The sequence below is a fragment of the Rosa rugosa genome, chromosome 3 (genome assembly GCF_958449725.1).
Source record: "Rosa rugosa chromosome 3, drRosRugo1.1, whole genome shotgun sequence".
NCBI classification, from domain to species: domain Eukaryota; kingdom Viridiplantae; phylum Streptophyta; class Magnoliopsida; order Rosales; family Rosaceae; genus Rosa; species Rosa rugosa.
In genome coordinates, this window is record NC_084822.1 from 8,833,633 (window position 1) to 8,904,538 (window position 70,906).

Sequence of the window (70,906 nt, forward strand, 5' to 3'; positions counted from 1 at the left end):
AAACACATATCGCCAAAGTTTTTCTACAATCAGCAACAACAGGCCCTCCTCAAGATTCAAGTGAATCAAGTAAGATCTGAGGAGAATGTGGCAGATTTGTTCACCAAACCATTGCCTAAGGCCATATTTGAGAAACATGTGAAAAGCATAGGAATGCGAAGACTTTCCAAGCTCCCCTGATTAATGTAAGTATCAGGGGGAGGTGTAGACGTCAGGGGGAGTCTAACACACACATGTCATCCTCAAATGTAAAAGGTGCGTTGTGCTCTTTTCCTTTGACCAAGGCGTATTTTTTGTCCCACAGGGTTTTTATTGTTACTTGGCAAGGTTATTAGTGAGGCAACAACTCATGCACCATTTCGCTTTGACTTGGCACGAGGGGGAGTGTTAAAGGAAAAACATATTGTGTGCCTTAGTCAAAGCAACTGACGAAGAGGGAATCAAGGAATCAGTGATTACCATCAATCAGCACAATTACGGATCAATCAGCATTTAATATCATTAATGTAATCGATATTTCCGTTGTAATTCTATCCCAATATAAAGGGACTATGAAATGAAATGAGTAGACCAATTCCAATTGTCATTTTACTTGAACAATCTTATCTAATTAAGGTCAATTGTTGGGAGAATGATTGAAATTTTGAACTACCATATACGCTCTCACATAACATAGATATTAATAAGCAAATTATTTCTATATGAGGATAAGTTAGTCAATAGATTATATCATATTTGAAAAAAATGCAATACCTCTCATAAAAAAAGGAGAAGAAGTTTTCCCAAAATAAGGAGACAAACTGCTGTGACTTTTTTAAATTAAAAAATTTGTAAGTAAAAACCAATTGACATGTGCGAAGCACGTACATGTTAAGGGGTTAGTATATATAGACACACACACACACACACAAAATCAAATAGTGCACGACCCATTAAATTTTGGAGGCCATAGGTTTGGTTCTAGTTCGAGATCGGCTATGTTTGAGCCGTAATTTTATCATGTCCGATTGGAATGAACTATTACAATTACATTAAAGGAGGGTTGCCACTTGGTTTGGTAATTACCAAACCGACCGAATACCAACCGATGTTTAAAGTTTGGTAAACCGACTTTTAGTAACCAAGACCGATAAAACCGAAATAAAAAATTACTGAAAAAGTTGATTTGGTTTGGTAAATACTGAATCTACCGATTATCTAAATATTAGATTTATATACTATAGTAGTTTTCAATACACACATACATGTATATTAAGAAATAAACATAAATATTTTCATAATAGTATGAACATTACTACATATACTACATTAATAGTACATGTATTTTAAGTAACCTGCATGTCAGAGATGGTTAAATAACCTAGTTTTATTTAAAATGGCTAAAACTTGATATGATATGTACAAAAGAAAACTATAATAAGTAGATGAATACAAAGTTTACGACTATAAAATTGAAAAACCTAGTGTTGTTCATTCTAATTTATATTACAAGGAATTAGTTGTTCTAAAGTTAGTAATACCGAAAACCACCGGCGGATCCACATAGAGGCCAGCTTAGGCACTTGCCTAGACTAGATTTTTGAGTCTATACAAGTTTGGCATAAGCAAGGTATGTGAAATAGACAGAAATAGGGCAAAATCAAGTGGATTGTTGAAGAAAATGGCAGAAATAGGGCAAAACCAGCACAAAATCAGGGCAAACTTTTCACAATTGCCTCCAAAATCTTCACAATTGCCTCAAAAATCTATAGCTTCCCTATAATTTTCCTCCCTTCCCCTTTTCCTTCAACCTGCCATTGTCTTGCCTTATCTAAAAAAATTTTCTGGATCCGCCACTGCCGAAAACCCAAAAACTGAATTTGGTATATATGTAAAAACCAAAAATTTTGGTTGATAATGGGTAGCTCAATTTCAAAACTGAAAGCTTTGGTTTTGAAGTCGATAATACCTATAACCGATTCGAACCGACCGAGTGATAGCGCTACATTAAAGTCATAATAGTCAAATATAGAGTACAATTTTCAGAGATTTTCTTTTTCTCTTTAGCCTTCATCAACTATTGGAGACTGTTATTGGTGATAGGGAAAATAACGGCATAAAGGCCCAATAAGACATGTCCAGAAGAGCTACAACAAACATAAAAGGCTCAAGAGACCCGAACAAACAAAAGAGAAAAATAGATTGGCCCAAACTTGGGCATCCGTACCACAATGAGCAACCACATCGCTGAGAAGAGCGGAGCCACCGTTCCACCGCAAAACATGCAACAACAATATCCTTCCAAAGTGAAAGATTGAGGACAAGATCCATGACGATTTCGATGTATCCAACTTTTAAATGTCCAAAAGTTAGTGTAGACACCACCTGCACCTGGATGAGCAATATCTACCAAGAAAGAACCGGAGGAACAACAGCCGGAAAAACCAGATGAAAAAACAAGTGGGATCCTGGGAAGGAGCAAAGAAACAGACACCAAAAATGTACATAATCTCTTGTTGCATCACCGAGTGCACTAGTGGGTAGACACCATTTTGAACAAAGCTTTGAGGAGTAAAAATATCGACCAAGGCAAAATGAAAGAATAACGAGGTGAAGAGGATGAAGACAAATGGATCTGAAAAAATGAAAATCGGGAATAACGGGAATCAAACATGGCCGGAACGGAGATGAGCTCCGGGCAAAACTGCCCTTAACAGCTCTCATGGAGAAAACGAAAAAGAGGAAACCGAAAAAAGATACAAAAAGCCACAAACAAAAGAAAAAGTGTAGGGTAGGGACTCCCCCAACTATCAAGCCGATGATCCATGTCAAAAATTGACCAAAATCTGGCAAGAGAAGGGAGAGGAGGAAGAAAACTGATTCGATGGGTTTTCTAGAGCGAAGGGGGACTTTATGATTTTTTTTATTTTTTATTTCTTGATTTCTTAATATAAAGAAGTTAGAGTGTACAAGCAAATTGATCCGCGCGATGCTGCGGGTTTTTTTTTTTTCAAGTTTCATATATAATAGATGAATATTCACAATCTAAAAAGCAACGACGCTATTTAGAATATGATTTGTTTTGTTGTTGTTGTTTTTTTTTTGAATAGAAGTTGAAATTCATTAGATCAACAACCAAATGGCTATAGTCTACAAAGCTTACATAAGAAAGCCAAAATAAACGACTACCCTATCCAAGCCATAGCAAACTACTAAAGTCTTTGGTACGCTCGCTGAATAGCAAGCCTATACAAAAGTGATTAAACCTCGCCTTCTACTAAAGAAATATTCAACTAACCCTTGCTTGCCAGGCACGCAATTGTGGTACACTCACTATGCCAAAAAGGCCTTCAGACGACACACATCAGACGACATAAGTTTTGTTTTATGTCGTCTGGGTTTTTCAGACGACATAATTTTTTTTTCGGTTGTCTGAATATACACTAAAACCATACTGGTTTAGTTTGGAAAAATGGTGAGCATTCAGACAACACATTTGTGTAGTTGTAGAAGGTGGTGATTTCCTATCTCAAATTTGGATAAATGGTGAGAATTCAGACAACACATTTGTGTAGTTGTAGAAGGTGGTGATTTCCTATCTCAAATTTGGAGGGATATCCAAAAGTTGATTTGAGTCTTTTCCCTCTCAAATAGCCACACCCTAATTGACTGGAAAATGTTGTGACATTCAGACAACATTTAAATGTTGTCCGAATGTGGGGGTTGTTTTAAAATTTCCCAAGTTATTTTGACTTGTGCTATTTGACATATCTAGGTCCCTCACAATTAGGTCATTTTTTGTCATTCTTCACTCGATCAATCAGCTCTCTCATCTTGACCTAAAACCCGCGAAAACTCAAACACCTGCCTCGCTCTCTCCTTTTCACTTAGCTCTCTCAGATCTCGGTTCTCTCTCAGCTGATTTCGATTCGGCTCTTTTCTATTTGGGGATGGGGTGCCTTTTATCCTCATCAAAATAACGAACACCATTCGGGGTTCTGGTTACTGAAAACCCAGACCTCTCTCTCTCTCTCTCTCTCTCTCTCAGCCTCCTTGATATTCAACGACGGCGAAACGGCGGCATTCAGTGACTCTGCTTGGTGTCTCCTTGAATCCGAAGTCAATCACTTAGTGAATCGTCGTCGTCTCTCTCTCAATCTCTCCTGGACGGTCGCCATTGACTCAGACCAAACTAAGGGTTTGTAATCGGAGATGGCGCCCAAGGATCCCAAGCAAGGCGGAGGCTTCTTCGCTTCTATAGCTTCCACTTTCAGCGCCGTCACCAAATCCGTCAACGGGTACCCAATCCCTCCTTTTCTCTGATTTCCGTCTTTCCAGCTGCTTTGTTTCTTCCGCAATTTTTAGCTACCGGATTTTTTTTTTTGTTGAATTTTACTTCAATTCAAGCACTTCTAACTGTTGCTGTGATGGTTGATCTGGATTTCTGTGTTCTATTTGCCTTGGAAATGGATCGCTCGCTAGTTTTGAAGTTTTTATCGGTGTTGATTAGCTTAGATGGTTTGTGATGATCTTGGTTCTAGGTCGAATTGGATGTGTGCTTGACTGTTTGACTTGTGATTCTTCTATAATGTTTGCAGTGATCTAGGGATTGTATGAGAGCATGTTGACTTAATTCATAGGACTGAGGTGAAGTGGACATAGCCTTGCAGCGATGGTCATACATGGTAACCCTTTAGATTCGCAAGTTACCTTCCGTCCAAGCTATGCAACGCCTCACCAAATTAGATTCGCTACTGATCTTCAATTGTCCCCTTCTGTCTTGGTTGTCTGGTTCAGTCTATACATCAAAATTCTGATCTACTGCTTTGTTAATCGCAGACTGATCTAGCACACCACAGTCCTTTGACAACTGCATTGAGGAATTTCAGCGATGAGCCTCTTGAGAACGAGAATGGTATAATCCTTTTTCTTTTCTATATTTGTTTCTGCAATAAATATGGAAACATTATCATCTTGCCTTGTTTTACAGTATTCTTTAGTCTGAATAAATTTTTATTTCTCTAGACATCAAAGTTCAAATTTATAAAGAAGGAAACCTGCTAAATCCTTCTCAACTAAAGAAGGACTATGAGGATTGGATAGTTCAGATGCATAGTCAATATGATGATGATGATGAAGCTGACTGTGGTGAAGCCCAACCTGTCTTTGTTGTAAGTCCTGCAAACAAAAAGGAACTTCGTATATCATCTGAAGGTAGGTGTAGATGGATAAGAAGCTTGGTTTTTCTAAATAATTTGTATCCTTTGTTACATCAGTTGCTTACTGAGTTCTTCTGACTTTAATTTACTCCCATTCTTGTTAACCATCGATTTATGTCTCTTTAAATTGTAGTTACAAGGGTCCATAAATCTGTAACAAGGAATGGAAGGACCTGGAAGTGTGGTCAGAGAATTAAACTTCTTAAGGGAGCATGTGCTGGGGTTCAGAAGAACAATGTTTATGCGACAATTGAATACTTTTTGCTTGAAGGTCTCCAAGGTGAATCTGGTGGTAAGTAATCTTCTTCCGAACATAGGAAGGTTTGAAACTTGAGTCTAATTTGTATCCTCTTGTGAAGTTTGTATGGAAATGCGAATAAGAAGGATAGACATTCCATAATTTGTTATGAGATGCATCTTACAGTAATTAGATCAGTTTGGATTTCTTTAAAAATGGGATTATATCAGTTTCAAGTCCTGACAATTTCTTTTTCCATTTTGTTGTCTTTCTAAACAGGTGAGGCTGAAATTTTATGCAGGTGTGATTTCTTGTGCATATTCTGCTCAATTTATCCTTTCAAGTCTGTCCGATGAAAAGGGGTGCATCCTTTCAGTCAATGAGGGAGATACTAATTTGGATATGGGCGAATCCTTGTCTGTACCATTCAGTGTGGTTGACGCCGGAAAGGTTTGCTGTTTATTTTATTTTATTATCTTGCATCTTCACATCATCTTTTGTACATTTGGAAAGATTGTAATTTTTGGGAGAAGTAGCTGACTGTTACGCTAAATTCTGAGCCATTGACTGCAGTGCATAGATGTTGAAAGAACTGAGTGGGAAAACCATATAAAGAGACCACGGCAGAAATCTCCTTCTTCAATTGAACTTCTTGATGCAGAACAATGCCAAGAGTTGGAGGTTGATGGGGTTAGTAACTTACTTTTCATTTTCTTTGTTTATAATCGAGTTCATTTGGATCAGGTCAGAAGTAAAAGATCTCTAAAGGCCAAAGGAACATAAGTAGTAATTGTGAGACATGATTGGGTTGAATATAAAATTTAAATATACCCTAAGATAGGGCTGAGGGATGAAAGCTGAAACTGATCAGATTTAGTGTTTATAGTTATTATTTTGTATGCCTCATTTTGCTTATATAAACCAGTGACAAGAATACTTTTTGGCTCTTCCTTCTCACTCTCGAGAGCTCGATGGAGAAAGAATATCTTGTTTGAAAACAAGTTTTGTTCCATCTGCTAGAGCTTGAAGAACTCTAGGCATATGAACTTTCTGGCATTAACTTATTGGTATCTAATACTAGTGTATGAATCGTGTGCTTGACAGATTAAGACCTTATATGTGGGCAATGACTTCAATGGAGATGTTCCTTTAACAAAGAAAATTCTTGCTGCATTAACTACAGGTGAGCAGGCTAAGCATGGTTGTGGATGCTAATGGATTTACAGTTTATTTCTACTAGTTTTGGGAAAGAAGAAAGTTGTCCTGTGAACTATATTAGTGGTGGCTTATCATTGATTTGGCTGGAAGTTGTATTCTTGTATTGCATCTTTCAAGCTCATTCTTTTGTAAAAGATGCATAGGCATATGAACCAAACCACAGTCTTATTCCTAGTATTTAGAAACAGTTGTGTTTCTTGTAGTATTTAGAAAATTGGTTACTATAATGCTGCTGCAGATGCAAAGAAAGATAACCTGGAGGGATCCACTTTGAAGTACTAAGTACCCTAAAAAGTCTGTGTTAATTTACTACTTTGCAATCATGATTTGTGTCGTTTGTTAAAATGGTGGAATAAGAATTTAAAATATTTAACAGAGTTTCTACTAGCTTGCTACATACCATGACGGATAAGTTCAAAAAAAGAATTCACATACGCTAACTAAGTTGCATCTGATGACCATCCTTTTTATATATTTGTTCTTTCATTGATCTTTTATTGGTCATGCTCAAATCCTACCTGTGCATATTCAGGTAAATCCACACACACATCAGCTGAAACTTTGTGATTTTTGGAGTGCAAAAGTCTTGAGTGAGCCAGACAGAATTGTTGGGGAGCTATTGCAGCCTGGGGGATATCTCAAATTGATTGAGTTGGGTCTTGAAGGTAAGCAATCACCTAATCTAGAATTGTGTGCATTTTGAAATTGTTTAATTTAACTTCATACTTCTACTGAAGTTGAATGATTATTACTAAACTAGTACCGAAATTTTGATGAACATTGAACAATATCTATTCCTGACCACATATTGTGCAAATGAGTAGATTGATGCCCAGAAAGTGTTTGGTTATGCTCTTTACAAAGATGGGAAGGATACAACACTGTCTTATCCCTTGGAGGCTTGGAGGCATCTACTCATATGGACCAGTTTCTCTTCTCTCTGGTCTTAACCCTCGTCCATTACACTTGTTTCTCCATTTCTTTGCAGCTGCCATCTATGGTGTTGGCCGCTTAATGCTTCCGTTCCCTTCACCTAAACGCATGTGGCTTGGGTTTCTATTGATCTTGGTATGTCAAAGAAATTATTTACACTTCTTTCTTGTGTTCACATTTGTCAGTTATGTATAAATTTCCATGTAAACATAACTGGCTGCTTATAAATATCTCTCTGGTGTTCTATTTTCAGAGTGCATCACACATCATATTCAGTCTCTTAAGGTAAGTTCTAAGTTTGAATTGGTTAATGACTTAATGGGTAGTTGGGTACTGAATCTATTTCAATATTTTGCAATTGGGTTGAACAATTGGAGTATTGGACAGTTTGAACTTTGAAGAGAAGAATTTGTTCTTCAGTGGTTCACTTCTTCGTATCTATTTGAATGAGTTTGTTGCTTCTAATTTTGGTACTTAGTCTTGATTTGGATGAGTTAGCTACTTCTAATTTTGCTTATTTACGTGAGTTTTTCTATTTGGCTGAGATTGATTTTGTTTTGTGTTTTCCTTTTGTAGATCATAGTGATTTTCATTGCTGGTAGTCTGGTACATATGATATGCTGCTTTCCTTTTCGTATTGTATGATGACGAGTTAAGTACAAGGTTAGTATAGGTCCAAAATAGGAGTAATTGTGATGATGCTTATTATATATGAAGCTTGTCGCCTCCATTGCTTAATGTCTAAAATAAGAGATCCCAGGTCTGTTAGTGTTAGTTAATGCTCTGCTGGTTAATTATTTACACTTCTTTCAATTGGTTAATGCTCTATTGCTCTACTATTTCAAATTTTCAATTCTTTGATTTCTTTGATTTTTGATTCTTTGGTGCTTTATGTGTTTTGTCTTCTTCGCTCTTGGTGTGTTTTGTCTTCGTCTTTTTTTTTTTTTTTTTTTTCCCTTCTTGTTTTGGGTACACAAAGGAAGCCTAAGGCCTGGGAAGGGAAGGGGAGGGGCTAAGCTGGCCTTGGGTTTTGAGTAAATGTTCTAAATGGGGTGCTCTGGTCCCAAAGTGAGTCAGCAATTTACAGGACACTAGGATCAGTAATAAAGCAGTGAGCTAGCAGCAATGTACTTTTCAGGACACCATGACATTATGATCTAACAGTCTCTACTTGTGTGTACTTTTCAGCAATCAAATGAAGCACTATGTCATGCTAAATAAAGTTTAGGGTCAACCACTGATTTAATCATATGGTATATCACTCCTAGAGGTAACTAAAACGTAAGGAATAATTGAGCTTATGGTAACTGGATTGTTCATTGGAAGATACTGGACTGTTCATGCTAATGGTAACTGCAGCGCGTGCAATTATTTTGGTACATTCAGGATTAACAAGTGCCAATTTGGTTGTCTCCAACCGACTCAACAATGGTATGTATAAACTTGTTTACCACTGGATCAGAAAAAAGCATTAAGTACCTATTTACTAATTTCCTATATTCTATCTATGTTTCAGGTATCATGTTCCTCGGTATTGGCTCAAGCCATCCCAAAATTTGTTGGTGGTATTTGAGGAGCTTGCTGGCGATGTTACAAAGATTGATCTTCTGAAAGTCACCCACGTGTTGAGAAATGGCAGACCAAGAACCGAGGCAAACTGAAGGAGCAAAAGAAGCCTAAACTTCGTCTAGAGTGTACAAACGAGCAATCCATTTCTACTATTAAATTTTCAAGCTTCGGTACTCCACCTAGAAGCTATGGGAACTGTAACCATGGTACCTGTCACGCTCGAAACTCTACCGATGTGCTGAATAAGGTACCCTCACAGTAGTGTCACGCTGCTACTGCTTTGCTTCAGTTCAGGGTCAAAAGTTTTTCCATTTACCCAAGTTCAAGATCAATAAAACCTTGGACAAACTTGCAGTATTGCTAGCTATTTTGCTATGTTGTTTACTTGGTTGCCCGAATTGTGTAGTACTTCTAGTTTATTACCTTGCAGTACTGCATGCATATATTTTGTTGGCTGCCTAGATTATTAGATATGGGCCATTTTGAACTAATGTTCATGATTAGGCTTGTGTACACGAGACGATGATGGATTATTTTCAGAATGATTTTGGATGTGGATTTTATGGTTTCAGGAATAGCCAATTTTAATTTCCAGAATGCATGCATACCAATTGTACAGGGGACTACTAAAATGTGTCATCACAAACTGCAAGCTACAACAAAAGCACACCAAAATGTGTGGTTGCAGCTGCACAGACACAACACAAAAACCAATAATAAGTCTATTGTCTGTTTGACAATGGGACAACAGAAAATTGTAGTCTGAAAGCCAAAACAACAACATAAGTTAGTTCAAAGTACTGGCTAAAGTGTATAACAACAACAAATAAGTGTGATTGGACGTGATTACAGATAATATAAAACACGTACTATTAGTGGTCCTTGTTATATTCAGACCACAAAAATTTGTCGTCTAAATAATCTCAAACGACAGTAAATTGTCGTCGTAATGAGATTGACATAACAGAAATCTATTGTCTAAACCATTTCCCAACATCACATATGTATAATTGCAAAATCTTTCACACAACACTTAAATGTCATACAAATCAACCATAGAACGACACTTAATTGTCCTCTGATACAATTTACGACCACATATAATTGTCGTGTAAAGTAAATTAGCACAACCTTTAAGTGTTGTTGTATGAGAGAAGACACTACATATGAGTCTTCATATTTCTTATTTAAGGGCATTCAGACCACACAAATAAGTCTTGCAATATGCTTCACAGAATAGTATTTCAAAAAATATGTCATTGTTTTGTTTATCAGACAATACAAAACCGTTGTTTGAATGCTTTTAAAGAAACAGATCACAATGTTCCCAAAATGCAAAACTCATCAGACGACACATTTTTTATGTCGTCTGAAAATTCAGACGACAGAACTCTTCTGTCGTTCGATACGCCCAAGACACGACATCGTACTAGACGACACATTTTGGTTCGTTCAGACGACAGAACTGTTCTGTCGTCTGAAGACCTTTTTGACATAGTGACTGATTAGAAATGTCATAGAGGACATATAGAAGCTTCACCACCCTCACATAGGCTTGAAGAAGGAAAACAAATGAATTAGTAAAGAGCCAACTCCTTCCCTTTCGAGTTGGAGTATAAAACGACATCTGCCTTGTTAAGCTTTGGTAATAGTTTTTTCTTGGTTTCCCTAGCCTCATCACCCTGATTTGCTTTCTTCTTTTCACCATATGGTAGCTTGTTTCTACTACCTGCAGGTCTACCCCTCTTTCTCTTCATCTGAATGGGTAGCTCCTCAGACTGCAACACAGGTACCAATCCTAAATTTTTCGGTTCCAAATTCAGGTTTCTTTTGCCAACAGCTAGGCTCAATTTCAATTTCTTGTGAGAGATAGTGATAATATCCTCCTCCCAGCTACTTCTCCTCTTCCCTGTTACTGTCTCAGAGACAGTCATCATCTCGGGCAGCTCCTAGATATTTGCCTGACGCCGGGGACGTTGTAACATCATTGCCGGATTGTGGAGCAAACGTTCCGGCATTTGATTAGGGACCACAACACTGAATACAACTTCCTGACCTGCCATAGAAACCCTAGCTCGAGTGCTTGCATTCACCCTACTAGTTGATGCCGAACTAGAGGCCAAATTATTGACCCTAATAAGCTGCATCTCTGGTGCAGTTGGATTAGCCACCTGTGCCGCACCCAACACTGTGCGCTTGGCTTCATCATCTTCCTCCAAAGGAGGCCTGAAACATGGTAATCCTACATGGGTAACAAAACCACAAACCGAGCATCTACCAAAAGAGTTTATCATACCTGAACTTGCAGAGAAACTCAACCTCATCCTCCACCCAATACCAGCATTTGAAGGACAGTGGTCTATTGAAAGGTATTTCCACCCTGATACGCAGATTGCCTACTTTCTTGGCCTGTTTATCAATCTCCTTGAAATCACCAAGAGTGAATCCAATCATAGTCATCACCCTCTCAGATCGGAAGACAGGAGGGATGCGCTGCAGTGTTATCCAGTACGATGACGTCGCAAAGGAGACAGATTCAATGGGAGCAACGCCATCATAATAGGCTAGGGCAACCGGTGCATGGTTATAACCCCATGGGGCTCCCTTCCAGATTCGATCTCTATCAGTTGCATCAGACAGAGTGAAGAGAACTCTCTGCCCTTCTGCTTCTTCAACCCGTAGCGATCCATTCACTCTCCATGCATTGCGATCTCCAAGCATTGCGAAACATCCCCAGGAACGAACGAACCTTGTATTCCCGAGCAGTGAGAAGTTTGCCCACCAAAAACAAGTTTGCCTGACGCAGACCCTTCCCTTGTGTAAGTCGCAGATCGACCTGCTTCCTCCTCTCCGTAATTGTAAGAGAAGATACAAGCCGAGCAGCCATGGCATCAGCAGATGTCATCGTTGAAAATTGCACAGAAACACCGCAAAAACCCTTACCCTAGCAGAAGAGGGAGGCGTCTCTGTCTTTTTTTATGATTTGTTTTGTTGTTAATAATAGATTAGCAACAAATGCAAACAATAATAAACTTTTTTCATGATTTGTAGAAATGTACAAATACAAAACATAATTGTTCTCCGTTATAAAAAAAAAAAAAAAAAAAAGATAAAGGATATGGCAGAACTGTAATTTCAATCAAAAGCCAGGGGCAAAACCATCACTTCACTGTTACATGAACAGTGATTAACAGTGCAACCAGCTTTAGTATATGTATTAGTAAATTAATCCGCGCGATGTTGCGGGTTTGTTTTTTATTTTTTCAAGTTTCACATATAATAGATGAATATTCACAATTTAAAAAACATCGGCGTTATTTAGAATATGATTTGTTTTATTGTTAATAATAGATTAGCAACAAATACAAACAATAATAAACTTTTTCTATGATTGGTAGAAATTTACAAATACAAAATAGAATTGTTCTCCCTTAAAAAAAAAAAAAAAAGATATGGCAAAATTGTTAAAAAAGAAAAAAGAAAAAAAAAAGATAAAGGATATGGCAGAACTGTAATTTCAATCAAAAGTTAGGGGCAAAACCGTCACTTCACTGTTACATGAATAGTATGAACATTGATGAACAGTGCACCACCTTTAGTATATGTATAAAGAGAAGGGAGAGGAGGAAGAAAACTGATTCGATGAGTTTTCTAGAGCGAAGGTGGACTTTATGATTTTTTTATTTTTTATTTCTTGATTGCTTAATATAAAGAAGTTAGACTGTAATTTGATATTCAAAAGTCCGGAAGTAGATTGGCGGTTTAAATGACAATTAGCTATTCTTTGAAATTGAATAATAATCCAATTTTTACGTTTTAGTCAACCTTATGTACGTATGGTTCAGGACGAGATCTATCGCGAACATATATAACTCTATAATGAAAGGACCAGAATGGAGCTCTCCCCATACTAGATGTGGGATGTAAATGCTTCTCTATTTTTTTTTTCAGAGAATTTGTTTATTTTATTTTTATTCCTTGGTAGAAGAGATTACAACCATTGGAATGATTTTGAGATTCTCCATATATGGGGTCTAGTCATAGAAGAATGAGGTCTACTCATACTCCTGAAATGAATAATGGTTACAATCATATCGTGAACGATAACATACATGAGCTAATAAGCAGGCCTAACCTCTAACTCCGAGAAATGCCCTTGTTTCCGAGCTACATACAACTCTACAACTCCATATTGCCATTCCTTGAAATATAACTCTATGAATGTGCATTCACATCATTTTTGCATCATGTTAAGAAAATAATATGCCTTTACATTAGTTTTGTAGTTGTTGGATGTAAATTCTTCTCTACCAAAACAACTACAAAACCGATGTGAATACATATTCTTTTCTTAATTCGTTGATTTCTTTTTTCTTTTTTGAAAGGAATTTGTTGATTTCTTTATGAGAGGAAGAAATGGAAGAAAGAAGAAATTACGAAAAGACAGCTGGTTATAAATGGATACTATTTAAGATTATATTTGTCTTACTTTTTATAGGATAAGGTAATGTGTTTACTTATTTGGAAGAACAATTATACAAGGAAATATTAGCCAAATAGCCACCCTCAAGTATAAGGGGTACAAGTAATAGTATAGGGATTTAAGAAAGGTTGTCGAACCCACGAGGATTGGATTCCTTTAACTAGCTAAGGTGTGAACCCAAGGAGAGTTAGAATATGCAAATGTACAATCACAAACCTAAATTCACAAGAAAATCTAGGCTCATGGTGAGTATGTGCCAGATGGAGTAATGATTTGATTTTAATTTTTCTGAAGATAGTTTTGAATTGAAAGCAACTAGATACTCAAATGTAAACTAAATTACTCTAAAATAAACTAGTGATCAAATGGATGAAAGTTAGGATTTAGATTGTCTACCACTAACCTCCTTTGCGAGTATTGATGCATTTCAACATAAATGTTGCTAAATTAATTAACAAATTTCTCTCCTTGCATCCCTCTCGGGTATAAAAAGCGACATTGTCTTTTTGTGATATCAAGCAACCCCTCTCGGGTATAGTACTTAACTACTTGAATCATGCATTTCAATCCGGATAGGTATATATCTATTGCATTACCCTAAGTGCATAAAGTTTGGAGATAAAGAAATCATGCAAACCAACCAATCTTATCTCTTAGTGATTGTAATTCACAACCCCTACATGCACACCTAGTGTGCTTTCATGCTTTAACATTCAAAGGTTACCAATCTCTAAACATTATATCATGACATAACAAACACACATACTCAAAGTGGTAAAGTCTAAGCATATGCATTCAACTATTGAACTAGCATGTAAGCATATTAAAGAAAATTGCATCACATCATATTATAACATCAATTTATACAAGATTGGCTAGGGCTTTCAACCCTAGCCCCAACAAATTACTACTCGCTCATAATTATATATACTAACTTCATAATCAAATTAAACACTAAAATATAATCTAGAGTAAAAGGGATAAAATTGGCTTAGTGGTGTGTTGGATGGTCCCCAAGCTCACGTCTTGGTGGTGATTCCTTCTCCTTCTAACTCTTGAAGATTTGATGATAAAAAATAGTGAAGCTTGTATTATGTATTACGTGAATATGTGGAGTAGATGGAGAAAATGATGATAGAAAAGAGAGTGGAGAAATGATGTAGTAGTGGTGGTGTTAATAGAGGTAGAGGATAAGAAATGATGGTGGTGATGGAAGAGATAGAGTAGTATGGATAGTATGGATACTATGAGTTTGGATTTTGGGAGGTGGAGATGGAGATAGAAAGAAGATGTAATGGGGTGGTATGGGTGATGCCCTCTTCCTTGTGAGAAGAGGTACCGGTCCTTAAATAGATGGAGAGAGAGGTGTGAAATGGTGATTAGAAGTCAAAGAAAATAGCCATAGCCTTGTAAGAAGCATAGAAGTGGACTATGAGAGTGGTAATAGATCCCAAAAATAAGGGAAAACTGTCTGGAACAAATGGAGTAAAAAGAGGGAAGTAATAATGAACTATTAGAGTGTAGAGTAGAAAAATATGGCTAAGGGAGAAGAGAGGAGCAGCTAGCTCTCTTTATTGTACATGGAAATCATGAAAATGAAGAGTGTTGGAGTGATTTTGGGTCACCAAAGTCAAGGTGACAAGCATTGGAGAGAAAGTGTGCAAGAGATGCCTATTATCTAAAAGATAATATGATGGATTAATCTTGCCATAATCTTGTAGGATTCTTCTAGGACTCTCCCTTGATAATTTTAGTATCATAGACCTTCCAAAAATGCACAAGAAATCCGGCCAAAGAAGATTTTCTGCCAAACTGCCCTGTTTTGACTAGGATACGTTTTCTTTCTCTGAAGCTTCGTTCTTGAACAAGGATTGACTTGATATTGCCATGATCTATGACATTATATCTTCAAGAATGATCAATAATTCTCCCAAAAAGCTTCGTAAAAAGCTGACAGTTTCTGTTTTTTCGGGAAGCCTAATTTGCACTTGATTTCCTGCTGTCTCGTAGATGGTTATGACTAGTTCTTTGGTTCATATTAAAAAATGTCATATCTTCAAGGAGTGCTAGGCCTTTTGGTAAAGGTGCCAGCTAGAAGAATGCAAGAAATGCTCTCCAATACTATTAATGAAGAGCTGATTCTGAAAGTGCAGTTTTCTGCTTTGCAGCAACTGTTTTGCATAATGATTTCTGTGGACTTCTCTTGCAATTTCCGGCCAAAGGAGTGATCAAACTAAGTCATTTGCATTAGTACTTCATGATCTATGGCTTCATTGCTCCATTTAAACTCCTATTTTTCTAGGATTGCTTCACGAAGTACTTGTGCCACTAAAACTGGTGGTGCATGGAAAATTAGCTAGAATTTCACTTTTTCTCCTCTTGTCAAAATTTTCAACAAAAAATATGGAATTAGATTAGTCAACACTAAATTGGACTTTTAGAACCAGTAATTTCCATATTTTAGGACATTAATGCCCCTCTTATATATATATATATATATATATATATATATATATATATATATATATATATATAAATTATGACAGATAAAAAAAGAAGTTTTTCTCATTTTCATTCTGATTCTCAGACACCATGTTAGATTTTTGGAAAGAGGGGCAATCAAATATTAGTTATGCTAATTACTACATATTAGTAACAGTTTAAATGAGGAACAATTTCGTTTCTATTATGATGTTAGACCTTCTGTAGATAGGTCAAAGAGAGAGACTCCCCACCCAATTTTTTTTCCTCTCCTTTCTACATTTTCTCCAAATTTGGGGTTTAAGTGCAAGTTTAGAATTATTTTGTAAAATGTAATATAATAAATACTTTAAAGCCAATATCATTTGATTTAGTGACATAAATGTTTATTTTGTAAGTGAAATATCCTGAGCTCAACTTATAAATTAGTACCACTATCATAATACATTCTTAATTGTATTATTACTAGTTGTTTATTGACGTTCCAATCTTTCCAATTACGAAACTCAAATCAGAGGAACTAAATATATGATTTTGATGTTGTTGGAAGGTTGATAGAGGTTCGAGTATGATGGCCGGCCAGAAAGTCTCGAGCCAAAACTGACCGAATAATACAGCAATTGGCTGAAGACATGCAAATGGCGAAAAGTTAACAAGAGCGCGAATTAAGGAGAGATGTCTGTTACTGGTCCAGGTAGAAGGATAGGAAGTCATTTATTGAGTCAAATGAAGAAGACAACATGGAGGGATCACGTGCGTAGAAATTTAAAAAATCAAATAGTATGTGCTTAATTAAGAATAGTGAGAATACTGCCCCTTGGGGACATCCGATAAGAATAGTAAGAATACCTTTGTAAAAAAAAAAAAAGAATAGTAAGAATACTTGGTGTAAGCTAGGAGTCATTCATATCCAAGCCGTCGCCTACTCCGAGAAAACAGGCGAGCGAACTAGGGTTTGGAAAAAGCAAAGGAAATTCTGCAGTATGTCCGGCGGCGCTCCCGCGTTGATTGTGGCTCCATGCCTCATCGACGAACGGTGGGTGTTGCCGGACGGGCTTTTGGGATCTGGGGGCTCCCGGCTTTGGCCTCTCTTCATCGGCCTGGGCTGGGTACATCTCTTCTTTCTTCTCAAGCAGCAACGCAGGTGTGGGTTTTTGGCGATCGGCGTTCGACGGCGACCCGGATGTGGAGCGGGTGGTAAGTGGCCAAATCATGGCAGCGGTATGCCATGGATCGTATGGCGCTGGTTGCTTCTCTATGGTGGGTCGGTGGACGGAGATTGCAGCGGTGGTTTTGGGCTCTCAAGCTGATGGACACAGACGGGTGGAGGTTCTCCGCTCTACGGCGGCAAGGCATGGTAATTTCCGATCTGTTTCTCGGACAACAGGCCGGAAGTTTGGTGCGGCTTGCTGTGTGGTTTGGGTTTCTTCGGCGAGGCGAGCTCGAAGGGAGAGTCTTGTCACTCTTGTGGAGGTGGTCTGCCGGCGAGGCACTTGGGAAGAGGGTGGAGGAGTATGGTGGTTCCTTTTTATTTTTGCTTAGAGTACCTTTTTTGGTTAGGGTTTTTTTTGTCATTACTATGTCCCTACTCATGTGAGCTAGGGTTGGGTCAGATTGGGGTGCCATGGTTATGGCGTTATTCCTGGGGACGAGTTGGTTTACATTCGGTTTTATCTTATGCTCAATGTGCTGATGAACGATCCTTGCACGTGGTTTGGTATCTTTGGAACACGGTGTGGAAGAGAGCGTTGGTTTTTCAGGCGGTTGTCTATGAGGTGTTATCGAGATTCTCGAGATTCTCTGTAGCCCGAGAGGTTGGGCGTTATGGTTGGTTAGGGGTTAGGCCCTTTTGGCTCATGGAAGTCATTCATGATGACGGACCCATAACTGGTTTAGGATTTAGGGAGGAGAGTGGGGAGTTCTTATCCACCACCAGTCATTCCCGTGTTATGTAACTTTGGTTATTTTCAATAAAGACTTCTTATTCTAAAAAAAAAAGCAAAGAGCTATTCATTCTTAATTTCTTATTAGCCAAATGAAGAATGAATCTTTACATGTAGGGAACTCAATAGTGGCCTGTTAGTAAGTTATAAATTTAATATTGTAAAAGTTATAAGTTCAATTTCCACCGGTGGGATAAGGTGTTTTATTTTATTTTTCGATCTTAAAAAAAAAAAAAAGCCTAAATAGTGATTGAGAGTTTAAACAATTGGGAGAGACTGAAATTGGATTGTGTCCACGAATTTTCCAGAAATAATAATTTGTTTTAGTATAGTATAAACTTAGAGGGGGTTTGTCATTCTGAGTTTTATGGAATCAAAATTGAATAATGATTTTGTAATGGTATTGCTTGCTTATTCAATAAAATGCTCGATGATATTCAAACCATGAAGGACTAGAATTTAAAAAAATAAAATAAATACAAAATCGGCTAAAAAGACATCTTTTGTTTCTTCATGCATGAGTGCACGACTGATGGCTTGAGATCCTAGTTCTCTAATTAAAGCACTCAAATCAGAGTAAGATGAAAGCCGATTTTTCGGGGGAAGTGGCAAGAGTGAAAGCTCTGCCAGTTTTCTGGAAGTCCAACTTCAACAGAAGGAACTTAGATATGGAAAATGTGGATTTGGGTACAAGGCTAGGATTTTCAATTTTCTTGTGGGTAAAAGGATGCATCTAGAAGAGTTGTGATCACAGCTACTTTGAGACCTCTGAGAACAAATAGCTTGTCCATGTGAATGGCTGGGATTTGGTGGCCTTGAGCCATAAAGGGGAAGAAGGCAAAAGAGAGAAACACCATATGCATTGACAATTAACTGGTTCATGCATTCATGCTATCTAGAATAATTTCTGCAATATAGTACTTTTATGTACGCATGTAAATCAGAACAAAAAAGAAGATTATACACCAAAGTCCTAGAACCGGCCGGATCATTATGAATTTGCATTAGTCCAGAAAAAACTACACACAGATAAGAGGTGCATTTGGTATTCAACAAGCAGAAACAAGCCAAAAAGCCAGAGATACAGAACTAACTTACAAATAGAATGGCTTCTGTGTACATCTCAAAGATCATGTATAGATCCAGCCTAAAGGATCAGTCCACGTAAGTTCCGAGCCTTAACAAATAGAAACGAGTCAAAAAGCCAGAGAAACAGAACTACCTTACAAATAAAATGGCTTCTGTGTACATCTCAAAGATCATGTATACATCCGACCTAAACATGTAAGTTCAAGCCTTAACAAACAACAGGAACATTACAATGCACAAAAAAGTAATTAACATAAGTGCATCAATTACATTTACGAATTCAAGGAATACAAACAAATCGAAAGCCAACTGAAAAGAAACCGTCTTGCCAAGAGTGAAAAGCCAATTGAACATAATCTTGGTCAGGACCATTGGATTTCACCATCCCTTTGTCTTCTGCACATCTGGAATCAAATTGAAGCATATAAGCTAGTAGAACAGAATGTATCTTTGGATTATGCTCTACCAACCTAATTAAATCATTAAATGTCTCTTAATTATACAATTCACTACATGCAAATCATGCAGAAAAGAAAGTTACAGAGCTAAACTTCAAAGACTCTCAAACCCTTCAGCAACGATGTTGGGAACGACTACGTTTCGAATGATTTAGAACTAATGACTCTTCATCAACATAAAATTACAGAATTGCCACATCAAACTTATGAAAATGTCTTTTAACTTGGATTTGGTTGCTGTTATGATAATTTTACTACTTTCGATAATGGTTGTCCCTGATCCTGCAGGTGTATGTGAAAAGTACTATTTGTCTTTGCAGCTGATTTCAATTTGGCAAATTACTTGTTACAAGGGTATGGTACTATACTCCATGACAATACATATTTCACTTTAACTCATGTTTGACTCAGGGCATGGAACTTTAGTGCTTGAGACTCATTTCTTAATATTTTTTCATGTTTTACCAGTAAACATCATGCTTATTTGTTTTCTGGCAATTTGATTGTACTGGTTAGGGCTGGGCACCTCAAACCGGAATACCGATCCCGTACTGAAAATTAGCCGGACGGAACGGTTTGAAAACATGAAAATCCACTATTTGGGCCCGTCCCGTCCCGTTCCGTTAAAACGGGACGGGCTTCAGTTCGGAACGTAGGAATCCCGCCAAGGCCCGGCCCGGCCCGAATTAATTTTATTTATTCAGTTTTTCTTATTTTTCTATTTATATGGCAGTTGATTGGTTGATTTTCGAGTCTATAGTCTTAATATGAACTCGAGCACACTGGATAGGCTGATCCTAACGGTAAGATAATCCCTAATTCTCATCCCAGCGGTAACCACTCAATCACTCACCGTTCTGATCGATTCCAAGCTTAGAACCCTAGATCCCCAATTCATTGTTCATCAATTCAACACATCAAGTCATCAACATCACCGATTCCCAAATTCAGTAACTTCCGAGTCATCAATTTCAGTTCAACAAGATCTTGCAGCTTGAAGAAGCTGATGGCTAGAGGGAAGAAAATAGCTCGACCTCGATCAGATGCTTTTGGTCTTGAGGATTCTTCAACAGCCACATCACCAGCTTTTCCTGCACAACTTGAAGCTACAAGCCAACCCAAAGCTGCAAATCGGCCAAATCCAACTCTTGAAGTAGGTCAAGTAGCTGCAAGTCAACCTGCTGCAACTACAAGTCAACCTTCTGGAAGCAAAGCTGCTGCATCTGTAGGTGAGGCTCCTTCTGAAAAATCAGGTATAAAACGTAGCTTTGTTTGGGACCATTTTAAAGAGTATGATAAGATTGAACATGCAAAAGATGCTGATGGAAAAGACATTCAGATAGTTCATAAGAGAGCTCATTGCATCTACTGTCCTAGGGGAAAGGTTGGTGATTTTGCTGTTGATAGTTCTAAGAATGGTACTTCTGGTATGATTAGGCACATTAACATGAATTGTAGATATTATCCTCCTAATATGGATAAGTCGCAGAAAAATCTTGTTGGTGATAAATTTAAGGGCAATAGACTGACCACAATAACTTCAGTCAAGCTGATTATTTAGAAGCTTGTGTAGAGATGGTTGTCATTGATGAGCTTCCTTTTAGTTTTGTGGAGAAGAAAGGCTTTAATAGATTTTGTGTTAAAGTGTGTCCTCTTTTTTATGTTCCCTCTAGAAGGAAATTGTGTAGGACCTTTCTAAGTATGTATGATACTTCAAAGAAGGATTTGAGGAAGACTTTGAGGAAGTATAGGTTGAGTCTAACCACCGATACTTGGACTAGTGTTCAAAATGTCAATTACATGGTGCTTACTGCCCATTTCATTGACATAGATTGGAAGATGCACAAAGGGTTATTAATTTCTGTGTGATTCAAAATCATCAAGGGTCATCAATAGGGAAGCTTATTGAGTCATGTTTAGTGCATTGGGGAATTGAGAAAATCATGTGCATTACAGTTGATAATGCCTCTGCAAACGAGTCTGCTTTAGAGTGGCTAGCGCTTGTGTCTAAAATGAACAAGTCTGCATCTTATCAGCAGATTTTGAGTGGCAAATACATGCATGTGAGATGCACTGCTCACATCACTAACTTAATAGTGGGGCATGGCTTAAAGAGGTTGCAAAAGTCTGTGTTAGCAATTAGGAATGCAGTGAAGTTTGTGAGATCTTCTGCAAACAGATTGGATATTTTTAAGAAGACTGTGGAGAGAGAGAAGCTTCCATGTAAGGGACTTGTGTGTTTTGATGTCCCAACTAGGTGGAACAACACCTATCTAATGTTGGAAGCAGCTTTGAAGTTCAAGAAATCATTTACAGTGATGGCTGAAGATGAAGATAGCAATTTTGCAAACTACTTCAAGGAACCAGATGAATAATATGATGAAGATGGCAGTGATGGCTGAAGATGAAGATAGCAATTTTGCAAACTACTTCAAGGAACCAGATGAATAATATGATGAAGATGGAAATCTTGTACCAAGCAAGAATAAGAGAAATAGGGTTGGACCTCCAGAAGTGGGAGATTGGGAGAAGGCTGAGGTCTTTGTGGAGTTTCTAAGAGTATTCTATGATGTCACATTGAGAGTTAGTGCATCATTGCACCCCACTGTACACACAACTTTCCATGATGTGATTACCATTTAAAAAAACATAGAGAACATGTTTTTGGCACCTAAGATTGCTAGTGGATCAGAAACTGAGAAAATATTGATGGATATGGCAGCCAACATGAGATCTAGATGGTTAAAGTACTATGGTTCATTTCATGAAATCAATCACATGATCATCATTGGCCTTGTATTAGATGCAAGGTTCAAGTTGAAGAATGTGACTCACATCTTTCAAACTGAAGGTTTAGATGATGATGAGGTGTAGAGAAGAACCTTGGAAATTAAAACCCTTCTACTTGCTCTCTATGATCAGGTATTACACTAGGTCCATACTTCCATTGTTTGAATTTCAGTTGCTTACTTGGTTTCAAATATATATTAATTTCTGTCTTTTTTTGTCTTAGTATGTCCTGGTTGTAGATGGAGGTAGACACCTACAAAGGCAGCAATCTCCAAGCTCTTCGTCTAGCACGAAAACAAGTAGAAGCAGCAGAGGAGGAGTTAGAGGCCAGCTGCTCAATAATTGGAAGAAGGTTGTTGAAGAAAGCAGTGAGGCAGTGGTAGCACATGAAGTGGATCAATACCTGGATGCTCCATTGGACCTAACTGATGATGAAGATTGCTTTGACATCCTGTGCTGGTGGAAGATAAATGGCTGCAAGTTTCCAGTATTGGCAGCAATAGCAAGGGATGTTCTTGGAATTTAGACCTCCACAATGGCCTCAGAGTCTTGTTTTTCAACAAGAGGCAGAGTGATTGACTGTTTTAGGAGCTCATTAACTCCTAAAACAGTGGAGGGATTGATTTGCATGCAGAACTGGTTGCTAGGTGATGATATTGCAGAGGTTGTCGATGATTGCTCAATTGAAAACCTTGAGTTTTATGAAGAAGTTGAGAAAGGTATCTATTTTTTAGTTTTTACATGTGTTTTCATTGTTTTCAGTATTTTCAGTGCATAGGCATTTACATCACTCTTTTTTTTTTCTCTTTTGCAGACCATGAAAGCACTGCATCTAGCAAAACTAATGTGTGTCCAGCTCCAATTCCAAGAGAAAAAGGCAAGGGAAAGCTTGAGGCAGTAGGTAATGTGATAGATATTTGAACTTTGAAGATTTCATTTACTTGTGTGCACATCTTTTCAGTTATGGCTTAAGTGTTTAAGAACTTAATCTTTTACAATTTGGAATTGAAGTGTTTAGTTGTGTGGACTGTAATGGATTATTGGATTATGTAGATTTGGTCTTCTTTGAATCTTTTCTTCTTTTTTAGCTTTTACCTGCAACTTGCAGGTTTGGTAATTTTCCCATTTGGTATGCATTATGGCATTATGCAATATTGCAATATGCAGATTTGGACATTTAGTCATTTTTTCTTCTTGTTTAGCACTTTAGTCTTTAGCTTTTAGGCTTTTAGCTACAGCTTGCAGCCTTGCAGGTTTGGTACATTGGTATGCAACAAAGCACTATGCATATTTGGTCATGCTTTTGTTGTTCTTCTTGTTTAGCTTTTAGCTACAGCTTGCAAGTTTGGCAGTTTGCTATGCAATTGCAAGTGTGGAACTATGCATTATGCAGATTTGGTCTTTTTTAGGTTTTTTTCATTCAGTTTTAGGCTTTAGCTTTTATTGAATAAGATCAGCTTGTTGGATTATGGAATGATGAAGTGTTGTAGGGAATTGCACTCTTACTTGTTCTCTTTGAAATGATCATTTTAATGCAGTGTTGAAATAATGGAAAAGTAGAAATGCAAACTGGAAGATTTCACTAGATTGCAAACTCAGGAAACATGTTTTATTTTTTTTATTTTTTTTTTATTTCGGGTTTGTCCCGGATTGGGCCCGGTCCCGGCCCGATACCGATCGGGTTCGGGCTTGTCGGGATCATTTCTCAAAATTGCCTAAACCGTCCCGACCCGTACCGAACTCAATTTCCGGGACGGGCTTCGGGATTACCACAATTTCGGCCCGTCTCGGTCCGTGCCCAGCCCTAGTACTGGTATTGATAACAACAAAAATTACTGTTAAATAGCAGAATGTTTACTTGTCTGTCATGCTCAAATATCTCCATTTTGCAGGGATATACTGGAATCAAGTTCTACTTCATCCTACTCTATCAGGGAACATTTTAACAGAAAGTACCTATCTTGTGACCAATGATCTTTTTCCATGCTCTAGTTGTGGAAAATAAATTCAATCTATTGTGGGTGAATTTGATATTTTTCTGACATGCCAACTTGTTTGTTAAGGATCCTTATGCTGCCTAGCCTTCATTAGATTTGAGGTAAACTTTACAACTGTTGTGTTGCTATATATTTCATATTTGAGTGACAACTGATATTGCATATATATCTTCTTTATGCTTCCAATTATGTTTCGTCTAATTGCACTATAGTTTATTATTAATGTCTCTGGGACTCACCTTTTCGCAAGAACATAGAAAACAAAAGAGACTTATCATCTTATAGAACATGTGATATATGAAGTGGAGGGTGTTAGGTGCTTGTGAATGTAAGTATATGAGCATTAGCTTGATTGTTTCATATTTAAAACAAGTTAGTCATATTGTGCTGCTTGGAAGTTTATTATTAAGTAGATTGTTGTATATGCCGGAGGATATGGGAGATGATACTGATACTAAGATAAAAGGCTGCAAAATTTAGAAGGTAACTTATAGAGATTGTTGCTGATACAAAAAGGAAATTCAAAGAAAACTATATCAAATGAAGTTTATAACACAAGTAGACATACCTTGAAGCAATTTGAGAATGTGATTGTTCACTTGCTACCATAGGGATGAAAGGATTGTGACTCGGTTCCTGCTATGGAAGTCGTAAGTAGAGGTTGGAAACTGCAGGCAATTCTCTACAGTTAAGACTTCCAAGGACGGACACTCGATCCCGTTATTACCGGTGTAGAAGCTTGTGAGCTGCTGAAGATGCATCAAATATAAGCGACTTAACTGTGGCAAAATTATTTTGTTCACTGTTCCCTCCCCTGCTCCAATGATCGTCTCCAAACAACTGCAACTGTCTACAACAAGCTTCTCCAATTGCAAGAGACTCTGAGATACATCAGATCTGAAGACATATTTCAATTTGCTGCATCTTGTAACTTCCAAAAATTGAAGATTACGGAAGATTGCATAACCAGCAGGACTGCATATGTTTTCCAGTTGCGGTAGATCCCTCAACTTGAGAGATTTAAATTTTCTCAACTCGATTTGTTCCTGCCTAAAATCTTCCGACCGAAACACATATTCCACACGTGATGCATTTGAAATAACAAGTTGTTTCAGATTTTGCAATTTTTGTAACAAATTTGTTGGAAGTAGTGGATTCAACAACTTATGACATCTTTTCACCGTCAAAGACTGCAGATTGCCCAGAGACCCATGTGGTAGTTTACCAACACACAACTCTTTCAAATTAACCAAATTCTCCACACTCAAGGCTTCGAGATGCTCAAATACAGGTTCATTCGTTATTGGAACCCATGTTGTTGTGTCCATCCAAGTTACAACTTGATTGCAATCTTTGATAACTAGAGATCGAAGTCTGAGTAAGTTTGACAATTGGTCATATTCAACTGGAATGTTATTTAAGCCCTCGCAATTTGTGTACTCGAGTGTGTGGGCTATTTGCGTAACAGCACTATTGAACCAACTGGGCAAGGGTGTTAATGGCTCTGTTCAGGCTCAACTCTCCAAAATTGGGACCTTGTATTACGGGCCAATGCTCCCTATAAGACTGAAATATTTCATCAAACCCAAAATTGGATCTGACATGTATGCGAAACTTTACCCAATTGGGATTAAAGCTCTTACAGCTAACATTCTCAGGCAAGCACTCTGCATCGATTATGTCAACCTCCAAAATGTTCAAGTATGACAGGCTAATCAACTCATCAAATCCAACATTGATTTTTTCTCCTTCTCGCTCAACTTTACTCCCCCAGTCCAACATTGGTCTTTTCTCCTTCTCGCTCATCAACTCATCAACCCATGTATAGTTCTTCTAACCTAGACAACCTTGATATCAAATTGGATGGAATTCTCTTAATGGACCCACTCCAACTAAGATCAAGCATTCTTAGCTTAGCCAAATTTCCTATCTCTTCAGGTAATTCCTTAAGGGCTGAATGTCTCAGGCTAAGAATTTCAAGTTTCTTCAGTTCTCCTAGTAGAGATGCATTACCTATTGACTTGCAATAATCTAAATATAATGCGTGGAGATTGGTCCGCTGACTCAAAGACTCTGGTAAGATCGAAATACCAGTGTGACTGAGATCTAAGACCTTTAACTCATTCAAACTTCCAAAAAATGTTTCTGGGATCTCCTTTATACTTCTATTATATTGCAATAATAAAATCTGGAGTTTTGGACATACCAAGTCTTGAGGAAGCTTCCGAATATCGTTTTTCATTAAAGAGATTGCAGAGTAGCCTTCACATGCATTATTTGGCCAAACCGTTATTTGAGTCCCAGCTTTGACCAAAAATCCATCACCACATTCAGATGATGCGATTGACATGGCCATATCCCGAATGATATCATGCATCCTTACGCATTCATCCTCTTACTGTCCAAAAGCAAGTCGGAAGATATAAGGTAGTTGATCACCGAATGCGCTCTGCTTCTGGCTTCTTCAAATGTGCCAGCATCCCGAAACAACCCTTTCCTAAGTCCATACTTCATCAAGTCCTTTATTGAGATATCAGAGTCTTCCGGAAAGAGGCAACAAAGCAAGAAGCATGATTTTGCATCCCTGCCTTTCAAGTAATCATAACTTAACCTTATACATTTGAGCACGCGTCCGTCACCATCCAGACTTGCAGGTTGGGAAATCTCTAGTCGTCGCGCCACTTCTTGCCATTCTTCCAGCTGGTCTTTATCTCCAAGTGCCCTTGCAACTGCTATCAATGCAATTGGGAGGCCACCACACTCTTTAGTTACTTGCTTTGCTACCGCACAGAAATTCGTCGACTCAAAAGACTTTCTAGCATTCTTCACAAACAGGTTCCAAGAGTCATCTTCTGATAATAGGTTGAGAGGGATCTTCACTTGACTCCCCATGGCATGACAAACTTGGATTCTTCTTGTGGTAAGGATGACTTTGGAACCACATCCTGCAAGCTCGTCGTGGCTAGGAATTCCTATGATAGACAAATCTATTGTGTCCCAAATATCGTCCAAGATTATGAGGATCTTCTTTCCTCTAATAATTCTCTCCCTCAGTCTAGCTGCTCTTGCCATTTTTGTTGTTTCATGTAACTTCAAGGCCAGCATATCTTTAAGTTGGTCTTGAATTTGCATCACCATGGGGTTATGAGAGACAACAGCCATTATCATAAGATCAAAGAGCCCATCTTTACACACTTGTGCACCAACTTGTTTCACCAAAGTTGTTTTCCCTATGCCACCCATTCCATAGACACCAATGGCTGTGACCTCATCTTTCTTCAGCGCATTCATGACTCTCTGCATGGCTTAATTGTCTAGTTGCTTCAAATGCTTCAAATCCTTCAGTGAAGATTAAGTCCTGAACTTCAGGTGGTCGTCGAATTTCAAGTGAAACAGTCTCAAATTGTGCCTCTTCTACAAGCTTGTTTAGTGTTTTTGTCAGCTTCGATGCTTTCTTCCCCAAATTGTAGCGCCATTTCAAATCTGGACACCATCCTATAAAGCACTTTTCGCCTGCTCCAGCTTCACCATTCAATTCTCTCACATTTGTCATGGCATTATCAGCTTCTGTTAGCCATCCTCGAACCTCATGCTTGATTTTGTCTCCACTCATTTCAGCACTATCCACAGATTCTTTAAGATCATTCCACTTCGCCTCAAGCTTTCTAAATTGACGGCCAAGAATCTGTAAGTTTCTCTTGTAATGAACCATGTAACTCATCCTAAGCTTCACAGGGGTCCATATCCACTCCCCAAGTTGCATTACGGGATTAAGAACTCCCAAAACAATCTCCCCCATCTTATATATATACATATATCCTGAAAACACAGGCCAACTGCAAAAGATACATGAAAAAAGAAGCAAGCGATGATACAAATCATCTGGGCAAATGAAACTATGATTTCGCTATCAAATCTTTGAACAAGGGAGCTTCCTTACTTGGCTTTAGCTGATAGATATGAAAAGAAGCTAGTAATAGATAATAGAGAAAAATTCAGTCACCGTCCCCAAACTATGCTGCCAAGGCCAATTTGATACCTGAACTCTCAAAAGTATCAATGTGATACCCAAACACGTATTTTGACATCAACGTGATACTTCCGTCAAAAATTCCTAACGGCTCCGTTATTTGATGACGTGGCAAGCACGTGGAGACAAAAAAAGAAGTTAAATGACCAACTTACCCTTTTGTTTTTGTTAATTCATTTTTATTTTTATTTTTCTTTTCATTTCTTCTTCTTCTTCTTCTTCTTCTTCTTCTTCTTCTTCTGTTCTAACTAAACCGCCGCACCTCCGAAGCAAGCTCCGCCACCAGCCACCAACCACTCACCCCAAAATGAATTCCAATTTCGGCCTCGAACGCGAGCTCGGCCCCGACCACAGTTACCGCCCCCAACATCAAGAATATCACATTACATGCAAATGCAGCAATTTGACAACTTCTAATCCAATTCAAATTAAGAAAACAAGAACAAACAATTCAACTTCTAATCCAAAATTTCAATCTCCCATCTCCATTCCCAAAATTGGAATCCCACCTGAAAACTTTCACGGTCAATATCAGAGGCAGCCGGCGACCCAAGCAGTCGATGAACCCACGACCACCGCTACCATCAAGGCCGTTCGACCACTTCCGCCACCACGACTCCGACGCCAGCTTCGCCTGCAGCCGCTCCTCCAACGGAATCAGTGGCGGCCCCGGAAGCTCCATCTCCAACTTTGACCTCTACAAAGACCGCCCCTACCAACTTCGACCTCTGGTCAACCTATTTATCTCAAAATCATCTCCACAATACACCCAACAATTTCTATACCTGCAACAATCAACAATTCTCAACGATTTGGCCGGAAAAATCAACAAAAAAAAACCAAGAACTCGTCAGTTACTGTTCACACCACTGTTCACACTCTCAAACACCTTCAAATCTTCCTCCACCGATCATGAAAAGCTGCAAGAGGTTAGGGATGAAGGTTAGCTTCGACCCAGCAACAAAAATCCCAAAGAAATCTGGTCGGAACCCGCCGGAAACCGGAGATCAAAGGAATCTCCGATTTCCCCCTTTTCTGGAAATCCCTCTTCGATTTCTTCTCAAATCAAGGCTACCCAATTCAGAAATCTTACCTTAGATGCAAGAGGAGGAAGAGAGGATCCTCTAATAGCCGGTGATGAGGCCGGCGGCGGTGATTCCACCGGAAATGGGTTCCGGGTCTGAAGAGAAGAGAAAGAGAAAGAAGGGGGGGGAGGCTGGAGTCGGTTCTCCCGAATTCACTCTCTCTCTCTCACCTTTTTACCCACTTTCCATCAATTCTTACCTCTCCTCTCACTCCTCCAAGTCTTCCTCAAATTCCCAATCCCTCCCGCCAGAAAATATCACCGAGGCCCTCAAATTCGTCGTCGCCCTCTCGGTGATTGCCAAATTAGAACCCTCCCCAATCAAACCAGACGAGAGTCGCCGATTAGAGGAAGGAGAGCGAGAGAGAGAGAGAGATGGAGGAGCTCTGTGCTTTGGTGTTTTTGGGGTTTAGGAGTCGTCGATCAGAGGGGGGGGGGGAGAGAGAGAGCTTTGTGTTTTTATTTTTTAATTACTTAATAGTGAAAAACTATTCTACCCCTGATAAAAATATCACATAAGACCCACGTGTTTGCCACGTCAGCAAACAGACGACCCCGTTAGGAATTTTTGACAGAAGTATCACGTTGATGTCAAAATATGTGTTTGGGTATCACATTGATACTTTTGAGAGTTCGGGTATCAAATTGGCCTTGGCAGCATAATTTGAGGACGGTGACTGAATTTTTCTCTAGATAATATATTGGATGATAGACGCGACTTACAAAAGAACACCTAATTATAGCTCTGAAAATGAAACTAAACTATGATTTTGTTGACTAACCTTGGAGCAGAGAAGCTTGAATTCCTTAGCAGACAAAGCTTGGTTCACAGATCGTAGTTTCTCTGAGAATATAAAGATGGAAGATGGATTAGAGATCGAATTGGCTATCAAAAAAAATAATAATAATAATAATAAGAAGCAATAATTAAGAACCTTGGAGCGTTCCCAATATGTTGCTCTCTCTCTCTCTCTCTACTTCTCTTATCGTCCTTAGTCTCTCTATGCACTCCTCTCATGGCCCTTAGTCTCTCTATGCACTCCTCTCATGGCGGCTTAATCTCTTTCTACGTTGATGGCGGCTTAGGGCTCAGAGTCTCAAAATCTTGGAGGAGAGGTTGTGGTCGTGTGAAAGAAAGAATCAGATTCTCAGATTCTTAGTGATTATGTATGAATAGAAGACACGGTATTGTGGGAAGATATTATATATAAGTCCTTATTTTCGTTTTTCAAAAACTTGGCTTTTTTAATTCTATTGTTTTCAAACAACGGAGGCCATGAGCCCGGTCGCCGCAACAGCACTCTGCGCCAGCAACCAACCAGATCGGAACCTGCAACGCAAACTGGATCAACCAAAGTCATCCGCCAAACAAACTACCACCACTCACTGCTAGTCGCTACAATTGCCACTACCCCCAGCCAATCGAAACCATGCTCGCACGTCAAAGATGAACGGCGAGATAGGAGGTCACCCGTCCGACGACAACGCCGCAAGGCCGTGCCGCCGGACGAGCACAAGAAAATTTTCGAGAAAACCTAGGCGCGTGCGGCGCATTCTACAGAGAAGAGGTTATATAAGTATATATGTAGCGTACCACGAACCATGAATACTAGCGTACTGTGTTCCTATACCTTAGCAACCCGCGATTCAGGTAACAAATCTACAGATCACACAAGTTTCTACACCGAAAGTGTGGAAATGCCCTTGGTTTCCAACCTCTACTTTATAACTTCCGTTTAAACTTTCACTCTGCTTTGTCTACTCTTTGGTTGTGAGGACATGCCTATTTGATATGTATATGTTTCAATTTCATTCCGCATGTTATTTCAAAACTACGATACAGTAATTACAGTTTGTCATCTAGGTAGCATCAATTCATAGTAAAATTTAAGAATCATATTACACAGTTTCTAATTTTTTAAATTCAAATTGTTCCTCTAGTAATGGCATGAGACCTTAATTCTTCAATCAAACCAATAAGATCCGAGTAAGATGAACCCCCTTCTTCAATAGCCCTTCTTGCCATTATTGCATAACCCCTGGCTCTGCTTCTCATTTCCTCTGCTTCTTCACCCAACACCTTTGTCACAGCCTTCTCTATGTTCTCACTCTTCACAATCTCCCTATCCACTCTAGTCCATTCTTGAGCACCAACACCAACCCCGATTCCAAGCACTTGGGTTATCAACTTCTCATTGTAAAACTGCTCTGCAAACAGAGGCCATGTCACCATGGGCGCACCAGCACACACTGCTTCAAGTGTCGAGTTCCACCCACAATGAGTCACAAACCCTCCCACTGCTTCATGTGAAAGAATCTTCACTTGCGGCGCCCACCCTCTTATAATCATTCCCTTCCCTTCAATCCTCTCTTCATATCCTTGAGGCAACCAGTTTTCTTCAATATTCTTTTGTTTATTGACAACCCAAATGAAATGGTACCCTGAACTCTCAAGACCTAATGCAATTTCTAGGAGCTGAGCATCACCAAAATTTGCCAAACTCCCAAAGCATACATAAACAACTGAATTGGGCTTCTTTGTGTCAAGCCACTTCATGCATTCGTGTACATCAATAGAGTATTTTTGATCTTCAACTTCAAGGCCTCCCTCATTACATAACCAAAGTGGGCCTATATGCCAAGATCTTATCCCCAAAACCTTGCTAAAATGATCAGCATACGCAGATTCAAGTTCAGAAAAGCTGTTAACAAGAACCCCATAGCTCCTACTTAGTGCTCCCATTGCTTCTTCATGCATATTTTTAAATTCATTCTCAACTCCATCCCTAACAAAATCAGGAATTTTCTTTCTATTCAGCTCGATCTTGTCGGGTAAGTTAGGAATAACAAAAGGTTCTGAATCAGATGAAACCTGGTTGTGAGGCTTATACTGATGCACACACAGTGTAGCGCACAAGGCGAAGTAACTAATTCCATGGAAAATGAGCATCAGAATCCCAAGCTTTGATGCCACATCAGTAGCCCACGGAAAGAACATGTCAGCAACAAGGCAATTGGGTCTCTTTTGCTTCAAGAACTGCTCAAGCTGTGGTCCAAGCAAAGTTGTGGCTTTGAAGAACTTGGCTTGCATTTCCGGCGAAGTAGCAGAGTGAAAGCTCTCACAGTTTTCTGGCAATCCCACCTCAACAGTAGGCACTTTGATTGTGTAAATGTGGATCTGGGTACCTGAGTTTTCAATCTTCTTGTGGATGAAAGGTGCATCTGCAGGGGTTGTGATGATGGTGGCTTCGAGACCTCTGGAAACAAATAGCTTGGCCATGTGAATGGCTGGGATCATGTGGCCTTGAGCCATGAAGGGTAAGAAAGCAATATGAAGCTGGTGGTTTTGGGTTCCCATGGTGGTAGTTTCAACTCTAAGATCCAACCAGTACCAATACAACTCTAAGATGGAGCTGCAGAGAGTTGGGGGAGCTTGAAGTCGAGATAAGGTATTCTATTAGCTAATTCGCAGACTTGGTCAAAAAACAACCATATGCTTCTACGTGTTAGAAATTATATATATATATATATATATATATATATATATAACATCAATTATAAGACCTACCCAGTTGTACACTTGTACCAACTAGGATTGAGATTCTTTTATAGAGAGCTTGATAATTGTTTCTTTTGTTCGTGGTTGTAGTCAAACTTGATAACTATGATCAAGCACAAATATTATTACTGAAAATAAATAAGTACTATTCTTGCTAAATGTTTGGGCCAAAAAAAAAAAAACGTACTATACTTAATTAAGAGTTGGGAGCAGTGGTAGGATCCCCAGTTCTGCAATCAAGCCATTCAAATCATTGTAAGATGATCCCCCTTCCACCACACTCTTTCTTGCCACTTCCCCAAGCTTCTTGGCTCTGCTTCTCATTTCCTCTGCTTCTTCACCCACCATAATCTGTTTCACCACCTTCTCTATAGTCTCACTCTTCACTTTTTCCCCTCCAAATCTAGCCCAATTTGAAACACCAACACCAACCCCAATGCCAAGTATTTGAGTCACCAGCTTCTCATTGTGAAACTGGTCAGCAAACGCCGGCCACGTAACCATCGGAACTCCAGCAGACACTGCTTCAAGCGTCGAGTTCCACCCACAATGTGTCACAAAGCCTCCGACTGCCACGTGTTCAAGAATTTGCACCTGAGGAGCCCATCCTCTTATAACCAGTCCTCTGCCTTCAACTCTCTTCTCAAACCCTTCAGGCAACCAATCCTCGTTACTTTCATGATCATTCTTTTCATCTTTCTTAACAACCCAAATGAATTGCTGCCCGGAAGCTTCGAGTCCCAAAGCAATTTCCATGAGCTGAGCATCATCAAACTTGACCATACTCCCAAAGCTCACATAAATTACCGAACTGGGTTTCTTGGAATCTAGCCATTTCTGACATTCATGTCCATCTATGGAGTTTGCTAGTCCTCTTTGTGCCTTATCTTCAATCTCCTTATGGCATAGAAATGTTGGGCCTATATGCCAAGCCTTGATTCCCAGAACGTTCCTATAATGGTCAGCATAGGCTGGTTCAATCTCATAGAAACTATTAACAATAACCCCATAGCTGCTCCTCTCCGATTCAGCCGCCGATTGGCCGAAACGTTTCAACTCAGATTCTTGTTTCATGAACTCGGGTATTTGGTTTCCTGGAATCTTGAACTCATGTGGTAAATTGGGAATGAGAAGTGGTTCAGAATCAGACACTTGTGTGAGGTCCATTTTCATCAAATGATGTGAAACTGATTGAGAGATGAAATTTGTTCCATGGAAAACAAGCCTTGGAATTCCAAACCTTGCAGCAACACCAGTTGCCCATGGAAAATAAATGTCGGCGACAAGGCAATTGGGTCTGTGTTGCTTGATTAGCTGCTCAAGTGGTTGCTCTAGCATGGCGGTGGCCTTCAAGAACTTTTGGAGGTCTTCATACTTTTTGACCATGTGAGCACTCTGACACCCTTCTGGCAATCCAACCTCCACAGCAGGAAATTTGATGGCAAGGACTCCGATTTCAAAACCTGAAACTCTGCTTCTCTCGATTGCTTTGGAGAAGAGGGACAAGTTATGAGGGGTAGAAACTATGGTGGTTTTGATACCTTTGGAAGCAAATAGTTTGGCCATGTCTATGACTGGTATTATGTGGCCGTGACTCAAATAGGGGAAGAAGAAAATGTGAGACTGGCTGGTTTTGGTATCCATGTTCCTATGTGATTATGCAGAGGATGGTGATGTTGGAGACAGAGTTGAACAATTAATGCTTGACTGGAAGAACAAATCGATGGTTCCGATATATAACTGTGCTCTTGACTTGGGGTGCAAGGTACATATATATAGCTTAAATAAATGTGTCGGCTCTCTGTTTTCTATGGGTTACAATTGTTTAATCAGTCAATTTTGAACATAATTTACCTTTAAATATTTGTTGCTAAGGTGATCTGCATCCATGAATTTTTTTATAGGAAAGCTTTGGAATATAAGGCTTTTTTTTACTTCATTCTCAATCTGAATTCAATTTCTTCTGCTCTCCACCATCTTTCTTACCTTTTCATCCCTTTCTTCTGAAACCTGCGTTCAATTTATACAATTATAAACCACTTCAGTTTGTGTAACACTTTCAGTTTATAACTCAAGGCGACCATTAAGTTGGTGACTAAAATTAAGTTTCTGATTCCAAATTAATACCTAGAATCTCTTAAGAGGAAAGGCACCTAGAGCTTAGAAGAAAATATGTTGGCTTTCTGATTTCTATTAGATAACATAATTTGACACTTTGATCAGTCAGCTTTAAACAACAACTTACAACTTTACAAGATGTAAGAAGGCAAGGTTTTGTTGGTTGAAGGTGATACAGATTGATGAATATTATAAACCAAAACTTTTGAAAACCATGACGTTGTCTTAAATTTTTGTAATTGTCTCTTGGTACCGTGGAAGTTGTATGATTATCTTACATAACATAATATCATTTTATTTCCCACTTTCCAAATTCCGCGTGCTTTCCCATCTGTTCTTTTGATACTTGTTTTTCAGTTTAAATGTATGTAAGTGAGTTTGTCAACAGTACATCAATCTATTGATACATCAAGTAGCATTTAGAGGTAGATTGGTTTCATGAACTAGTAGACTTAGTTTGTGACTAATCTACCTTTCTGTCGAATTAGTCTACTTGTATATTTAACTAAGTGTATTTGATGTGTCGATATATTGATGAACCGTAGAATTTTCTTAAATCTAATTTTCATGCAGTGTTTTACAATTTTGTACCAATTTGTTTGTAATTAACTAATTAAAACCATTGCATTAGTATTCTGTTGGTTCATTATGAAGTTGTTTAATCACAGTGCTGTTTCTTGTGCTTGAATAAACCATACACCATAAATAAAAGTCATTCATATAATTTGCAAAAAAAAAAAAAGCTCTCTCTCTCCCGCAAAGAAAGAAAAACCCGACGGTGTGCTCTCTCTCTCCCGGCCGGACGCCGCCGGCGTTCCGGCCCGGGAGAGGATGTTGTTTCGGAATCGCAGGGCTTCAGGGCAACGGCGTGGTCCACGGATGGAGGATAGATCTTTGATCTTGGGCTGTACAGATCGATCTCGATCTGCCCATCTCGGATCGGAGGCGAACGCAGTTGAGGCGCAGCGACGGGGTGCGACTTTCCGGCGGTGGGATCTAGCGTCATTGCATCTGAGATCTGGGTTATGGCTAATCAGATCGAAATACGGCAATGGCAATCCAGGGTTGTTTCGTCTACGGTTTCGGATCTGGTCCTGGTCGTTTGCCGGGTGTTGGTGCTGTTTGCGATATGGCACGGCGTTGCGGTGGCGTGGTGCTGCGAGGCGGCGGTGTGGTGATGAGGGAGTTCGCCGGCGGTGGGAGTGGTTGCCTGCAGCGCGTGTTCTTTGCTGTGGGGAGTGGTGTTTGGACTGGGCCTCTGTTCCTGGGCCCTGGTGGTGTTTTTATGTTTCAAGTTGTGTTGGTTTTAGTTGTTTGTTTATCGTTGTTATTTTGTTGATAATAAGTCTCTGCCATGATTTGGTAGGACGGTGTGGGCTTTGTGCCGGTCTATGCACCTTGTGTGTCTTGTCTGCTCTAGGTAGGCGGCGAGTTCCTTGCTTTGGCAAATGGTCGCAACCGCCTAGTGGCAGTAACTTGTCTGCTCTAGGTAGGCGGCGAGTTCCTTGCTTGGTCAAATGGTTGCTGCCTCCTAGTGGTAGGGTGAAACTTAGTGTCACTGGATGTATTTTCCAGTGGCAACAATATGGGAAAGCTGTGAGTATGGACATTATGCTATGCTGTAATCAAGGTGCAGATCGAGTTATCTTTCCGTTGTGTCACCGCTGTAAAGCAAATAGAGTCGCCTGTAGAGCACTCTTTGCTAGATGGTGCGTAATTGAATACAATTGTTTAGTAGAGAGTCATGTTATTATTTCAGGGTGTTCTCTAGGTGCCCATTGTAATCCGGGGTTTAGGCTCAATGTCCCCCCCCCCCCCTTGTATTCGACAGTTTCATTAATCAAGGCTTGAGGGCAGCCGCACCAGCCCTTTATTCAAAAAAAAAAAAAAAAAAAAACCATACACCATAATTCTCAAAAAAAGAAAAAAAAAAGAATAAATCATATACCATAAAGATAATTGCCAAACAAGAATTTAAAAGCTTGGGGAGGTGAATGATTTAGTGGAAGAGGGCGGCAAAAGATTACTGAGGGCAGAAAGTTTTCCCAAAGCACAAAGTATCGTCAATTGGGCTAAGCTTCAAGAAAATCAAGATCCACCAAGGGTCCTCAACTCTTCAATTAGAGCAGTTAAATCTGAAAAAGATGAACCACCTTCTTAACAGCCCTGTTTACCATCTCTCCAAGCACTTTAACTCTGTTTCTCATTTCCTCTGCATCATCACCCACCATGATTCTTGTCACAGCCCTCCCAATGGCCTCCCTCTTCACACGGGCCTCGCTCTTCAAACTTTCATCCACAAATGAAACCCATTTTTCAGCACCAACAGCAACCCTGACACGGAGTATCTGCGTCACCAACTTCTCAGTGTAAAAGTTATCAGCAGACACAGGTCAGGTGATCATCGGTATCCTAACAGAGACTCCTTCAAGGAATGAGTTCCACCCACAATGATAAAGAAGAGCTCCTACTACCTCATGCTCAAGAATCAGCACTTGAGGAGCCCAATCTCTTATAATCAGTCCCTTACCTTCCATTATCTTCTGATGTAGGACGAGATTTTAGCCAATTTCAACAAAAAATCTCGAAAAGAAAGAAGTGTCTTCACATTAAGAAGAATAATTTGAATATTGGAAATTGGTATTCAAATAGGCTTTTTAATGACGGAGTTAATCATAAATTACTCTTTTGGATATATCGGGATTCTCGAGCAAAATCTTGATTGGGATTCCAAGCGTAATATTCTTTAGTATCTAAGATTCTATTTCTGTTTTTTATGTAATCATGTTTAATTAGGTTTCCTAGTTTTAGTCTACAATAAATTGTTCTTTATGTTTTCTAGTTGTATTAGGTTTATGTTATGTGCCCTATATAAGGCATCTCTTATATTGTAATTTTCATTCAAGTTATCATAAAAAACCAAATATTAGAGAAGTTTCTCTATGTTTCTTACGGCTGTGCCCGTAATTGCTAGTGGATTCTAGCTCATCTCATATGGCTTTCGACGCTTGACGGAGCCTCTTACTATCGTGTACACACTTGCTGCATCATTTGGTATCAGAGCGGGTATCGCCCGCTCCTTAGCAGACGACGATCCAAGGGAGAAGTTCACTACCACCAACCTCAACGACGCTAGTCGTAGAGTATCTATCAAAGAAAGTTTCGTTGATGAGGAACATGCTGAGGGATTTGCCCTAGGACAACCTCATCAATCCAAAAAAAAAAAAAAACATGGAACGTTGGATATTCACAACGCCGGATTATGACGACTTTCGAACTACATGTATCATCAAAGACAAGGTATGCTCGGTAATAATTGATAGTGGTCTACCACAGAACTTTGTAGCAAACAAAGTTGTGGATTATTTTCAATTACCAACGATGAAGCTGAGTGATCCATACTGGATTCCATTTGGAGAGGATGAATATGCACAAGTAACAGAGGTTTGTGATTACACGCATTTCTATGCATGTAATTGTATCTAAAACACGTGAATTAAGCTAATCCTTGAGCCAATTATAATGTAATTAATCCACTTTTATTTATTGTGTAGGAAATAAGCGGAATTGCGGAAATTTGGAGAAAATTGTGCGAAATTGGAACAAATTGAGGTTTCCAACAAAAAGACAGAATAGTCGGCGGTCAAACATGGTCAATGTCGGCAAGAGAATGGAACCCGACTAAGAATGAGAACGTTTACGAAAGTACTTTGAGGAAGTGGAAGAAAAGAAGAAGAAAGAATATATATATATATATATAATATGTCTACATGAGTATATGATGAGTTCGCATTTAACCAACCTTTGGTTAATTAAAGTGATGGAACTTTGGAAGTCACTGCACGTGAAGCAAATGTACTAATTAAACCATTTGGTTTGATTAAAGTTTGGCGTCTGATCCTCTCACCACGCACTCAAACCAATTTTCCTACATTTCCAGCTGACCACGTGCCAGTGTGCCACATTATCCATTCCTTCCTTTTACTCTCGACCCATCAGCCACCAATGCATTTTCTCACCATTCGGGCCCAGGCCCAGGCCCATGACCTTTTAACCTGCTCCTGCAATTGATCACACATGACCGAGAATATATAATTAAGCTCATCCTCTCGACCCTATCCATCAACAGAAGAATACCGCCGCACAGCAAACTTTGGGGAGGGCTGCTGCCCTCTCCCTCCTTCTCTTCAATTTTTCTTATTTTGTTTAGTTTTCTTTTTGATATTTAGAGGGCTACTCACCCAAAGCTTCAAGGATCCATCAAGGGCTCATTCTCTACAAAATTCAAGATTTTGGGTATTTTGTGAGAGTTGTAATTCAAGGCTAGTCATGCTAGCTTCCTAACTATTTGTGACTATCCTTGTTTTCTCCTACACTTCTCTACTCTTTGCTATTTGAATTTTGTAATTTTGATGTTCATGAATATGGGTTGTGAGTAGTTACTTTTGAGAGCTAGGGTTTCTAACTCTAGCTCAATTTTGATGTAATTGACATATTTTTCAAGTGATAAATAATGTATTTTCATATGGGTGCACTCTAATTACTATGCTACTTGATTCTTGAAGCATGAATTTTAGGGAATTGACCACTCTCTTTGTTATGTGATGAGATTTGTGTTGTGTGATACAATTGGTGGTTATTTTGTTTACTAGCTTCATGTAATTAGTGTGGTGTGTCAAGTAGTTGCTTAATCGAGAATGAATGATTGCCTAAGTTTCTATTTTCTTATGCCCTTCGCCTTTAATCCTAGACGTTGTGGCCCTAACAAGGCATAATGATTAGGGTTAGAGAGTTCATTCTTGCCTTAACCGGAAGAATGGATACCAAATACGAGAAATTGACTTAGTGGCCTTAACCGGCATTAGGTAGAGAACTAAGCAATCGTTAAATTTTAGGTTGTAACTATTGCATGCTTAAATCCCTAATTTCTAGAGCTCTAGGCCTTTAGTTCATGTTTTGGTAGCCCTACTAAGGTACTAACTCATGAATTAGAGAGTTCATATTTGTCCTAACCGAAAATGTGAATACCCTTAAGGAAATTCGGCTTAGTGGCCTTGACCGGCATTAAGTACGGGATTTGGTTCTCATGAAAATATGTTTGTTTGCTTGAAATGTGTTCGTTGCATTGAAATTGCTAGAGAGTGATCCCTAGTACCCAAACCTATCTCTCTTTTATTTTTATTTTCTTTGTTTTTAATTGTTGTTGTTAATTTAGTTTTTGACTTAGCCTTTTTAGAAAATTAAATCACAATGTTTAATGACAATTTCTACCTCATTGTAAATAGTCATCACTAGGCTTTTAGTTTTGATTAGGCTTTGGTGAAAACCAAAGCCGAGCATTGCTAAGGCTTGGTGCCTTAGATTAGCTTTTTTATTTATTTTCCTTTTCTTTTCTTTGTTTGCTAAGTGTCTTTATTTTCGATTACCCAAGGATTGTGGGTTAGCCACTAATCCCCGTGGTACGATAAACTTTGGGCATAATATTTCCCTATCTTAACAATGATACGTACGCTTGCGTAAATGTGTATCCAAGTCAGTTTGTAAATTTCCTGTCTCTATGGGAAAATTTTATAAAGAAGAGATTACTTATCATGTGATTGACATAGACGACACTAATGTGCTTTTTGGAAGACCATGGCATGAAAGCGTCAAGGGTGGTTATTGCAAAGACAACACATATTTATTTAGGTGGGAGTCACACAAAATTAAAATCAAGCCTGGAAGGAAGAACATCAAGAATAACCATCCTGAGGTGTGTGAAAAGGCACATGAAGAAGCCACTTTGAAGATTGAAGAGAAACTCATTAAGGACAAGGAAGCTGATTCATTCATCACATCGATATCCATGTCATGCATGCCTAATTGTGTTCAAGATCAACCCAAGGAGAAGTCAACGCCTATTCCTTTTCAAGTGGAGGAGTTCAAGTTTCAAGATGCTTATTCCAAACTTGTCTACGGTATTGGATTCATGGTGATACCTTTTAGTTTCAAGAATATTGAAGTTGATGGCTTATCATGTTTTATTCCTACTAATGATCGAGCTGCATACAAGAGGAACTCGAGGTCGAGTTCTTTTCAAGTGGAGAAGACTGATGTAGGACGAGATTTTAGCCAATTTCAACAAAAAATCTCGAAAAGAAAGAAGCGTCTTCACATTAAGAAGAATAATTTGAATATTGAAAATTGGTATTCAAATAGACTTCTTAATGATGGAGTTAATCATAAATTACTCTTTTGGATATATCGGGTTTTGGATATATTGGGATTCTCGAGCAAAATCTTGATTGGGATTCCAAGCGTAATATTCTTTAGTATCTAAGATTCTATTTCCGATTTTTATTTAATCAGGTTTCCTAGTTTTAGTCTACAATAAATTGTTCTTTATGTTTTCTAGTTGTATTAGGTTTATGCTATGTGCCCTATATAGGTCACCTCTTAGATTGTAATTTTCATTCAAGTTATCATAAAAAACCAAATATTAGAGAAGTTTCTCTATGTTTCTTACGGCTGTGCCCGTAATTGCTAGTGGATTCTAGCTCATCTCATATGGCTTTCGACGCTTGACGGAGCCTCTTACTATCGTGTATACGCTTCCCGCATCATCTTCTCAAATCCTTCAGGCAACCACTTTTCTATCTCTTTCTTTTGTTTCTTCACAACCCAAATGAAGTCTTGTCCAGAAGCCTCAAGGCCTGCTGCAATTTCTAGGAGCTGACAGCTAGCAAAGTTGATCATGCTTCCGAAACATACATATACAACCGAATTGGGTTTCTTAGAATCAAGCCATTTCAAGCACTGGTGTTGCTCAGCAGCAGAGCTTTCCACTAATCCCCTCTTGGATCTTTCTTCTGCTCCCTTGTTGCACAGGGAAACCGGTCCAATTTGCCATGCCTTCCTCCTATACACCTTCTTGTAATGATCTGCATAATCTGGTTCAAGTTCATTATTCATAGAAGCTATTAACAATGACCCCATAGCTCCTTTCTTCACAATCTAAGCCTGCTTTTAAAAACTTGGTAAATTATGCATCATCATATAGCTTAAAGAAATCTGCGATTTGGTTTCCTATCATCTTGATCTCATCAGGGAAACCAGGAATAACAATATATTCTATTTCAAATAACAATTTCTTGTGAGGTTGATGTATCATCACACTCAATGTAGCACACAAAGTGAACATACCGGTTGCATGAAAATATAGCCTGGGAATTCCAAACTTGGCAGCAACATCTGTAGCCTAAGGAAAGAAAGCATCAGCAATAAGGCAATCTGCTCGAGCTGTGGTTCAAGCAAACTGATTGCTTTGTAGAATTTTCCTTCCATCTCTGGTGCTGTGATCAAATCAGCACTCTCGCATTCCTCAGGCAACCCAACTTCAGCAGATGGGAACTTGATGAGAATAAGTTCAATTTTCTGATCAAGTCCCAAATTTTTGCTTCTTTGGGTTGCTTTGGTAAAGAATGGTGCATTGAGGGGCACTGGTTTTTCTGGTTGATTTCACTCCACGAGAACAAAATAATTTGGCTATATGTGTGAGGGGTATGATGTGGCCTTGAGCCATGTAGGGGAAGAACAAGATATTAAGCTGCTCACATGTTTTAGTTTCCATGGTGTGACAGACACAGCAGAGAATTGAAGATGATGACACTGGTGTTGAAGAACAAAATGATAATGACTGTAGACTAAGGGCTCAAGTACAACACTCAATATATATTAACAAGCATAAGCGTATCTTAAGGCAATGCAGAATGGAAGGTTTGCTTACTTGCATAGTATCTAATGTGTTGTTCACTTTACAGTTTTCTTATAACATGTTCAGGATTCTATTGGCTTATTAATTTGGTGGAGTGGATTATGTAATAACCCGAAAATTTGTGTCAACTATAGAGTACTATATTATTAGTTATATTCGAAATGTCTTACTTTGTTATTAAGCTCAAGACTCTCATCCATATTATTTTTATGATGCATGTCATTTTAGTACTAATTATTGATATTTTCTTTTTACCTTAAGAAAGCACTAAAGTTCTTTACTTATCAATTAGGTAAATGTGTATCTATATGTTTATGGATGTGTGTGTTTACATACATATATATAATGTCATATATATATATATATATATATATATATATATATAGCAAGTGGATTTATATTTTATGATCTGATTTATGCTTTCTTTCTTTTATTATTTTTTTAAAATTTTATCTTTTCCTTTAATCATTTAACCTAACAAGTGGATTAGTCACTTACTTATTTTATGCATCTTTCTAGCCTTTATAAACATGGATCTGAATCATTTTTCCTTCAAGCCTTAAGATCAAGTGCAAAACTGATTAGGAAGCCTTAGTTGTAGAGAAAACTCACTTCACTAATCCTTCATCATTTTTCTCTTAAGAAGCTCCCTTTTGTTTTTCTCAAAGAAGTCCAAGCTTGGTTCCAAGACCAAAATATTCACTCCATCTCTGAGTTTCTTAAGTAAGTACATGAATACATTTCTATATTCTTTTGTCTTTAAGATTTATCAAACTACATAATCAATGATAAAATGGAAAAGGATCTGCTTTGCTGCAAACCTGTATTTTCGTATATAACAAAGTCTGTTTTGTCAAAAATAATTACAGTATTAAATTCCTCATCAAAAGTTCTTCAGTTTAGGCTTTTGAATCACTAAAAAAAGTTAAGAAATGAAGAAGTTATGGCTAATCAAAGTTTTCAACTTTTAAACTCGCTGGAAATCTCATACAGCCACCACAACTTCAAAAATTCATATCTCCCTCATTTCTTATCCGTTTTCTACAAACTTTATATCAATTTGAAGCTTAGGACCTCTACTTGTGATCTGGAGAGTTTGAGAGGTATTGGTAATTTTACACTGTACGTAAAGACTAAGAAATCAAAGGTCAGTAACAAAAATATCGATTTCTGCACTGTTATGGTTCTTCACCATTTCTGGACTATATCCCTCTGATCTGGACTACATGACTTATTCCATTTAATTCCTTGTGAAAAACCCTTTGAAATGGTGTACTCATTTGACTAATTCGGACTTGTGATGGACAATATAACATATTTTGAAGTTTGATGACTCTAATCGGAGAAACATGAATACGGTTGATGAACTTAATTGGATTTGGACATAAGAACTGAAATACTAACTATAATAATTTTGTTGAACTGCGTATATTTACTTATTTAATGCTTGTACTTTATTATTTTACTTTATTTCAGTTATTTACAAGCTTATTAATTGTGTATAGTTACTCATTTAATGCTTGTGCTTTATTATTTTACTTGATTTCAATTATGTATAAGCTTATTTATTTTATTATGTTGTTTGCTAGTGAATTTACTTATTTGTGTTATACAATTATGTTACATATGTTTTCATATGGAATTATTCCTAAGTATATGTCTCTATATGTGTGCACTAGGCCAAAAAAGCGATCAGACAACGGACCAAATTCGTTGTGTGATTTGGACGATCTCCGTTGTGTATCGGAGCGTTGTGTGATGAAAAATGGCACAACGGTGGAAACCCGTTGTGTGAATCACAAACAGTCAACACTTATTTGGTTAAAACTGTTGTGCCTTCTCTCGGCAGATGGCAGCCATAGTTGCCGCGCAGTCATGCTGCACATGTCATTGGCATAATTCACACAACGATGTTTGTCTCCGAGCCGTTGTATGAAAAGCGAATCAGACAACAGCATTTTATTTTATCTGTTGTATGAGTTATCATCACACTTCACTTTTGGAAATTTTATTGTTGTGTGTTAGTTTTAGATAACGTATTCTAGTTATTACAGTTGTGTGATTGTAAATCAGACAACGTATGTTTGTTAGAACTGTTGCATGTTATATAAGGATTCATTGTGTGAACATCCAAATTATTACTTCAGACAACATTATTAACATTAGAAATTCTGTTGTGTGATAATCGTCTTTTCTCGATTTTGTGCATTGATAATAATGCTCCATTTTACCTAATGAACAGTGACTAATTGTAAAGAAAAGACACTAGAATCTATGAATAAAGAGTAATCCAACTCATACTATTTGAAGAAAAGCATTCAAACGTTAAAAGGAAGGATTTCCCAATCATTCAAGCCAACATTAAAAGAAGAAAAGCATTCAAATGCATGCCCATCTACCTGGGACATCAAAAGCTGATACAAATACAAACTATTTGTTACAAAACATGCCACACAGTGCATGAATATTGGACCAGCAGAGAAGCACAAAAATGATGCTTTCCTTCAGCAACAATCGAATACGTATGATCAATACAAGGGACTTACGATTCCACAATCTTCATCCAATCTCTTAGCTCAACTAAACAAGCAGGTGACCTGCATATTCCACAGACGCTTCACACACCAAAAAGAAGGAATCACATTGTTCATCCATAATTGAATGACAAGCAAACAAAGCAAAAGTATTCATTGAAGTCGTCATAATTCCGCCACACTGAAATGTGCAGCTTTCCCGTTATTGTTTCTAGCAGCTTCCTACATGCAAGGTTAAAGCAAAGCAGAAGTTATTCTCAAGATCAAATGGAGTACACATCAGGTAGACTATGTGACAAGATAGCTTTATCAAAAATGAAAGAAGCATCAGAAAGAAGTCACCATATTAGTAATGCCCACAAAGCAACCACCGTTACTCCCTTTCCCACATTGGAGTATATATCAGCCAGACTATGCGACTACTTAACAATAATAAGTGATACCATAATGCCGAAAATACCACCCATGCGTTCAACATTTCAAATCTATAGGTACCGCACAAATAGACTCCTAATATTTCCAGCAATGTTCAACAGCAAAGGACCACAGAAGTTGAGATATTGAATTGTTACCTCAATGACTTGAAGAGCAACCTAAAAAAGTAAGACTTACTTTCTTGTTTCTTCTTTTTCTTTTATTTATTTTGGGTGAAAATGAAAATCATGCTGATTTGATCAAGAAGCCATAAATTCATATAAACTCCAGACCAGTCAACTTAAGATAACCAAGGTGTCGTAGAATCTTATGTAATGACACCACTATGATCTCCAGAATCGCACCCATGAAAAAATTATAAATAAATAAAGCAAGATCTAGTAAGCTTTTATCACACCTTTTCAGAGAAGTGTGATCTTGTTCAAGATATAAAAAACAAGTAAAAGACCAAATAATACCACTGAGAAGGCATCCAAGAAAGTTGGCACACTTGAACATTTAATTTATATTTGGACAGAAAGTACAACTAGATGCATAAAATGTGCAATCACTAAAAATCAAATGGAGATGCACTGACCGCTGCCAATGTTTCATACATAGGATAAACAATCTGCTTGAGGAAGGACACATAATCATTTTCTATTGTGCAGCCAGCAGCAGGAATAGCATCTAACTCCTTCGCCATCTGCAGAACCATAAGTGATGATGTTAAATCTCATGAGTAATGATATGAAAAGTTTGAATAAATGTACTGCTAATATCTCTCAGAAAAGTCTCCGCACAATCAAAAATACAAACAATTGACAGTAAAGAAGCAACGGTATCATGATGCATATCCAGCAATTTCCCACTTGCCGTAAAAAATCTAAACAAATCATGTAGATATCATCCTCAACAGCGAAATGTTGTTAAATATTGACAAAATAGAGTTTTCTAAGAGTACCATCTTCAGTACAAAGATCATTCCACTATAACTTGCAAAATTACTTTGGATATAAACCAAAAATCCTATATTTAAATTTCTTCAATGTTGCAGACAAATGATTTTGTGATGAAGTTGGATTTATGATCCCAGGCATTTGTTAGTATAGTAGAACAATCAAAAATTACAAGGAGCTCGTTTGCAGTTAGCTCAGTTCAGTCTCCATAACAGAAAATGTTAATGAGGCTATTTAGCAGACAAATAAATAACCAGATATTTAAAGCTACTATGAAAAAACTGAACAGATCAAACTGCATGCAAAGTTAACTAGAAATGTCGGAGCCTTACATGGTCAAACATGTAGCAAATGCATTCAGGAAAAAAGTGGACATTTGCAGCCTCACCCCATATCAGAAAGTACAATGACACCAGAAAAAGTTTATGTCCCGATTAATTGCTTGTGCTGTGAAAATACATATCAATTAGCAGGGTGCAAAGGCATTTAGGCATCAATAAATTTAGGAAATTGTTAGGTTACTGAAATGACATATTCCATACAAGCCAGATCCGCAGGTATTTGCACCATTTGATCTAATTATCCAGGACTTTCAGAAATACCTCATTGATTGCCTTCTCGTCTATTTTCTGGGAATGCAAAAATATATAGCATATCAGTGAGCTTCATAGCTAAATTTCCTTGTCTATGCCAAGAAGGAGTGCATGATGAAACCGTGCAAAGAAAGAATAATGAGCAACATCTTAAAATCACATACATGATGTTACAAGACAAAAGAGAGAATAACAAGCACAACTCACACAGACAGCTCAATATGCATGGGAATCCAGCCATTGCAGAGCCTAGAGACTGTTGACCCCATCTGGGAGAGGCTATCTCCCCCTTCAAACCCGGGACCTTCAGGTTGCAATGGAGCAACCTACCAAAGTGCCAAGCTTACACTTCAGACCATTGTATGGTCTGCAAAGGATTAAGCATCTACAACACAAATAGTTGAACCACTTGTCCAATGATATTTTCCTTCATATATGCTTTTATTTTGGTAGCTATCAAAAATGCTTGATATTAAATTTTCAAATTTCTAGAAGCACAACAAGAAATCTAACAGGTTAATTTTTACTCAAAGACAACAAAGCAAGACAACTTGAATTTTATCAACATTAACTTCAATAAAAATAGCAAGGTAACATGCTTCAGAAACTCAACAAGTCAACAATGCTTCATGGTTTGAAATGACGTTTTTTTATAAGAAAGGAATACAAAGACCTTGAAAGAGCTACTCTGATCAAGGCAAGTGAGATTAACAAAACCAGTGGCAAAAGAATTGAAAAAAGAAAGCAATGACCATCAAGGAATTAACATATATATGCACACGAACATCACCAAGATGTGATTCCACCTTTGAACATGCAACTGAACCATTGAACTTGATGTTTCTCCTACAAGCTTCAACTGAAAATGCAAGAAGGCAAATACCAGCAGCTCTTTTAAATGGTTAAATGTAAAAGCTAAATCCAGTGACACTATAGATATGCATGTGCTCAAAGAAAATGTTAGCAAACAAATACAAAAGGAATAAATTGAGGCTTTTCTGACCTTAAAGAGATCAAAGAAAGAAAACCTCAAAGCTGCCCTTATGCACCAAATCAAAAACAATACAGGAAAAAAAAAAAAAGATTAGTGATACAACTACTAGTACCACTGCAATTCACTAGTATCCCTAGAAATAATGAAAAGGATTTACCACTGCATGCTCCTTTGCTTGTTGGGTGCAGTAGAGTTTTAATCCTAATCTCAAATAATACCTACTCTGCTTGATAGTGATGAAAAACAAAAACAAAAACTATGAGATTGAAGCACTTGCTTCCCAATCAAATTTCATACAAATTGATTACTTGAAGACAAAAAGAACAGATGAGACCGAATTACTACCTAGACACCAACTTTCACGTATAGCATTCATAAATTTCTCATATATTACCTGCAAAAATTGTAAGAAAACCAAACGGAAAATCCAAAACTGCATTAAACCCAAAATTCCCCAATGAAATCAAGTAATTAAGGAAGTCACTCACCTCAAATCCTAAACGGAATAAAAATAGAATTGAAACAAAGCTCAAGTATTTTTGCCCAGTTCCCAAACTTCTATGAAATTCAGGAATAAGATGGAAAACTAGCACAATTGAACTAACCCAAATCAATAACATGCTATATTAATCAAAGAATAACCAACAAGAACATAATCTAACGAAACAAACACAATCCGGAAAATAGAAGCCACTCACCAAAAAGAAACTAAACCCAACACCATGTTCTTGCCTTTTAACTTCAAACAAACTCGTCTCTCTCCTTCTCTCTCGTTTATGATCTCCTCTCCCTTAGAAAGCAACCCTCCGGAAGATAAACATCTTCTTCTTCCCTCTTCCTATTTCTTCTTCTTTTCTTCTCTATCTTTCTCAACATCCCTCTATTCTCTTCTTTCTCCTCTCTTTCCCGATCCCTTCTTATTTTTTTCTTTTCTTTCTTCTGCTCCACCACCAAAAGCTGCAACAAATACATAAAATTTCAAGCTTGCAGATCAAATCAAGCTATCTTTTTCAGAGAAAAAGTAAATCAAATCGAATTATCAAGCAATCTTTTAACAAAAAGGTAAATCAGATCGAATCTGAGAGAGGGACAGACCGAGATTGAGTGACTGACAGAGTGACGTTGCGAGAACGAGACGAGGTCGTCGTGCCGCTGCCGTCGATCGTCGCAGAGACTGGGTTGAAGGTTTTAAGGAGGTTTGGGTTTTCAGAAATTAGATGAGACAATCAGACTTGAGAGAATGAAGACGAAGTCATTGGACTGTACCTCCGTCTTCCACCTAGCCTCCGTCTTCGCCTAGGCAAAGTGAGCTGAACAGTTAATCGAAAAAACCCTAAATTCCCAATCCAACAAAACTCTCTAAGGCCAAAGTGGGAGTGAGAGATGTTAAGGCTCGGGATTTTGCTCGAAGTGAAGAAAGACTCGGGGTTTTGCTCTTAGACTTGAAAAACGAAAGTGTGTGTAATGGTGCCCTCGAGTTGTATAAGGCACCACGCATTAATTTTTTTTTTAATTATTCAGACAACGTATAGAGTTATATATGTTGTCTGAAGTGTAGCAAAGCTGAGGGAATAAAGATGGAAATTTCCCGCCTGTGCAATCAAAATTTCAGTTTTGGCGCTAAGGTTAGACATTTCTCAATCACACAACAGAAATAATTCATTGTGTTGTAGGAACTTGCAAGCATAACAAACCATTGAAGCCAAATTTACTCGTTTTGGGAAGAGAATGAATGTCATTTTGGAGACTTCTCCAAATTTTGCCACTCACTTGCACAATGGCACATTAAAAACCATTGTATGATGATTTGCAAGTACACTCCTACAACATAAGTAACTAAACTGTTGTACAATTTAGTGGCATCTAGGGTACAATTTGGATCCAAATTTGAGTCCATCTAGGAGGGAAATCCGCCGCATTTTTTTTTTAATTCACACAACAGATTATTCTTGTAACCGTTGTGCATTGACCTTCTAAAAAAAAATTTCAGAATTTTAACCACCTTATACAACGTAAGTTTAGTAAACATGTTGTGTGATTCACTTTCCCACATCACACAACGAATTTTTTTTTTTCGTTGTGTAAAAAGTGTTGTATGTTAAGGTTATTGGCCTAGTGGTGTGTACATATACATATATATTACGATCTATAATTCATAAAGATTGTATTTTGTGGATTTGATAATGTTTGAGAAGTACAATTGTGAAGTCGGGTGATTAGTACTACTCCGTGCTTAAGTGAATTACTGGTAAATGTGTTTTGGTGTTATGAGGAGTTAGCCTGGGCCCTAGTCCCTACAGATAGTGCACTATTATACTCTTAGGAAAGAGGTGTTCTCCTTGAGTATACATACTTTGGATTTGTCCTCTGTATGCTGCGGCTTACCCGTGCTTTGGTATTATGGACCCTAGCACGTGGATTTATGATTTGTTACCAGTCAACCTGGCTTACCCGTGCTTTGGGTATAGTAGACATACCCTAGTACGTGGATTTGTGATTTGTTACCAGTTAATCCGAAAATTCACTAAGAAGAGAAGTGTACTTATATTATTTTGATCAAATATCTATCTGCGATATATTATTAATATGTTACGGTGCTAAGTGAAAAAGAGAATTGAGCATGCATTGCTTTGAGGTTATTTCACCTATTAATGTTGCAATATATTGTTGGTTCAATAAGGAGATGTGACTATGTGATTTATTACCAAACCATTCACACGGATGAATATATTTGTATATATGTATGTGTGTATTGTGTGTATACATATACATATTTAAGAATTCGTATGAACATATAAATGGTTCCCGGTACATTTTTACTTGGTTGTTTAGTTTTGATTTCTTATAAGATACATTAATATAAGAATGTATGTTGTGTACTTACTGGGCTTGTGTTGCTCATGATGCTACACCTTCTTGTTTTCAGGTATTGAGTACATGCTTGGGAAAAAGGGATGAACCTACTATATAAAAGAATATTTTTCTACTAATATTTCTAGTGATACCTGTACTGATTTGAATTTTGCTTAACTTCGGTTATGTAAATATATTAACGATTTTTCTAATAAAAGTACTATTTAGATATGTATATAATTTCTTTTACTTCCTATTGATTTATTGAAGAAGAAAATTTTATTCGTTTTGACTCACGTCACAAATTCACGAGCCATATTTCAGTACAATATTGGCCTTGGATTTGGGGGCGTGACAGATTAGGTGGTGATTGAGCAAGATTAGCTTATTAATACATGTATTATTTTAGCAAACTTGTTATGTTCTTCAATAAAGTTTCAGGTTCCAAAAGAATCGACAACCACAATGAGAAGGACTTATACAAGTGTTGGCATTATAGTTTTGCTGAATATTTGGGTATGGAATGGTATGTAGAACTTGAATAGCTCCATTGCCTCCAATATTGTTATTATTATTTTTTTTTTTTCACATGTTGCATGCTTCACTTAGCTCTATGTAATTTTGGTTTTACTCTGCTTGCACATATACTCTTTAATTTGGTGGTATCTAGATCTCATTTAACTTGTAGATTTAGATCTCATTTATCATTGAATTAATTGTTACGGCCTGAATTGAAGAAAGAGTAGTTATATACATGTGCTCTTGACTTGGGGTACAAGGTACATGTAGCTTAAATAAATGTGTTGGCTTTCTGTCTCCTATGGGTTACAACTGTTTAATCAGTCATTTCAAAATATAATTACCTTTGAAGATTTGTTGCGAAGGTGATCTGCATCCATGAATTTTTTTATAGGAAAGCTTTGGAATATAAGACATTATCTTAATTTTCTCCAACATGACTTCAATTTCATCAGTAGCTAGTCTTTTGCTCTCCATCTTTCACTCTTCCTTTTACCAATGATAACCATTTCATTTTCTTTCGGTTTATAACATGTACCGCAAGCATTAAGTGAAGCAAAGATGGTCAGTAAATTAAGTTTCTGGTCCCAAAATGGCTGGCAAATTAGAAAGTACGTGAGGCATATACAGTTTGATAAGTCAGTGTTAAACTGTACTTTTAAGAGTCAAGTTTTGTGTTAGTTGAAGCCTTGAACGTGATCTAAATCAAGTTTTATGTTAAGAAAATCATATTACCTTACTAATTTATATAAATTTATTTATAATGATCACCATTACATTTGGATTATACTGGCTGCTGATTACTACTGTTGAATCATAATGCCTTTTCTTGTGCAATCAGTTTGAAACTTTACATGTAACTGTTGATTGCTTGATGTAAGTTTTCTTTCTCAAAGAAGAAAATTTCAGCATTTTGGCTAAGCTTCAAGATAATCAAGAGACAAGGGTCTTCAACTCTCCAATTAGCGCAGTTAAATCCGAGAAAGATGAACCACCTTCTTCAACAGCCTTGCTTGCTATCTCTCCAAGCTCTTTAACTCTGCTTCTCATTTCCTCTGCGTCACCACCCACCATGATTCTTGTCACAGCCTTCTCTATGGCCTCCCTCTTCGCTCTGGCTTCACTCTTTACACTTTCATCCACAAATGAAACCCAATTTTCAGCACCAACAGCAACCCCAACACGAAGTATCTCTGTAACCAATTTTTCATTGTAAAACTGCTCACCGAACACAGGCCACGTAATCATTGGCACCTCTGTAGACACCCCTTCAAAGGTAGAGTTCCACCCACAATGAGTCACAAATCCTCCAGTTGCTTCATGCTCAAGAATCTGCAGTTGGGGTGCCCACTCTCTTATAATAAGTCTCTTACCTTCCATTCTCTTCTCAAATCCTTCAGGCAACCAGACTTCTATTTCTTTCTTTTCTTTCTTGACATGCAACCCAAATGAAGTCTTGTCCAGAAGCCTCAAGACCAACTGCAATTTCTAGGAGCTGACAATTAGCAAAATTGATCATGCTTCCGAAACATATATAAACCACATAATTGGGTTTCTTAGAGTTTAGCCATTTCAAGCACTAGTGTTCATCAACAGAGGCTTCCGGTCCCTTCTCTGCTTTATCTGTTGGCTTGTTGCATAATGAAACCGGGCCAATATGCCATGCCTTCCTCCCAAACACCTTCCTGTAATGATCTGCATAAACAGGTTCAAGTTCATAAAAGCTGTTAACAATGACCCCATAGCTCCTTTCCTCACTCTCTATGGCTGCTTTGAAGAACTTGGTGAATCCTACTTCAGCATCTAGCTTAAAAAAATTTTGGATTTGGTTTCTTGTTATCTTGATTTCATATGGGAGATTAGGAATCACGAAAGATTCTGAGTCGGTTGACAACTTCCTGTGAGGTTGATATATCATCACACTCAATGAAGCACACAAAGGGAAGAAACTAGTTCCATGAAAATATAGCCTTGGAATTCCAAACTTAGCAGCAACATCTGTAGCAAAAGGAAAGAAAGCATCAGCAACAAGACAATGAGGACGATGTTCGTCTAAAATTTGCTCGAGCTGTGGTTTAAGCAAACTGGCGGCAATGAAGAACTTTCCATCCATTTCTGGTGTTGTAACTAACTCAGCCTTCTCACATTCTCATGGCAACCCAACTTCTACAGATGGGAACTTGATGAGAACAAGTTCAATTTCATGATCAAACTCTGAACTTTTGGTTCTTTGAGTTGCTTTGGAAAATAATGGTGCATTGAGTGGAGTGGTTATTATGGTGGATTTGACACCATGAGAGGAAAATAGTTTGGCTATATTTGCAAGGGGTATGTTGTGGCCTTGAGCCATGTATGGAAAGAAAAAGATGTCAAGCTGCTTGCAGGATTTAGTTTCCATGGGGCTGTTGTACACTAACTGTGATACAGGCGGCAGTGAATTGAAGATGATGATGAACAAAACAATTAGTGTCGGCTAAGGGCTTAATTGCTACACCGAATACATGATTAGAGGCATAGTCTCATCTGAAGGCAATGCAGAATGGTAGGTATGCATCTTACTGACATATCTAACGTCTTGTTCACTTTATAGTTTTTATTTTAATATGTTCAGCATTCTATTGGCTTTGACTACAGTTTAGTGTAGTATAACATTATGTTAAGTGGAGCGAATATGATCATGAGCAAGAATAGTTTAATATAGCTTCTGTTAAGTGAGCAAACTTGTTATTACCTTCAACGAGTTTCAGGTCCCAAAACAATGCCATTGTCACACAACCACAGTGAGAAGGACTTTGTCAATAATATATGTGTCCAGTGTGTTCTGTACTTTATGTTCAGTTTGATGCTCGTACATATATATATAGAAATAATGCATAGTTGTCTTTTTGCTTTTTGAAATTAACTTAAAAAAACATCGGTTATGCATGGTATACTGTGAGCTCGATTATGGTTACTTTCTAAAGAAGCAGTTACATGTAGATCTGAAATCTATTCAGAAGACAAATATAATGGCAAGAAACTAATGCAGACAGCTAGGTTGTCGATCTATATGTCTAGCTTTGGCTTGGACATTGAGCTCTTGCATAGGCACGATGAAAGTACTAGTGATGTACGTTGAAGCTTGAAGGAGAAGCTTTAGGAAACTTCTTGTGCTCGTGGCAGGCCATGCTATAAGTTTTATAATGAGCCAATTCTTTATAAGCTGCCTGTACTTCATCGACATCTTCACCTCCACCATTACTCTTTATCTGTCTTTGAAGAGGTCGAACTGATTGAGTAGCAGGACTTGTACTATTCTTGAGATTGAAAGATTGTGGACGAGGGTAGAGGAAATCAGTGGGAAAGTAGTATTGGAGGCCAGACATGTAAAGGCCCTTTACTTCTGTTATTAGTTTGCCTTTATGCATGAGTGATATGAGGCTATTCAGTTGCTTCTCAAATATTTTGCTTCTCCATCTCATGCATCTTTAGGTGTTTATTAGTTAACACTGTTTGGCTCCAAAACCAGTTCGGGTAGCAAACAGTCTCTTTTGCTGTTGTGATTGCGATGGCATGCCAGCACCGTGGGGTGCAGTCGTCGGGGGAGTCCCTTGACCTGACTTCTTACCAAACGCTGTGGACGAGGAGAGCACCAACCTCGTCACCAGGTTTTTTTCTATGCCTTTCGGAAAAGGACTTCTTGCCTTATAGGTAAGGGCTTTGGTGTGGTCTCTTGCGTTCACCGAATCGATACTTAACGTTGTAGGTTAAGTAGAGCAATCACTGGGAAGTAGGAGAAAGCACGGGTTTGCTAAATCGTGACTTTAGCTTCGCTGGGTTGTGAGGGTGTTACCCTTGCTTCGCTGGTCGAGATAGTATCGATGGCAGTGGTACTGGCAGTTGGCTCCTGGGGAGACTGGGGTTGGAAGTACGGTCGCCGGGTTGGTTTGGTGGCACTGACAGTCGGCTCTTGAGGAGACTGGGACTGAAGTGTGGTCACCGGTAAGAGAGGTTGCTCCGGGGAGACTTGGATAATCGTAGAGATTAGTTGATTGAAGAGTTGTTTTTTGTTGTATCGCTTTAGCCTCTATATATAGGCTGCTGTAGATTCACATTCCAAATAGGAATGAAATACTATATTTTAGGCCACAGTTATTGGCCTTGAATCAAATCAAAACACTTAATAGTTTTGATAACTATCGTAGGCAATAAAAGATTACCTCTGTGACGTAGCTAGAATATAGGCAAAGTTTAATTGCCTCTTGGACTCTTTTGGATATGCACAGATTCCCTTCGCGAGCATTCTGTAACTTTAGTGGCACACTTAAATCCCTTGTTTGTTGCAATTAAGGATAATTGCTTCCTTCCATATGTTCCACGTCCACCACACTCCTTAATTGCATGGGAGACTTGATTGCTTGCATGCATGGTTCTTTGGCCATGATCCCGTCCTTAATTGTCTCACCATGCCTTAATTGCATGGGAAGTATATATATATGGCCAACTTGATAGTCGCGAGCAAACCAACTCGTCCGCGCTCGCGTCCTTGATTATATTTCTTCGCGAGCAATCTTTAATTGCAATATATATCTTCAGCTGCAAGTCCACGCCATTTATTCCTTAATCAATAAGAGCCCATGCTTGCACGTCCACATTCTTCCCTCTTGCTCAATCTTGGTAATCAAGCAAATCCTCATATTTAATTATCAAATATATTGATAATTAATGGTAAATCGATGAATATCCAGATTTGCTTCAAAATTGCTTGGCCTCCAAGTAAGCCCTATTTAGCCTCTAAATAATATATTCCGAACTTGTCAGAAATATATAGCTTGGGCCACGGATATTTGCCCGGTTTTCTTCGAGTCCCCCTTGTCGGGAAAAAATGTTAATTTTGGGTTCAAACATTGCCCCCCAGACCTCGAAGTCAAAGTTCACCGTCTTGACTGAAGAGGTCTTGAGTCAGCCTTCGTACGGCGCTTTAAAGCCTCTAAATAGGCCATGAAGTATGAATGTCACCAAGTTACCTTGGCGTGCAATGAGATAGCTAAAAATCAAAGTGGCGCATTAACTAATTGATAATCATGTAATGAACATGAATACCTGATACTTTGATCGCGGATGCTATCAACTATCTTTGATGAATTTCTTGCAATCCGCCATGAAGACTTGGTCTGATATGTTAAGATAGAATGGATGCTTCCAATAATAAAAGGCCACAGATATTGGCCTTGTTGGATTGCTCATCAAACCTTGATTATTTTCAATCTGTTTTTCTGAACAATAGAACCTATTAATTTAATAATGGTCCACAATTGCATATGAATTTTGCTATCATGTCTAATAACACGCTACTACATGTCTAGCAAAATGTTCAACATAAAATATGATAATAAGGCCACAAGTATTAGCCTTGAACGCTAATGATCAAACACCTATTCCGGATGGACCATCTTGACTGGAAAGCCACAATTTGGCTCTGACAATTACTGATACCTCCATTAGGCCTCAATCACACTTTGAAATTTCAGATCTTGCCAATATTGGCTTGTAGCATACCCCTCAGATCTTGACCTCAAATGGAGTAGAATTGTAGAAATACATGTAGAAACAAAACTTGGAAAGTGGTCCACTTCATAGCAGCATTATCAAATTTGGGGGAAGACATCTTTCTTCAAGCTCTGGACCATTGTAATGTAACGACGTCTTCTTTGCCAGCTCTGTTGCCCCCCAAGCATGAACTAGAAACACAAAAAGTCCTCCGGAGCAAAGCTCTAGACCTTTGCTATTACCTTGGTAGCTTTGTCATGGTCACTTTGCAGCAGAAATAATCTTCAAAGTCCAGTTTGACAAGGCATTTGTAATCCTCAAATATATTTTAGCCATGACAAAGGACAGATATAGAGCTTGCAGCAACAGATAAAGAAACCTGGGAATCAGTTTGCCTTGCCCAAGAAAGCAGACTTCATGAGAGACTTCCATGTTGGCAGAAGCTTTCATGCTTCAAGGAATCCAGAACAATGCTTCTGAAAATCTATGGTAACAGCAAGGCAATGAAACCATAGAAAGTTGCTTTAACATTTAGGCCACTGGCATTGACCTTTATAGAATCTAAGACATCTGATGAGCCTTAGTCACATATTTTCTGGCATAAACCAAGCTCTGCCACTCAATAAGTAAAAAACTTGGAAAATGTTTAAGGCCACAGGTCTTGGCCTAAGTAATACTAGCTAAGACACTTTAATATCCAAAAGAAGCACATACTAAACTGATGAGATCAATATCTAGAGCCATAACACTGCCCATCAAGCTTCTCTACATGCTTAACCATCAGGCTAACCAACCAAAAATTTGGTTTTAAGCCTCTGTTGCTGTTAATGGACGAGAACATGCTGTAGCGATGTATGGGTTGTAGCCACATTAGGTTAGGCCAAAATAGGTAGTGCTAGAAGCCCCTTATCAATACTTTTCTTCAAATATTCCTTCTTGACTATGACAGTAGATATTCTCAATTATATAAGCTTAAGAAAGCTTCCTCTGAATCAATGAGTATAATAATATAGCCACCAAACTTGACCAGTATTTCATATCCCACTGACTGACCCATTAATTCTTGGATACAAAGGACGTACTGCTACCATATTTTCTTTGTTGGTTCAGCATCGATCAAGAAGACTGCAAGAGTCTGATGGCCTGATGTATTCCCTTCTGTGCGAAACAATGTATGCTGCCATTGCAATTGGCATTTATCACTTGTGCCACCTGTTGGCGTCCAGATTATCTTTGTCTTTTACCCAATTTGCTGACCTGTGGCAACATCTCAGAGTGAATTTGTGAAGCAATAGTCAAGGAACACTACTCTGGTGAAATGATTTTTGTCTGCCACTGCTCTATCTTCAAACTCTGTGAAATTTCATCATCACGAGAATGCTAGTGTGTTCTGTTAAGGATTATAATCCTCCTCTGTAATCTTGAGGCAACAATTCTGCCCCCAAAGTCTGCGCACGTTATCTCCATAGGAGGTTTCTCTCAAGCATTCCATCAAACACCTTATATGCATATTTCCTGGTTGCAGACTTGTGATGAAAAATCAACCGAACAGCCCATAGAAGATCAATTTATCAACAAAGAGTTCAATCAATCACTATTTCCTGGGAATTGAGCTCGATTCTTTGCAGCAGCAATAGAAGATTAACCTGATAGGGTGTGTCATCTCCTGTAATTTGATTTAGCATTGAAAGACTTTGTCTTGTCTCCGCGTCGACGTCGGCCACTGGGGTTGGCCTATTGTCCATTGAAGACCACCCGCTGGCCTGAGATCGACCCCGCTTCAGAGTGTGCATAGCTTGTTGGAAAAATTCTGGCGCAGTGCTTCGCCGGGTCGAATCTTGCTAACGAGACTTAGGCCCTCAGCGAGCGCTGCTTCTTCGATCTTGGCGAAGGGATTTTAGCAATTAGCTTTGCGTAGTCGACTCTCGCCGGAAAAGCGTTCGCGAAATGTCCCTTGTGAACATTCGCGGTCATCTCCTTCGCGGCCATTCCCTCGCGGCCATTGCCTTCGCGGCCCTTAGGAGTTTCGCGGATGTATGGCCTCGCGGCTATTTGCGTCCCCCGCGGCGCTGGGACTTGAAACTCTTTGTGTTTTTGTCTTTTCTATTTTTTTTTTTTTTAACTACGAAAAGAAAACTGCAAATTGAAAATTAAAAGAAAATAAAGAAGCTAGCAGCAACATGTTTGGCTAACCTCTAGAAGGCCACGGGGGAGGCCATCTATGCTTCACTCCAAGCTCCAATGCATCAAAATTTATGGCACGAAAATCCGTCTTGCGGGAGCTTGTAGGAAAATAACAAACATACTTTAGTTCGAAGTTTGCGTCGAAGACTTCGAAGAAATTTGGCTCGTAGGAGGAGTAATATTGCCCCCTAAGTATCTTTGTTGGTTGACGCAGCATGATCTTCAATTGCAATTTTGGGGATGACGTTGTCCCAAGATCGGCTTTGTCGCCAACTACCATGTCATAGAACATGGTGTCTTCAGAATAAGCCACGAATTGGCTTTTGCATTTGACCACTTGCTGGTTAAAATTCTCATGATCAAGAGCCTCAAAGGACTTGAACTCCTGCATATGATTTTTGGAACCAATAATTAAATTGTAATTATCATCATACTCATCATAGATTGGCTCCGTGTTGGGATCATATTTAGAATCACCAAAGAGTGGTGAATTGATCTCCTCTTCAAAAATAGGCATATTAAATATTTGTGTGCCTCTATAGTCTTTCCAGGCATCAAATTGAGACGCTTCTATGGACTGTATAGTATCATCATAGATAAATTTCTTTTGCAAGAAATTTGAATAACTGTAAACAAGAGTTAACTTGTATTGATGATACTCAAACTTGCAGTCGCGAAGGACAAATTGATCACTAGAATAATTGTTCTGGCCATTCTTGCAACGTGAGCTGCAGATGTATCCTCCACATATATCAAAGCCACCGCCTGGCCTTAAAGCATATATGAAGAACTTCAAGTTGACTTGATTAATAAAGCCACAGATTGGCTTCTCAAGACCACAACTTAATTGATAATTAAATTGGCCATGATTGTGGCCACCTTCACCAAGACGTCCAGTAGCGTGACCAAAGCTTAATTGATGATAGTAAGGTGGGCCATGCTTTTGACCCTTTGCATGGTCATGACGTCCAGTAGCAGAGTCATAATTAGATTGATTATGCACCTGCTTTTGGTTATCAAGGGGGTGAACCTGGGCAATATCTTACCCCCCAGGCATCTGATCAGTAGCCACATATATGGTTGGGTCAGTGGAGAAATCAGATATTTGTTCAGAGACAACTTTCTTGTCAGAAGAACAATCTTGTGGATCATCTTCTCCATAAACAACCTCTGTGTAAGGCTGTGATTCAACAATGGGCAAGCTACTTTTTTCTTCTGCAACGGGCTGGTCGAGAGGAAGGTTTTTGCCTTTAGATTGATCGCCTCTTATAGGCTGTACATACATGTACATTTGCAAGCATAATTAGCTATAATGGGCCACGCTCATTGTACCGCTAAAGGTACTAATTCCAACCAAAGGAATGACATACAGGTACACCGCCAGGCGGGCTACAACCTCAGCGTCGGATCACCCCCAGATCACCGCCGACGCGCCGCCACGCGCCGTGCCAAAATGGCATAAGTAGCTCCCAGAGCTGGGAACTGAAACACTTCAGTCCCACATCGAAAACAAAGAGAAGAACCTCCTCTTCCTCACCTATAAAAGGTTCTCTCCTCTCTCCTCATTAATGACGCATTCAATACTTACCTACTGTTACTTTGTCAACATAAATACATTGACTAACTTAGGCATCGGAGAGTTGAAGACCGCCCAGCGCGGTCTCCCTCTGACGCCCTTTGTATTTTACTTGACAGGTAGCGGAAGCTTTGAGAGCATCACAAGTATCGATCCGCCCACCGGATCAGCGTTAACAAAGGTTCGGCTACCGCAGAACTTTTAGACATTAACATTGGCGCCGTCTGTGGGAACCCTTTGTTTCTGTGGGAACCCTTGAACAAAAGGTCATCTCACCATAATCACCATGACTAACGGTAGCGGGGGAAACGCTGAGGAGCAGGCAGACCATTCCGCCATCCCCCAACCCTCCGACCCAGCGGTAGGCGTTAACCGCGCACTATTCACAACCCCGGCCAACCCCGGCGTTGAGGCAAATCCAAGCAGCAGCCGCCCGCCGGGCCAAGATCTCATCACTATGTACGAGCTAGCACTGGCGGATCTTCATAAGGCAAACAGAGAACGTGAGGAGGAGCGCATGGAGAAGGCTGAGGCCCAAAGACAGTTGGCTACGCTGATGTCACGTTTTGATGAACTGAAGAGGACGCTGGAAGCTACCGCCAATCCAGCGCAAAGCGAACAGTCACGTAGCACCAGGCGTAGTCGACCCGGCACTGGCACATTGGTACCAGGGCCAGTCATACAGATGCAGGTACCGCTGGACCCACCTGAGTTATTGGGGATGGGACCACCGCCCATCCCCCAACTAATGTTAGAGCAGGAGGTAGAATCACTGTCGCACACCAACCGCTCGGAAACTAGGGCGAGGACTGAAGGCAATCCGCCTGCGCCGAGGCGCAGGCAGGTCCAGCGGAATATTCAGGCTGATTTCGCCGGCGATGCAACCGGCCAAATATTGGAAAGGATGCAACAACTGGAGCAGAGGTTGATCCGGGCGGAGTCGGGCGCCCCAGCGCCAACTCAGAATCCACTTTTCGCTTCCAGACCTGGGCCCTTCACCGCTGTGATTCTGCAAGCTATCAGACCAGCGTATGCAAAAACCCCAAAGATGTCGCATTACGGCGGAATGTCTGATCCCTTCGTCCACATGGACACCTTCAAGAAAGTCACCAACAACAAGGGATTTGACGACGCCACCCTGTGCCACTTGTTCAGCGAAACATTGGACGGTGAGGCGATGAGCTGGTTTTTCGAGTGTCTGCCAGGGTCCATTGACTCATTCCATACACTATCACACGCCTTCCTCTCTCGGTTCATCCTATTGTCCGCCGGATATCACAACACAAGTCAGCTGTTCGGTGTCAAGCAAGGGGCGGACTAATCACTGAAGGCCTTCGTCACAAGGTGGCGGGCGGCAGCGTCTCAGTGCCGTGACCTAGACAAAACAATGGCATTGGCGGCCTTCAAGCAGGGACTCCTCAAAGGGCCATTCCTCTATCACCTCAACTACAATCATCCTAATGCGGCATATGACCACGTCATGAGTGAGGCGGTCATCCATGCCCAGGCGGAATTCCTCATATATGGAGAAACCCCACCGCCACCAGCAACTCCAACAAAGTCAACACAGCCATCCTCCAGTCATCAGGAAACCGCTAACAAGACCCCTTCAGCACCTCCAACTGACAAGAAGAGGGAGTGGCAGCAGGGCCACCACCAGAACAAGCGGCAGAGGGACCAGCATTACAACAAGGGCAACCGCCCAACCCATGGGGATAACCGCAACAAGCAGGCGGAGTCCTCGCAGCGGTATGCAGTGTTCACGGTCCTTACGGCCTCGTATGAAGACATCTACAATCAGTGCAAGGATCAGATCCCACCGCCACCCCCTCCAAAGTACCCAAAAATGGGCAAACCCAGGAACACCGGCAAGTGGTGCAAATACCACGAGGACAGCGGCCACAATACCAACAGCTGCAATGCTCTCAAAACAGCCATTGAGACCTTGTACCGTGACGGCAAGTTGGAGCAGTTCAAGATGCGCCAACCGCCACCTGTGATCGCCAATATTGAGACTTTGGGCCGTATCAACACCATCGACGGCGGTGCCCCAATCACTAGCATGTCCCACAGGGCAAGGAAGCGCTATGCACGCGCTAATCACCCAAAGGAAGTCTGCAACATCCGCTACGAAAGATCCGCCAAACTCCCAAGATTAGGTTGAGAACCTATTACCTTCTCAGAGGAGGAGGAGCGCGGAGTGCATTTACCCCATGACAACCCATTCTTGGTCGACGCCATTCTTGGCAAATTCTCAGTGGGGAGAATCTTGGTGGACAGCGGGTCCGCTGTCAACGTCATCTTCAGCGGGTGCTACAACCATCTCAAGCGGAACAAGAAACTACTCCAGGATCACGAGCCACTGCTCAGCTTCTCCGGCGACGTCACACAACCGCTGGGGTCGGATTACATGAGGCTAGTTATTGGCACTAGTCCATGTATGGCGGAGGTACATACGAAATTCATAATTGTCGATTGCTTCAGTTCATATAACGCCATCATTGGGCGGCCGACACTCAACAAGCTCAAGTGCATCATCGCCGGATACATGCTTCTCATGAAATTCCCCACACCCAACGGCACGGGCTGTGTGAGAGGAAGTCAACAGTTGGCTCGAGAGTGCTATTCAACGACTATGGCGGCGCGCTGCCATGAGATCCTGACAGTGGGCAACCACGCACCACCCCCAAATATTTTCGAGGACCCTAGAGATGAGGAGAAAAAATATGTAATGAAAGAGCTGGTCAACCCGGATACGTCGTTGAAAGTTGTCTGCATCTCGGACGAGCACCCTGAGCGGACAGTCCGCATAGGCGACCAACTAGACCTAGAGGTGGTGGCAGAGCTCACTCAATTCCTGCGTGATAACGCCGCCGTCTTTGCATGGTCCTACGCGGACATGCCAGGTATCTCTCCTGAAATTATCACTCATAAGCTGACCATCAAACCCTCCTTTTATCCCATCAAGCAGAAGCGGAGGGCCTTTGATGAGGAAAAGTACCAGGCAATAGGAGAGGAGGTTGCCAAGCTCCAGGGCATTGGATTCATCCGCCAAGTCGTCTATCCCCAGTGAATCTCCAATTTGTAATGGTCAAGAAGCCCAGCGGCAAGTGGCGGATGTGTGTCGACTTCAAAAATCTCAACAATGTCATGCCTTTCGGTCTGAAGAACGCCGGTGCAACTTATCAGCGGTTGATGAACGCCATGTTTGCTGAGCATCTGGGAAAAATCATCGAGGTCTACGTGGACGACATGCTAGTTAAGAGCATAAAGGCCAGCAGCCATGTGGCAAACCTCAAGATCATAGTAACCATTCTCCTGGCCTATGGTATGCGCCTCAACCCAGAAAAATGTTTCTTTGGGGTCACCGCTAGCAAATTTATGGGTTACATCGTCAGCGAGCGAGGCATCGAGGCTAACCCGGACAAGGTACAGGCCATCCTTAACCTGGCGGACCCTGAGTATAAGGTGGACGTCCAATGCCTCCAGGGCAAGTTAACCGCCCTTTCTCGATTCATCTCCAGACTCACTGATAGGTGTGCCCCATTCTTCAAACTCCTTAAAACGACTCACAAGAAAGTCATCAACTGGAACCCAGAGTGTCAGGCAGCGTTCCAGGGCCTGAAGGAATACCTAGCGGCAGTCCTTCTCCTTTCTGTCCCTGTGCAAGGAGAGACATTGTTCATCTACCTAGCGGTCTCGGTATCGGCGGTAAGCTGCGCCATTGTCCGGCGGGAGGGCCAAGACGAACTCCCAGTGTTCTACGCCGGCAGAGGCATGAACGGAGCAGAAACAAGGTATCCTCCCTTGGAGCAACTAGCCCTCACACTCATCGTTGCCGCCAGGCGCCTCCGCCAATACTTCCAGGCTCACACGATCCATGTGTTAACCAATCAGCCTCTGAGGCAAGTGATGCAGAACCCTGAACACTAGGGGCGCCTCAGCAAGTGGGCCATTGAGCTCAGCGAGTTCGACATAGACCACAAGCCAAGAACCGCCATGAAGGGCCAGGCAGTGGCGGACTTCATCGCTGAACTCACCGAGCGTCAGCCAGAACCCGGTACCGAGACAGAGCCCGGAACAGAAATGGTAACCGCTGAGGAAGCAACTCCCCCACACTCGGATTGGAACCTGCATGTGGACGGCTCCGCTAGCGCCAAGGCCAGCGGCGCCAGAGTCATCTTAACAGGACCCGGGGGACTGAACGCGGAATACGCGTTGAAATTCAACTTCAAAGCTTCAAACAATATGGCGGAGTACGAAGCACTCATTGCCGGCCTACTCCTTGCCATCGACTCGGGTGCTGATAGCGTCAACATATTCAGCGACTCTCAATTAGTCGTTAACCAGGTCAACGACAGCTTCCAAGCCAAGGACCAACAATTAGCGGCATATTTGGGGTACGTCAAAACGTTGCTTAAAAAGTTCAAATTTCACACCATCACACAAATCCCCAGGGAAAAGAACGCCAAGGCTGATTCCCTGGCAAGATTGGCAACCGCCCAGCCACATCAGAGTCCAGCGGACACAAGAGTGGAGTGCCTTGACAGGCCAAGTATCACAAAGACCCTGGCGGAAATCTTCAACATTGAAGTCAATCCCAGCTGGATGGATGAGATTATCGCATACAAGCACAGCGGGACATTGCCGGAGGACAAGGTCCAAGCGTGACGACTCAAGCGGAGAGCAACCCGCTACAACATCCAGAATGGCAAGCTTTACCGCCAGGGATTCACCCATCCCAACCTCCGCTGTCTGACCCCGGAGGAGGGAAGAGTTGTTCTAGCAGAGATCCACGGCGGAGAATGTGGAAACCACTCGGGCGCCAGATCCTTGGCCAATCGCACAATGCGACAAGGCTACTTCTGGCCCACACTTGGTGATGACGCCCGGCGGATTTCGAGGTCTTGCCACAAATGCCAACAGTTTGCAAATCTCCCACATGCACCGGCAGAACCGCTGTCAGCCATCATCGGCCCTTGGATTCACTCCACGTGGGGCCGCAATTTGATGGGAAAGTTCCAAACCGCCAAGGGCCAGTTCAAGTACATCATTGTTGCCATCGACTACAACAGCAAGTGGATAGAGGCGGAGCCATTGACGGCAATAACTACCGCCAAGGTAATTCACTTCCTCTGGAAGAACATCTACTGCCGCTATGGTGTCCCACATACAATTATTACAGACAACGGTACGCAGTTCAACAACAAGGAACTCATCTCCTTTACCGCCAACTTGGGCACCAAGTTAAGTTTTGCATCTGTCGCCCATCCCCAAACCAACGGCCAGGTTGAAGCAGCAAACAAGATAATCAAGACATTGCTAAAAAAGAAACTCGACGACACCAAGGGTTTGTGGGCGGAGAAGCTTCCAGAAGTTCTATGGGCCATCCGGACAACTCTAACTTCCGCCACCGGCGAAACCCCTTTTTGTATGATGTTCGGAACAGAGGCTGTCCTACCTGTTGAGGTAACTCAGCCTACCGCTAGGATCGAAGGCTACTACCCAGAGACCAATGGCGACGACATTAGCCTAGACAAGGACCTCTTGGAGGAAAAATGACACAAGGCCCATTTGCGCAACTTGCAAAACAAACAGCGGGTATCGCATTTCTACAACGCCAGAGTCAAGGCCCGGAACCTCCAACTGGGGGACTGGGTAATGAAGGAAGTCATTCCACCGCCAACAAAACTCCGCCCAACGTGGGAAGGTCCATACAAAATTGTGGAAGTCGTTAGCCCAGGCACCTTCTACTTAATGGGCAAGGATGGCGTCACATCGACCCACCCTTGGAATACCGAACACCTTCGGTATTACTACAAATAGTCATGACGCTACCCAGGAGCATCTTGACTTAGCTAAATTTTTGTTCAATATTTAGCTAAGGGAAGCTACCCAACGGGTACTACCCCACTTTTGTACACGCTGATCAATCAGCTATCAATGAAACGAGGAATTATTCAAACCATTGTTCCCAAGTCTAGCACCGAGGGCAACTGGCAACGCCAGCAATCGTCAGCGGACCACGTCCGCTACGCGGTGCACTTGGACCTCTTAATCCCTTTAATGTTTCATTGATTGACAAAAGAAAACTCTAAGTCAAAGTACTAGCGGTACAAACACATCATAACAAACGCAAATTCAAAAACTTCATTCCATTTCGAAATATTTGTTACAAGTTGTTATGCCTCAGCGGCTACAAAAGAAAAAGAAAGAAAATATAGTAAAGATTCCAGCATCAGGGGTTGCCCTCGGCATGTTCTGCTTCAGCATGCGGCGGCGGGATTGCGCGGCTCGTTTGATCTGACCCTCGGGCTGTGGGACTTGGGGTCTCTATTGTGTCGTCCGCCCGGGTGTGCGCCGCCAGGAAGCCAGCACATGACACCTCCGACTGGGTAGGAGGAGGAGTCTGCTGAGACCCTTCGGCCGGGCGTGCGCCACTTTCTCCACTGCCTGAGCGGGCACCTTCCGCTGGGTCAGGTACGACACCCTTCTCCGGTGGGGCACTCTTAGCCGGTGGCTCATCGGGCTGGGACGCTTTCACGAAGTCGATAGCGCCCTTCCGCTTCAGCAGTTCTACATTCGCTAGGGCCCCAGGCTTCGCCGACTCGGTCAGGGCCTTCTTGTACTCCGCCGACTGTTTGAATGCCTCCACAGCGGCGGCCGCGGCGTTATTCCCTTCAACCCTCAGGAGGGCAACCTGACCCTCCAGCCGCTTCACCTCCGTTATTCTGGCGGCGGACTCCCGCTGCACGATAATGAGCTTTTTATCCTTAGCGGCTACCCGCTCCGGCAGCAGGGCGATGTCCTGCTCCAACTTGGAGACGCGTTCATTCCTCTCCAAGTCCCGCTGATGGCCACCGTCAGCTTGCCGCGGGCGTCCGCGGCGTCACAATCCGCCTTTGCCAGACGCCGTTCTACCTCTGCCAGCTTCTCCCTCGCCTCCGCCAGCTCCATCTGGAGACTACGGATTTCCTCCCTGAGCTCCCCTTCGACCAGAGGCTGCTTTGACGCCGCCTCGTACATGTCGTGCAGCCCTGCGGATATTTGACCAAACGCCGAGCTGTAGGGCGACTGGTCAATAGCAGTCAGTCGCGAGATCCCTTCTAGGCCGCCAAACCCCAGCCGTTCACAGAGATGGAAGAGGAACTCTCGCTCACCATCCGTCATAAACTCCGCATACGTGGGAAACGAGTCCAAGTCACTGGCGGCGGGCGCCTCTCCCTCCACCACCGCAGCTTTCGACGGAGCTTGACGGGGCTTCTTCTGCTGACGGGCCCCGATTGTCTCCACATCCTCCCCCTCTTCCTCGTCGGGAGAGTCAATCTGCCGGCGCTTTCTCTCCAGCGCCCTTGGATTCCCGACAGCGGCCCTCGTGTCCTTCGCCGGCGGCCCCTCCCTTGGCGTGGTGACGGTCTCCGCCGGCGGCACCGTTCTTTCTTTATGGGGACCGCGCCTGTTGGCGGGTACCCTCTCCTTCTGAGAAGCCGCTGCTGCGGCCCCTTTTTCCCGCCGGCCACGGAGGCCCCCGCCTGAACGACAAGCAGGCCGTCGTCACCAAGATAGGAGTGGTGCGGCATCGGCAGCACCACAGGAACCTCGGACTGGCTCAGCGCCAGTGTCTCGGGATTCACTAAAGTCTTCTGGGCCGCCAGCCCCTCGGCGTACATTGCCTCCAGGAAGTTGTCAACCTCCGCACGGTCCATTGCTTTTTCGAAGGCGTCGCGGCTCGCTTTGTTACCCGGCGGATGTTCTAAAAAAAAAAAAAAAAAACCAGTCAGCCTGGGTTACTTATTACAAAAAAAAAAAAAAACAGTATGGCGGAGATTTCTTACCAACGGAGCGAGTTAGCCGCTGATCGACCAGCAACTCCCAACCGGTCAGAAGTCGGAAGTCCAGCAAGTTGGGGTTCCGCCAACAACCTCTGATTCGTGCTACGCGACACTCTTCTTCGCGCGTTAGGTTATACCGCAGTCCCGCTGCACAAACACATTAGTCGTTAGTAAAAATACAAGTCTGCAATTACAAGAACCCGCCAACTACGTTTAGCGGAAACCGGTTAACAACCTCGGATAGGTTGGAACTCCGACTTAATCCTAAACGTCGGCCCTCCCTCGTTCGATCCAGCCTGATACTCCCACCCCTCTGTGGCGACGCAGAAGGTCCCCCGCCAGTAGGACATAGAATCCCTTAGATTCTCGATCAGCTTGGGCGCTCCCTGACGGCGGCTCAAGTTCACTTGCCCTCTGCAACCCTGGCGCTTCACATAGACCAGCTCGTAGAAATGAAGCACCTCCGCCACAGTAGGCCCCTCACATCCGGACAACCGCCACAGAGAGTTTAGCGCAAGCATCAACCGCCACATGTTGGGGCAAATTTGACCAAAGGCCAGGCCAAATTCGCACACCAGGATTTGAAGGTTCGGCACCAACGGAAGTGTCACTCCTTGGCGGAATATAGACTCGTGCACCGCGGCAAACCCTTCCGGAAGAATAGACGCCTTCTCATCCACCGTCGGCGGGCGCAGCTTCACCGAACCCAGCAACCGGAACATCCGCTTCACCCGGTTGACGACGGCAACATTCATCCCCCCTCCTGCCTCGTCAACGGCGGTGCCATCCTGGAGCAACCACGCTGACTCAGCATCCTCCCCAGCCGTTTCTTCTCCCCCAGCGGAGCCGCTGGCAGCGCTGTTGCTTGCCAACCGCTCGTTGCGCCTAGTTTTAGTAGCGGCAGCCTCGCCCGCCCTGGAACTCTCTGGACGTGGAGCACGACCCATGACTACTTCCCAAGGTATGGTCTGTAGCGGCTCAACCTCTAGCGCTTCTGGCAGTGAGGTTCCTGCATGGGAAGACGGACGCAACGAGTCAATAAATATTTTATCCGCCGCGTTGAACGACACGTCAGACCCGGAATCCTCACTGCTCGAAATCTCTATGACGTTAGCCATCCCAAACCCTGTTAATGCTTGGATCCGTGGGGATCTAATTAACGATAAGTAAAGAGAGAGAGAGAGAAAGAGAATGACACAAGCGAAGTATAGTGGTTCGCCTCCGCATGAGCGGGAGACTACGTCCACTTGAATATTGTACTAGTACGTTGAGCCTTGCGGCTCAAAGGGATTACAAAGTGTGTAATGGGATGAATGGTGTTTAAGTGGGAGGAGAGTTCCTTTTATAAGTGAAGGAAGCCATCTCCTTTACATTGTTTTCGATATGGGACAAGCAACCATACAATTCTAGCTAGTTCAAGAAGCATGTAGAAAGCCATGTTGTGGAGGCATCTTGGCAAGGGCGGGAAGGTGGCTTCCCGGTGGCGGATTTGCGACTTCCGGATACCGCCGCGTAGCCTGAACATAGGGCTACACGATGCATGTCTCGGTTGGGCCTTGCCATGTCTTGTGGATGTCCCAAAATGGGTGTTACTTATGCTTGGTGATGTAGAGAACTAGCCTTGCTAGTGGAGGTATCTACAAGTCCCCGAAGTCCCCGAGTAAGAGTAGCTTCTTGGTTGGGGAGTTCAAATCATGAAGTCATCAAGCATAAGTAATATCCGAGGGGCGCACGGCCCCTACAAGTCCCCGAGCTCCGCAAGCAAGAAGGGACTCGCTTAATCCTGCATAATGAGACAAAAAGAAACGCGCATATGTAGAATGCTTGTTGTATTGGTTATCGTCCGTATTAATGGAATGCGAAAAAGAATTCGATTTGAAGGGAACACCAAATGGTAGAAGAATTCAATATTCCATTAATGTGTATGAACATGTGAAATATTGATTGTTGTATATGTGGATCTTATAGCCATATAACA

General features: G+C 40.5%; 5 protein-coding genes, 2 long non-coding RNA genes and 2 pseudogenes across 11 annotated transcripts; 2 read left to right on the plus strand and 7 right to left on the minus strand.

Moving 5' to 3' along the window:
* Positions 1-5,340: 5,340 nt before the first annotated feature.
* LOC133740912 (structural maintenance of chromosomes flexible hinge domain-containing protein GMI1-like) lies at positions 5,341-9,682 on the plus strand. 2 transcript variants are annotated; one of them, XR_009861496.1, is made up of 9 exons: positions 5,341-5,490; positions 5,716-5,886; positions 6,010-6,126; positions 6,541-6,619; positions 7,187-7,319; positions 7,479-7,722; positions 7,841-7,872; positions 8,776-9,018; positions 9,104-9,682. XR_009861496.1 is itself a non-coding variant. In XM_062168852.1 (4 exons), the coding sequence occupies exons 1-4, from the start codon at positions 5,362-5,364 to the stop codon at positions 6,649-6,651; spliced, it is 528 nt and encodes a 175-aa protein (XP_062024836.1). In that variant the 5' UTR covers positions 5,341-5,361; the 3' UTR covers positions 6,652-6,866. The 2 variants fall into 2 exon arrangements, 1 of the variants encoding a protein (XP_062024836.1); XM_062168852.1 differs by lacking the exons at positions 7,187-7,319; positions 7,479-7,722; positions 7,841-7,872; positions 8,776-9,018; positions 9,104-9,682 and having other exon boundaries at positions 6,541-6,866.
* A 9,398-nt stretch (positions 9,683-19,080) lies between these two features.
* On the minus strand, positions 19,081-25,103 carry LOC133736849 (uncharacterized). The gene is made up of 3 exons (XR_009859756.1): positions 24,966-25,103; positions 20,464-20,851; positions 19,081-19,556 (listed from the first exon to the last, which is right to left on the minus strand). It is a non-coding gene; the product is annotated as an uncharacterized LOC133736849 (long non-coding RNA).
* LOC133736848 (uncharacterized) lies at positions 22,043-25,569 on the plus strand. 2 transcript variants are annotated; one of them, XR_009859755.1, is made up of 5 exons: positions 22,043-22,532; positions 22,624-23,119; positions 23,215-23,301; positions 24,293-24,498; positions 25,009-25,569. XR_009859755.1 is itself a non-coding variant. In XM_062164444.1 (4 exons), the coding sequence occupies exons 1-3, from the start codon at positions 22,936-22,938 to the stop codon at positions 24,403-24,405; spliced, it is 384 nt and encodes a 127-aa protein (XP_062020428.1). In that variant the 5' UTR covers positions 22,043-22,935; the 3' UTR covers positions 24,406-24,498; positions 25,009-25,569. The 2 variants fall into 2 exon arrangements, 1 of the variants encoding a protein (XP_062020428.1); XM_062164444.1 differs by having other exon boundaries at positions 22,043-23,119.
* Positions 25,570-26,776: 1,207 nt separating this feature from the next.
* Positions 26,777-31,163, minus strand: LOC133737153 (disease resistance protein At4g27190-like). The gene is made up of 3 exons (XM_062164768.1): positions 30,447-31,163; positions 30,294-30,355; positions 26,777-28,233 (listed from the first exon to the last, which is right to left on the minus strand). Exon 3 carries the CDS (start codon positions 27,698-27,700, stop codon positions 26,777-26,779), a length of 924 nt encoding a protein of 307 aa, XP_062020752.1. The 5' UTR covers positions 27,701-28,233; positions 30,294-30,355; positions 30,447-31,163.
* A 147-nt stretch (positions 31,164-31,310) lies between these two features.
* Positions 31,311-33,016, minus strand: LOC133736847 (scopoletin glucosyltransferase-like). The gene has a single exon (XM_062164443.1). The coding sequence runs from the start codon at positions 32,867-32,869 to the stop codon at positions 31,436-31,438; it is 1,434 nt and encodes a 477-aa protein (XP_062020427.1). The 5' UTR covers positions 32,870-33,016; the 3' UTR covers positions 31,311-31,435.
* Positions 33,017-33,155: 139 nt separating this feature from the next.
* Positions 33,156-34,973, minus strand: LOC133736846 (scopoletin glucosyltransferase-like). Its single transcript, XM_062164441.1, has one exon. It carries the CDS (start codon positions 34,712-34,714, stop codon positions 33,263-33,265), a length of 1,452 nt encoding a protein of 483 aa, XP_062020425.1. The 5' UTR covers positions 34,715-34,973; the 3' UTR covers positions 33,156-33,262.
* A 2,303-nt stretch (positions 34,974-37,276) lies between these two features.
* On the minus strand, positions 37,277-42,797 carry LOC133737154 (UDP-glucose flavonoid 3-O-glucosyltransferase 7-like; annotated as a pseudogene).
* Positions 42,798-45,214: 2,417 nt separating this feature from the next.
* On the minus strand, positions 45,215-49,924 carry LOC133741479 (uncharacterized). 3 transcript variants are annotated; one of them, XR_009861951.1, is made up of 7 exons: positions 49,531-49,924; positions 49,134-49,392; positions 47,649-47,826; positions 47,391-47,477; positions 47,181-47,295; positions 46,488-46,595; positions 45,215-45,697 (listed from the first exon to the last, which is right to left on the minus strand). It is a non-coding gene; the product is annotated as an uncharacterized LOC133741479 (long non-coding RNA). The 3 variants fall into 3 exon arrangements; XR_009861952.1 differs by lacking the exons at positions 49,134-49,392; positions 49,531-49,924 and adding an exon at positions 48,781-49,127 and having other exon boundaries at positions 47,649-48,658; XR_009861950.1 differs by lacking the exons at positions 49,134-49,392; positions 49,531-49,924 and having other exon boundaries at positions 47,649-49,127.
* A 2,687-nt stretch (positions 49,925-52,611) lies between these two features.
* LOC133741248 (UDP-glucose flavonoid 3-O-glucosyltransferase 7-like) lies at positions 52,612-54,537 on the minus strand (annotated as a pseudogene).
* Positions 54,538-70,906: the final 16,369 nt, after the last annotated feature.

Bases quoted from the DNA above. Each gene is read 5' to 3' on its own strand.
- LOC133740912 (XM_062168852.1), top strand. From the start codon at position 5,362: ATGGAAGGACCTGGAAGTGTGGTCAGAGAATTAAACTTCTTAAGGGAG. The intron at 5,491-5,715 runs GTAAGTAATCTT...CTTTCTAAACAG, and splicing joins TCTCCAAGGTGAATCTGGTG to GTGAGGCTGAAATTTTATGC. The intron at 5,887-6,009 runs GTTTGCTGTTTA...CATTGACTGCAG, and splicing joins GTGTGGTTGACGCCGGAAAG to TGCATAGATGTTGAAAGAAC.
- LOC133736846 (XM_062164441.1), bottom strand. From the start codon at position 34,714: ATGGATACCAAAACCAGCCAGTCTCACATTTTCTTCTTCCCCTATTTG.
- LOC133736848 (XM_062164444.1), top strand. From the start codon at position 22,936: ATGGCCTCAGAGTCTTGTTTTTCAACAAGAGGCAGAGTGATTGACTGT. The intron at 23,120-23,214 runs GTATCTATTTTT...TCTCTTTTGCAG, and splicing joins TTATGAAGAAGTTGAGAAAG to ACCATGAAAGCACTGCATCT. The intron at 23,302-24,292 runs GTAATGTGATAG...TCCATTTTGCAG, and splicing joins GGGAAAGCTTGAGGCAGTAG to GGATATACTGGAATCAAGTT.
- LOC133736847 (XM_062164443.1), bottom strand. From the start codon at position 32,869: ATGGGAACCCAAAACCACCAGCTTCATATTGCTTTCTTACCCTTCATG.
- LOC133737153 (XM_062164768.1), bottom strand. From the start codon at position 27,700: ATGCAGAGAGTCATGAATGCGCTGAAGAAAGATGAGGTCACAGCCATT.